The 56,381-nt window shown below is 39.1% G+C and overlaps 1 protein-coding gene across 1 annotated transcript; it reads left to right on the forward strand.

Moving 5' to 3' along the window:
- The first annotated feature begins 6,917 nt into the window (after positions 1-6,917).
- Positions 6,918-47,080, forward strand: PTPN12 (protein tyrosine phosphatase, non-receptor type 12). Its single transcript, XM_010017811.1, has 17 exons — positions 6,918-7,027; positions 10,113-10,189; positions 11,221-11,316; positions 11,941-11,979; positions 12,739-12,810; positions 15,572-15,631; positions 18,091-18,233; positions 19,659-19,725; positions 20,341-20,418; positions 20,518-20,616; positions 29,910-29,995; positions 37,251-38,215; positions 41,519-41,596; positions 42,911-42,999; positions 43,958-43,988; positions 45,027-45,143; positions 45,765-47,080. Exons 3-17 carry the CDS (start codon positions 11,293-11,295, stop codon positions 45,824-45,826), a joined length of 2,010 nt encoding a protein of 669 aa, XP_010016113.1. The 5' UTR covers positions 6,918-7,027; positions 10,113-10,189; positions 11,221-11,292; the 3' UTR covers positions 45,827-47,080.
- Positions 47,081-56,381: the final 9,301 nt, after the last annotated feature.

Raw genomic sequence — 56,381 nt, forward strand, 5'->3', positions numbered from 1 at the left:
CATCCTTCTAGGCCCCCTTCAGATACTGGAATTAAATAAATTAATAATTTAATTATAAAATAAAACAATAATAATTTATTATTTTCGTGATAAATTAACTGCAACTGTAATGGATAGTACTGCTAATTTAGTCTGGGTTTAACATGTAGATAGTATAAATATAACTTCAGAAATGGGGGAGAGAAAAGGAGGCTTTTGAAGAAGTCAGCGCATATTTTGATATATCTGTGTAAAGTTATCTTTAGTTGTTAGCAGTGTGGGAGACATGCCTGGTTCTAACATTTTTGTTAGGGAAGATATAGCTTTGGAAAGAAGAAAAATGTTGGTCTTACTCTGGCAGTACCTAATTCTTGAGATTGTGCTGTTGGGTTGGGGTCTTTATTGGTGTTGGGGTTTGGGTTTGAGTTTGGGGGTTGTGTGTGTGTTTGGTTTTTACCTGTTCCTGGTTTTAATGTGGTACTGAAGAAAGTGGGATGAACTCCTTAACTGGCTCCTTTCAGTGCTGTCATTTGGCCTCTTCTGCATGAAGATGTACCAGTGTTGTCTTCATTGACTGATGCTTTATTGGATATAAATCTCCAATTCATGCAGTACTGTGAATTCCCCTCTTCCGTGAGAAACTACTGGCTGGAGTTAAGATGTTTTAGAATACACTATGCCATCTAATACTGAAGTGATGCTGTTCTCTGGGTGATTTTGGAGGGGATTTTCTTTTATGTGGCTCACACAAGCTTCCTTGAATGTAGTGGGGTTTTCAGACCTGTCATTGTCCTGCTATGAAACGCGGAAGATGGAGCTCCCAAAGAACCACAGTTGTCAGGCTCATCTATTAATCACTTCAGCAGAGATTCCCTTGGAGCACCTAGAGCTTAAGAGTTAGGAGGTGTTGCTAGAAGAGAATGCCAAGGTAGTGAAAACTCCTTCTTCTTGTATCCCATTCTTTCAATCAGTTCAGCTTGCAATCTCCTTTCAGAGAAATAGGTTAAAATCCACACTGCTAGCCTGTTCCCTGCAGCCAAAGCTATCTGTGAATGTTGAGATATGGTGAAGCTTTTCTTTTACAGAATTGGATCATTCTCCTTTCACTGTTTATGCTTGACTAGTGTTTGAGAAGGCTTTTTCCTTCCATTATGAGGGCTAGGAATTCTGAAAAATAGTTGTTTGAAAGCTGGCAGGAATAACTGGGGAAAGATTTACATGTGTCACAAGTGTATCCTGCTCTGCAATTACTCCAAGGGCAAAGTGGTGAGAGGGATAGTCTCAAAAATTAGTTTTATCTGTAATTTCATATGCATGTACTAAGTATTAGCCTGGCAATTAATTTTAATTGTCAGCTTAGTCATTATCTTATATGTAGGGGGTTTTCATGTGTTAATGCTGTGTTTATTTGTAATAACAGATGCAAAGCATTTGATGTACAAATGTAAACCACAGAGATGGTTGGGAGAATTAAATGCAAGTATGATACTTGGCATTATGTTAAACTTTGCATTATTTATGCTATTTAACAGAGGAATAAGGTAACTAATGATGTCCCATGTGGTACAGCTCAGTGTTGATTCAACCCAACTGGACCTGACTTCCCCAGAAACTTTGGACTAAGCTGCACTGTGCCTGACTCCCCCCATGCAGCTCCTGTTCTGGCAGAGTGACTAAAGGAAACCCCCCTCACTCTATTTGTATATTCCTTGCAACCAGGAGTTGCAGAGGCACCCTGACTGAGAGTAGTCCATCCTGCAACAGTTACTAGCATTGGCTCATCTTGGTGTTTCCCAAAGCAGTTGGCGATAAGGAAGTGGTAAAGGGAAACTCCAGTTGGATTTGCAAGGACTTGAAGATGAAATACTTGTGGGACCAAAGCAGTTTTAAAGTCACAGCCCCACTTGAGCAGTGATATATCTGAGCCTGTAGTTGAGCTGACATTTCTGAGAATGTCAAAGGCATTCTGGCATCTTTGTGTTCATAGTATTGGTACAGAATCCCCACCCTGTGTAATCTGACCGTAGCTAACCGGAAGATAGTTATTCTGACATTTTTGTGGTGGTTTGGTTCATGTTACTCCTTACAGGTACGTTTTTCTCACTGTATGAAAGAACTAGGAAATTTATTCTGCTCTAGTAATGTTTATCTAAATTATTAGGATGAGAGCACAGTTGAACATAATTCATGTGGTTTTCTTCCCCCGCCACTAGTAAGAACAACTCAGTGTCAAGCTTACAATAGAAGTACCTCTCATTTCATAAAATGAGTGCACCAATACTGGATTTTTTTATTGTTTCCTTGTTTCTTCTTTTATACTTCGATTTTTTTTAAGGTGACTTTTGTGGAAGCTTTTCCTTAATTTTCAGGTTTTTTGAGTATTTTAATGCACTTAAGCAAATTTTGTAAAACAAAGTATGTTTTTTTGTGTGATTGGTGTTATCTCACGACTCTGCTGCCATAGCCAGCCATGTAGAGCTTCTGAAGCCCATTGCTGTTACCTGTTGTCACATAGCAAATGAATCATGGGTGCTGTGGAGTATTCTAGCAGCTGATGTCTGACACTGATACATGCTGCTCCTCACATATGGTCAAAAAGGAGATTCAAGCAAACATCAGTGTTTTGGCAACTGATGTTTTGACTGTTGGAATTGTCTTAGGAGACAATTTGAGGACTTTAAGTCAAGCCCTGGTGAAGTATTCGCTGTGCTTTCCTTGAAAAGAAGCCCAGAAAGGAGTCACAAGAACTTTTGTATAAGGCTCAGGCTTTTAAAGTGAGTTCTTTCAAATCTCAATAGGCAGTATAAGTATTTTCTTTAACCCAGAAACAACATAGCTATGTTATTAAGCAGTGTGAATTTACAGGCTTTCTAAAGTGTTAGATAGACGAAAAAATTGACTGCAGAAGGAAGATCTGTTTCCTGAACTGGTTGGACTGAGTTCTTAGTATGGTAGGATTCCACAGTTGGGTTTGAAAAGCTGGTTTGTCTTTTTGTAAAAACACTGAAGCACATTTGTAGCACAGACTGTAAAACCACTGTGGAAGTTGGAAGTATGTTTCTGAAACTCCAGTTGTTTCAAAGGCTCATCTCCCCACCGTCACATGTGGTAAGTGTTTGTCACCATCCCACAAACCACTTCTGTCACGCAGTGAATAAGCAGAATTAAACTTGAGCTTTTCTAATGAGAAAGGAACTTCAGGCCTTGTGAATGTAGTTCTTTAAGTATGGTGAATCATGAGTATACACATCCTTTTTGATCATTTTGTTCTTAGAAGAATAAATAAATGAAGATTTTTGTGGTACCAGAATAGCAGTTTCAGTGAATATGTAAGTCTCATGGAGGCGCCCACTGTTCCCTGCAGAGGCACCAGGCTGGATCTCTGATGTCCCTGCTGTTGGCGTCCGAGTATCTTCTGGGAAGCAGCTTGGCAGTTTACTGATTTAACCCAAATGAGTGCTGCTTTGTACTGTAGACAGTTGTTTATTATGAATTAGCATGAAACTGGACTGTGACAGATCTTACTGGCTATCTTGTCATCAACTTCCTTTAGCCTGAACTAAATTCTTTCTTCTGCCCTGTCATTCTCCCCATTCTGCTATTGAGTGCATTCTCCTCTCTCTGGTCACTCCAGGCTGTAACCTAGGAAGCACTGAATCTCTTGCACCCTACAGCAGGTGGTGGGTGCACGTTACAATAGCTTTCTGCAGAAATTGTCTGTTGTGTGTAGGGCAAAGTGTTCTGCTGAGTCTGGCACTTGTCCATTCCTGTGGTACTTTGTTCAAAGCTCAGTTTTAGAATTCTTTCCTTTGTTCAAAGCTCAGTTTTTTGAATTCTTTCCTTACTCTTTAATGAATTCTTTCTCTTCAAAAGCATGAAGTAGATACTACTCTATGTAGCAGATACTACTACAAATTATAAACAGTACTCTACTCTTTTTGTTTCCTCTCAGGACTGTATGTACTTATCTTCTATTACGAGTGTCTCAGAACAGCTGACAAACATGCATTAAAAGCATGGATCCTAAAGTATCTTAGGAACAGAGGTGTGTTAAAAGCAACCTGTATTTCATTTCCAGTCTTTGCCTCAGAGCTGGGTTATGCTAATCCTACTTTCCAGTCTGTTTAGCAGATTGTACATCTATTGATTAGCACGGAGGGAAAGCTATGCTGAGTTCTCATAGCATCACTTTCTAGAAAAAGGAAGTTGGTACTAGTCACTCCAGCCTTTTTGGCTTAGGATAGGTCCAAGTTGTTCTTGGGAGAATGATTTTTCTTGCCTGCCTTAAAACTGGGCTAAACCAAAAAGGGTCATCTTCCAAGGGTGCTCTTTGGTACCTAACCTGTATGACTTCCTGAAGGGTATCCTTTTTCATGCAGAATAACTTCTGCTTCTGCTCCTAGTTTTTAGAGGTATTTTTTTCCCCTGAGGTTTTCTGTTACTTTTTATCAGCAGAGTTAGGGTGTTTGTCCCACAAAAATCAGAATGATGGGGGGAAAAAAAACCAACCCCAAAACTCACACCCAGGCTGACATATGAAACAATATACAAAATCGTATTGGTGGCTGTGCTTGGAAAGTGTTGTTGTTTTTCTCCACCTTTTTTGTTTGTTTGTTTGTTTTTCTGAATTGGAGGCTTATAGCTGATTTCAAACTGTTTCTCAGTCTTGTGATTCTTAGCTGATACAGCTAAATTAAGTGTGTTTATTTTGCTATTTCTAGACTCTTGATTGTGCCCAGCCTCAGCACAGGCAAGATTTTTTGGTACAGGTAAAGACAGTGTTACATAGGATGGTATGTCTCCCACGAGCAGTGATATTCTTTATGCCTGTGCTGTGTTACAAACCAGGTTTCTCTGCTTGCTATCTATACAGGTTATGTTGTGAATTTGCTTTTAGTGTTGCAAAGGTGAGGGTAGTCTGCATGGAAGCTTCCTGTAGCTGTTCACATGTATTTTGAAGAATTGAATCTTCCTGTTCTTCGCTGCAGCGATGTTTTCAGATCATATATTTAGCACCTGGCTCACTGTGTGGTCAGAGACTTACTGTCCCACCTCCAAATGTTTACTTTTTTTGCCTCATTGCCTAACACTGCAAGTTTTTGCAAGAGCAATGCATTTTAAGAAAAAATAACCCTGTGTGCTAGTTCTGTTACTGTTTTTAGCATTCAGTGATTTAAGCTGTGATAGTCGTTGGAGAAGAGGAGAAAATTTGTCTTAGAACTGGTGGCACTTGACTTGCTTAGCATCACAGAATGGTTTGGGTTGGAAGGGACCTTAAGATCATCTAGTTCCAACCCCCCCTGCCATGGCCAGGGACACCTCACATTAGACCATGTCCCCCAAGGCCCTGGCCAAACTGGCCTTGAACACTGCCAGGGATGGATGCTGGTTTTATGGATTATTAGAAGCATATTATTCAACTAAATTAATGCAAAATTTACATCTGCATATAAAATCTGTTGGGTTTTTCACCATATCCTGACAAATTTCAGGAGTGTTTTTCTGTATACAGCAAAACTGCTAAATTTTGTGGTTTTCTTTCTTTTCCTTTTTTGCCGGAAGAATTACTGCAGGACTTAAGTTGTTAATTCATTTTCCCTTTTCCTTTAGAAATTTGAATTGTGCGGTGAGTCTCCCCAGTGCTTTAGCAGTTTTAAGAAGAAAACTGGCTTTCCAAGCAGATCATATTATGTTGCCCTTCTGCCTGTATGTTGTCGCATAGTCAGTGAAAAACAGCATTTATATTTCTAACTAGCAAACAACCTCCCTTATTCTTCCCCTTCCCTAAAAGAAAGCAAGTCATGAACATTAGGGGTGTTCAGGGATGATAATCAAGCATTAAATATGGACTGAGGGGAACATGAACAACCTCTGTCCTTCTACTTGTGCAGAATACCACTCAATGGAAATCCTAAACTTGTTTGAAGCTATGTTGTCTGTTTGCCTCTTGATTGTCTCATATACCACCACCATGTCAGTGTCGATAGAACAGCTGGTTTTGCAACCACCTACTTTAGCTAGAAGCCAGAATTAACTTTCTGAGTTCTTCAGGTTCCTTTTTTAAATCTGGATGTCTACACAGTCTAAAATAAGAACCCCTTCTGGCTCCTCTTGTATTTTATTTTTTCTTCCAAAGAGAATTCACACTCTTCTTCCTTCTCAGTTTTAAGGTTCTGAAGACCTAGCACAAGTTCAGTGATAAACGCTGCATTGCTCTTGTTATTTCCCAGGTTGCTGGAAGGCATGGGCTTGTTTTTGTTATTAGAGGTTTTGACTCTCTCAGATTTCTAGGGTTTGAAATAGATGGATGGGCGGGAGGGAGGAGAGACATATGTTGTGAATCCAGCAGACCTCCTGTCACTCATCTTAATTGCGAATAACTTGTACCTGAGAGGCAGGGACCTTCTTTCTCTGAGTGAGCTTCAACCTCAGTAGGACTTGGGCATTAGGAATTGATGCCTGTTAAAAGTGAGATTTTGCTTTCTGTTCAGATGTCAGTGTTGGAAGCCACATGCTTCAAAGCAAAGTACAGGCTGCTAATGGCCGTTCCCGAGCCAGCCTGCTCTGAGCTCTTGCTCCAGTTATTCTGAGCAATGACAGAGTTTTCTATTTAACACAGGTATTCTTAATGCAGTTGTTACTCCCAAACAAGGCAGTATGTTTCCTAAATAAAATATAGCTGTATTCCATACTGGTGCTGTAGTGTCTTTCCCAATGTTTCTCCATGTTTCATGATGTATAGAACCGGCTTCAACTTGGCTATAAACTGCCAATGAGCTAAAAGTACTGGATAATTAGTTTTTTAAACTTCATCATAGCGAATATTGTAAAAAGAGTGAAGAAGTTTTTATTGAATGATCTTATTCTTTATCAATGAAGCTGTTACCTTGTGGTGTTTCTGTTATTTGCAGATTTGAAAATATGAATGTTTTATTTCAGAGGTTAAGAAGATTATCAACAAAATACAGAACAGAGAAGATCTACCCAACAGCCACTGGAGAAAAAGAAGAAAATGTTAAAAAGAATAGATACAAGGATATATTGCCATGTAAGTCTCATTTACGTGTTAATACAAGTCAAAGGAAAGTGCTTGTTAATCTTAATGTATTTTGAATTTTACTATTTAGTTATTACTGACAGGCAAAATTGGAGATAATTTGCTGGAAGATAACTTTCATAGAATTTTTATTTTTAACTTGGAAGGCTAAGTAAGTGAATACTCGTATATTAGGAGAGCTATTACCTAAAGATAAAACGTGTGCTAGGTCCTGACTATATCAAGACGACACTTCCATTTTAGCTCAGAATAGTCTAGAACTTTACTAGGTGCTTAACTGTATTTTTTTCCTTAGGACCATGTTATTTGTGGTAGAAAATAAATGTCAGCATAAACTCTAGATGGAATTTTAAGGAGCCTTAAGGAACCCAGGATTGTAGTTTGAAGTAAAATAGGTATTTTTTGCTTGTTTGTATCCTGTAAATGGTGTCAGAGAACTTTCAGTGCTGGATTATGTTTGGTTTGTATTTTTCTAGAGCCCAGGTGAAATGCTGTTTAAGGTACAATCACGGAAAACGAGAGTCAGAGCTGAATTTAAATTTTAAAACCACCAGTGTGTGGCTAGAATGGATCAGTGATCTGTAATGGCAAGATTGCATGTTGCAAGCTCACTTTGTGTAGCTCATGGAGCCATGTATTTCAGAAGCTTTTGCTGTGCTTCTCTGTATGAACAGCAGACAGTGAGGTTAAATGGTAGTTGTCTGACAAATGCTATTTTTCATATCCCAGAAGATGAGCAACAGATACATTTTACTCTGCTCAGCTTTCTCAGATGTGTTAGGAGGTTTATAACCAATTTGAAGTTGAAAATGGTCTTAAGCATCATTAGCTTTCATTTTCAAAGTGTGTTCTAGTAATAAACTCCAGTGATTGACTGTGTGTTTCAGATTGTTGTACACCTGTATGCTCTTTTTTTTCTAGTGCTAGAATTTTTACTGTTTATCAGCACTTGGAGCAACACTTCCAGCAGTAAACTTTGCTTTAAAGCCACAGGCTGTAGATAGTTTAAGGTGGTGGTATAGTGCTTGCTGCTGCACTGAGAAGGAAAGGCACAAGTGTTCCTATTTTGCAGGAAAATTATATTATACATATGTATACATATAGCATCACATGTTGAAGAGTAGTGAAGTACTAAGCTCAACTGCAGCAAAATTGATAAATATTGTTGGGGGTTTGAGTTTGTCATGATTTATTTGGGAGGAAACATGTTTAATGGATAGAGTGAAAGTGAAAAAGAGATGGGGAAATTGTTATGATCTTAAGAGTTGTTATACTCTTTCTTCCATGCTGGCATTTTGGTAGATCATAAAATCATAGAATGGTTTGATTTGGAAGGAACCTTAAAGCTTATCTAGTTCCAACCCCACTGCTGCAGGCAGGGACACCTCACACTAGACCATGTCGCTCTGTCCAACCTGGCCGTGACCATTGCCAGGGGTGGAGTAGCCACAGCTTCTCTGGGCAACCTGTGCCAGTGCCTCACCACCCTCACAGTAAAGCATTTATTCCCTGTATCTAAACTAACCCCCACCTCTTTCAGATCTGCCATTATAAAGTAGTTTTTAGTATTAAGTCTGTGACACTGCTACATGCTTAGAAAGGGTTCTTGCTTTTATGTTGTAAGTATGAGTGTAATACAGTGTAGCATGCTTGAAGGATTTCTCTAGGCCTTTATGTGAGAGTGTGTTGTCTTTTAGATCTGTGATCTAAATGTCTTGTAATCTACAGTTGTGCTTTTTTCGGAAGCATTACACGGTAACATGAACATTTTTTGTATGTTATCAGTGCTCTGGCAGAAAATTTCACCATCTTCAAAGCAAATATCTTAGAAGCTTTTTGGAAGAGCTTTCTGTATAGAAATAACTCTTAGCATGTACTTGTGGGCACGGTTCCCTGTTTTATTACCAGTGATGTTTTGACAAAAAAAACCCAACCTAAAACCAACCAACCATATTTTCTCTTTTTAAATAGACCCCTTTTTATATCTTTTTCTTGAATTTAGCTCTAATAAAAGTTTTAGCAGCTGTTCTGTGGCTGAGGAGTTGACCCTGGGAGCAGAAAGTAACAGAAATCGCCTGAGCAGATGCTGTTTCTGCAGAGTTCAAAGCTAATTTTTTTGATCCCAACTAAAACAGCCTCTAGTGTAGAGATGGTTCGAATGATTTTTTTTTTTTTTTTTTTTTTTTAATGTGATAGTTAGGAAGTGTTGGTATCAACAAGAGCTGGAAGGACTGGTGAACCAAGCAACCACCTACCCTCCTTAATAAGAATCATCAAGTTCTTTCTGTATTAAAGATGCACTGAATTATTGTCTTTTGACACCAAAAAGAATTCCAAGATGTTAAGTTTGTTCTGTCAACAAGTAATAAAGGCTATTTTTAAGTCTGCTGAGGATTTTTGGTCTTCAAAGATCTGCTGTTTTTGTAAGAAGCTTTCTCCTGAGACTGTAATGCTCAAGGCAGAAACTTGAAATGTCAACACTCCTACGTGAAGGAATCTGCTGCTTCTAGTTAAGAAGTGCCCCAGCAAAGTGCCTAAACCTTGTGTTCAGGGATAGATGTCATTCTGTGCCTGAGCAATAAGCCCCAGTGCATGTTTCAATGTTGTAATACTTGGAGTCATCCTTGGCAGAAACTCTTCAGACCTGGTGGCTGTTTTAACTACACACTGGTGGTTTATTCTTTCTGCTTTCTGTAGCTGTGCTTTAATTCTGACCATCATGATCTGTGCTAATATTGTGTACCCATAATTTTGGTTATTTCTGATCAATTGAATTTTGTGTTGATGTGATGAATTGCTTTTGGAATTCCAGTAGCTGGTGCTCTGTGAACTTCAGCATCAGAAGCACATAGCAATAGGAGCTACTCTGCTTATCCCTACCTGAGTTGGGGGAGGGATATTAAAATTCACTGACTGACTTGCTTTTGTGACTTATCTTTGGGAAATATTCTTTAATGCTTAATTTCTTCTATACATATAATATGTACTATGTATATTTTATTTACTGTTACATATTGATTTGCATATGTTGTAATTCTTGTGTTTAAAAAAAACCCACAAAATATTCTTCTTTTAGTTGATCATAGCCGGGTTAAACTGACCTTGAAAACTCCCCCCCAGGATTCAGACTACATTAATGCAAATTTTATTAAGGTATGTATTACTATCTTAACAGTTCTGAAATTCTTTTTAAGCTTTTATTTCGTATCAGTGCAGTTTTAATATTACAGACTGAGATAAGAATTTAAAGCTGTGAGTGAAGGTTTTATTGTAACTTAGATTTGCAAAGATGATGCCATTTATGAGGCAATTTTTTTTCAGTTTTAGTCTTACTGTAAGTCTAATATAAAATACTTCATTTTGAAGTGACAAGCAACCAAATTGGAACTTTATACCATAGAAAAATTCAGATACTATTGTTTTAACTGTTGATAGTGTTAAAAATGCTGCATTTTAAAGGAGGCTGGGTTTAGGCATCATAAATGAGGTGTTTGACAAATTGTGTATGTTAATAGGCACTTCTTACTGTTCATGGCAGAAGCGTGGCAATGGAATTATATTTAACATTCTTAAAGAGAAGCCAGAATTTGGCTAAAAGTCTGTTACACTTTAGTTTCAAAAGGTGGCTATCTTGGGCTTTTCTTGTATCCTTATCCTGATGCTGCTTCTATACAGTAGTGCTTATTCAGAAAGGGGTGTTCTTATAAATCTCGCTTGCTGAATGTTTAGTTTTAAAAGGTGAAGGTCAATGCCTTCAAGCTTTATAAATAAATTTTAAAATTTGGGAGTTTTAAAACATGGCATTACTGGGAGGAGGAACTTAAATTTGTTCAAGGGGATGCTTTTTAGCAGCAAGATTTTCAAACTTTCATCATTAAATGTTTGGGTACTAAAGAAAACACAGGCTTAAAGGGAACTTTCTGAATCTGAACGTACAGAAACTTCTTATTTTTTATTAGTCTCTGGCAGCACAGTAGCTGTTGTAATCTTGGGCCCCCCTTGAAATTACCTGCAAAATTCCTACTAGTATGAATGGGACTCGTTTCATATTCACCCTTCCTGTTATATAAAAAATAAAAATAAAACACATCCTAAATTTACAAGATTATAACCTCAAGCCTTTTTTTATTCAATGCAGATAAATTTTCTTTATAAACATTAATGGTTCATTTGTGCAATCCTAGGGAGTACATGGGCCAAAAGCATATGTTGCTACCCAGGGACCATTAGCAAATACAGTAATAGACTTCTGGAGGATGATATGGGAATACAATGTTGCTGTAAGTACCTACTTTAAACCCAAAATTGGGTATTTCCTTATTTCATGGCACAGTGATTTGATATCTTTTGAGTGAGCTGGCTGCTCTTACAAAAAATGTTGACAGTCATTTAGTCCATTTACTTCTCAAATCTTGCTTTTGTAGTTTAAATAGCATTCTTTCTATCGTTATTATTATTTATTCAATTTAATAATGTAAATTCAAAGTAGGAATTTCATTGAATGAATATGAAATCATGAATAGGTTGGTGCTTGGTTACATTATCAGTCCTATACTAGACCTTACAACTCTTAAGTGGACTGACAAAATCAGATACAGAAGCAGCATGTGAAACAAGAAAAAAAAAAAGCCTACCTTTGGGGTTGGGTTTTTGTACAGGATTACAGTGAACTCAGATCACGTAACCTTAAAATGTAGTATCATTGTTGTAGATTTTGTGTGGAATAAAACTTGAGTACTATTTTAGAATTAAAACGGTGTGCATCCACAGGTAGGAGAACAGATTTAATTTGTCTCTTCAATAGTAACCAATTATCAGTTTTGGCCCGGAGAGAAGCAAATAGTAAAGTGCTGAAGTTACTTGTTCTAAAAGTGGCTAACTTTAAGCATCTTTTGTGTTTTCAGATAATTGTAATGGCCTGTCGGGAGTTTGAAATGGGAAGGGTATGTATACTAAATACAAAGCTAAATGAGCACTGCCCATGTGGGGCAATATGCTGATACTTGTGAAGCTCCATATAACTGTAAAAATTATTCACCAGGTTGAATGAGAATGCCTACCCTTTATGTGCATAGAAAATAGTGAATGTGACTGCTTTCCTTTGCTCTGTTTACAGTGTTACATTATCACTTAGATGTCATCCCAGTGGAACATACCATACTTGTTTGTAAACCAAACTACCAATGGTCTTATGTCACTGTGGAAAAAATCTTACTCTTTGTGGGATGTAGGCCAACTATCAAAATCCCGAGTCCTTCTGAATTTCCTGTCAATCGATACAGCTGCAGAAACAATCTGTCTTTTAAATCCCTGCTATGTTCATATGACATGAGAAGAAAGCAAAAAATAAGAGCTGGTCCAGAATTATGAACTCCAAACTTCCACAGAAACTAAAAAACTCTCATCGTGTCCCTCTGTGCGACGTGTGCTTACGTGTATGTAGGCAGTCGTGAAGTTCATGTCCTAATTTACAAAGTGTCCTTTGGCTTTATGGGTCATCTGAGTTTTTAGTTTTTCTTTTGGTATCCAAGAGCAAAGACATTTTGCTATATTTAAAGCCCAGCAAGGCACCTGTTAAAGAAAAGAACTGAATAAGAGAGAGAATAAGGCTTTTGCGATCATCATTTTGTCTGCTCTGCTTGTGTTAATCATCATCTTTCAGTACTACACATGAATTAACGTAGGATTCTTTGCTTTGACAGAAAAAATGTGAACGTTACTGGCCTCTGTATGGAGAAGCAGCTGTAACTTTTGGACCATTTCGTGTTTCTTGTGTAAGTGTAAAGCTTTATAAATTAATTTGGAAGGATTTATGCTTTTGTAACTTAAAATAACTGCTCAACAAACAGTGTGTATTACAAAACAAAGGCTTTTTTAATTGTTTGGTTCCCGATTTTACACAAGGACTCTCAAAGGATTGCAGTGGAAAACAAGGAGTGTATCTAAGCTGTGTAGGGGTTTGAATCTTCCATGATTTTTTAATTTTTTGAAGTAGGGAACCTGTGTACCTTGGTCTGGTATCATTTGTGTGTCATTTCTTTAGCTTTACATGATGTAGTTCTGAATGTCAGTACCATACTCATGAAGTCAAGTAATACGCATGCAGTTGTTTCTCTCTTTCATGACTTGTGTGCTCTGGGTGTGCATGAGAAATGAAAGTAATGCTGGAATAGGTTGTTTTCCTTAAGTTACATAAAGTTAATTATGAAAACATGAATAAAGAAAATGGAAACTAAGCTCCTAATTTTTTTTACTTGTTTCTGTTAGTAACAGATACAGGTTTATTTGAAATTACTTCCTTTGCTTCTATTGTTGCTTTTAAAATCCAAACAAAAACAAGTAGCGGATCACCATGAGGTCTGAATCTTTTCCTGGAGAATTCACGGGGGGGGAGGGGGTAACTGTCAAGTAAGCCGTGATTCCAGGAAAATGGTGGAAACCTGAATGTTTCCATGGCACATTGCGTCAGTGGTAGCGGGAGTAACTACTAAAGCCTCTTCCAGTTTTGATACTTGCTTGTAACTGGTCACGTAAGGATTTCTGGCAGATGAATGGGCAGGAAGAGGGACTGTGGCTATCTCCTGCACCAAGCACAGCAGGGAATTGAAAGTAATCATTCTTTTGGCACCTGTCATCATACAAGAGTATACCCCAGTGAGTTTTTGCAGTAATTTTTCCTCAGAAGAGAAAGCTGGTTAGTAAAAGGAGTCACAATGTAATTACCACTTCACAAAGGCGACACAGAAGAAATTAACTTTAGTATAAGTGAGCTTACTGTGAGCTTTTTACTCTGGAGTTCATGATTGGCCTTAGCTGTTCACTTACTCTAAAACAGCGGAATTGATCTGTTCCAAATAGATCTCAAAACTGTTCTTCTCCTTAGCGCAAAATTACGTGGGTTTGGACAGGAATTGCTGCTATTTTCTAGCTGAAGTGCTTTAAGGTGTTCAGAAGGAGCTAGCATGTCAGTTTCTTGAGCTGTTCTTAATCCTACTTTAAAATAGTGTACCAAAAATTAAGTACACTTCAAGTTCATCTTGTCAGGAAAGCATGTACTTACAAATCTTAGTCTATAAAGATTCCGAGTAGCCTTTTCCTGCCTTAAATTGATTTAAAAATTGGCTTGTGGGATTGGGTTTTTGTGGGTTTTTCTTTTCGGTGCCCTGTACCTATGAGGCGATGGTCACATACCTGGCAAGAGTTTGTGAAAAGGGATTGTGTGTGTGTTGCAACCAACTTCTCAGCTGAATATTGCTGTTGGGTACAATGGTGTGCATTGGCTCCATTGCTGCTAGCTATGCACTATCTCCTTTAAATCTGCAAGGTGCTGCAGTTTTCCTTCATGGAAAATGTTAAATTCCTGCAAGATGCTGCAGTTGTTTTCTTCATGGAAAATGGTAAATTAATGCAGATAGGAATGCATTAAGTGAAGGATAAACAAGCTGAGAAAGTTGGGCTTGTTCAGCCTGAAGAGGAGGCAGCGACTCAGGGAGACCTTATAGCAGCCTTCCAGTACCTAAAGGGGGCCTACAAGGAATCTGGAGAGAGGCTTTTTAAAAAGGCATATAGTGACAGGACAAGGGGGTATGGCTTTAAACTGACAGAGGGGAGATTCAGATCAGACATTAGGAAAATATTCAGTACTATGATGGTGCTGAGGCACTGGCACAAGGTGCCCAGAGAAGCTGTGGCTGCCCCATCCCTGGCAGTGTTCAAGGCCAGGTTGGACGGGGCTTGGAGCAACCTGGTCTAGTGGAGGAGGTCCCTGCCTGTGGCAGGGAGTTGGAACTGAATGAGCTTTAAGCTCCCCTCCAACCCAAACCATTCTGTGATTCTAAAGCATATATGCAGTCTCCCACATTGACTGTGGGAAGCTATAATGCTAAGCTTTTAAAAGCATCTTCCAATTATGATATTACTTGTAATGTTTAAGTATGGCAATATTGTTTGGTGTCGACAGGATAAACTTTCCTTGATGTTTCAAAGGCAGATTTCAAAATTTTGTGAGCACAGAAGCTATGCTTTTTGGCCACAACCAAGATAATTACAATGATTCATTCAGATGCACTGTTAATTGAAATAGAAGCGGGGGGAAATGAAAGGAGATGTCAGAGGATGGAATGATAAGAGGCTGAAGTCTATACATCAGAAGTGTTCCAGAAGGATGGCTGTGGGAGGCGATCTGTAAATTCAGTGAATATATGGAGAAACAAAGCAAAAGAAGTACTTTGAAATACTCTTACAAGTTTATTCATACTTTAAGAAGCAGTCTAGGCACTGGTTTGAAAACTCACATTTTTCAATGTAAAAAGTAACATCTTTCACAGTATCCTGTATAGCAAGATAAGTTGTGTTTTAAAATCTATGTTTTGATTGCCCATCTTCTGGGGAAATTGTAGCTACAAAACCAGTAAATTAAAGACATCCAAGTTTGGTTTTTTTTTTTGTTTTTTTTTTTTTTTAAAGTTATATCCTTTATGCTGCATATTGATATATTTCCCCCCCCCCCAATTCATTACTGTTTTTCATGTTTAGGAAGCTGAGCAAGCAAGAACAGATTACTTCATTAGGACATTATTACTTGAATTTCAAAATGTAAGTATACAATCAGTTCTGGTCTCAACTGTAATGGTTGTTCAAAGGTCTCTAAAATGACACAATGGAGGAAACTCAAGAAAGTATCTTCACTTTTTTATGTGCTGACTCAGTGTGTAAATAATAAAGTTTAGAAGTGATGTTAAAGGCTTAGTATATAAGAAAAGAGTAGTGAAACTCTTCCCTTGTCTTTTTGTATATGTTCTTGGTTAGCCAAAGTTGTGTGATGGTCTTCAATACCATATGTTAACAACTAGAAAGCTTCTGTCATCCTAGGAGAATTTCACAGTTCACCCCAACTGAAAACATGATGACAAACTGAATCAAATTTGTGAAAAATTCTTTTTCCTCTAGTTAGCTTATTTTTGGTTAAAGTCTGTGTGCTTGTTAGAATTTGCCCTATACTTTAATTTATTGTCAAGAGGGTTTTAGTTTTACAATGTTAAAAGATCTTTCTGATGCCTGTTCATATATTGGTACTTCTGAATAAAAATAAAGCAAGAATGACAACAACTTAGTAACTCTTTATTTTCCCCAAAGTTTCTCACTCTAGCTTGTAAACAGTTACTCTTTTTGGAATGGAAATAGGTACAAAAAATGTGGAATGTTCTTGTCTAAATTGAGTTGCATTGTCTTTTTGCTTGGAGAACTTCTGCATGGGGGAACTGTATGTAATACATTCAAGGGTCAAGATAGAAGTGTACTTCTAAAAGTGAGCTCAAGGCTCTGGAATTCTTAAAGATTTGATATCCTAGTGCTGAAGATGTACAATTGGCTTACGAGACAAGTATTCTGGTAAACCGGTTCATTTACACTATTTAAGTTGGCAACTGTAAATGGATTATTAGTTTCTTTATGGACAAAATTGAATTTATTCATCATTGTGAAAACTTAAGACAAACTACTGTAAAATATGAGACCTACTTAATAAACAGAGTATGTTATTTGTGAAAATTGTCACATTTCCAGCGAAATAAAAGCACTTGTATTCTCATGTAAGTGTTACGAAGGAATGACTTACACCTTTCTTACAAACTTAAGTGTCAGATTTGATGCAACTTTATTGTTCTGAAAAACAACTGTCAGCAAATAAAGATAGGTGTAGAGCTGTCCTGAAAAACCATGAAGGTTGATGGTCTGGTTTACAGAATGTCATTTTAATGGGCATCTGTATTAAGAAATTATTTATTACAGGTTAGTCTCACTTATGGTTAGGTTTTGTTTAGCAATGCTTGTTCCATTTCAACAACAGATATTGCAACAGTTATGAAAACTGTTTAATCATGAGGGGGGTAATTTTGGGGGGTAGTTCTTTTTCTTCAGTAGCTTGCAGTAGGGTACATGAACTTAATCAGTTCATTTCTGTTGGTATGTCCTGAATGCTCATACCTGACTGTGCTATGAAACTTTAGATAGCAAAAATGAACTGCATAATAGCTGTGGGGTCTGCAGCACTTTCTGAAATGGTGCACTTAAAAACAGAGCTGAAAAGATACCAAAAACCCTGAAGCAGAAACTACATCACACTTAATACCTGAATATGATGAGAACTGGTTACTTCAGAAACTGTAGCTAATATTGCTTGCATGTACTATACATACAGATCATGTTTAGCTGCTTCCATGAATTCTATTCCAGTTAATATTTATAGAATGCCTGTGTACTACATAAAAACTAAGTAATAAAAAAAGCTACAGTTAGAGCTGTGCTTTTGTTCTTAGCAAAGAGCCCGAAGTTTGCATTCCTTTATGGAGTAATGTAACTGAAAGGATTAACAAGATCTGTTGATGTTCAACGTACACAGCTGGTAAAATGATCTTTCTTCAGACTTACCTAGCAAATTTGCTTCAGCATTTCTGTGGGCGCATACTTTGGTAATGAGTTACAGACTCTTCATCTTACTTTGAAGAATTCTAAGTGTAGCCTTGAACTGTGGAGGAAAATATGTATTTGGGCTATAAAGTAATATCCTCCTAAGTTCACTTCCTGGTTTTCCAGAATAATGAAAAGCTTTGTTACTTCTATAAAATTTTCAGTGGAGCATCATGCCAAATACTGTGCAAAAGAAATGGAAACTCATACAAATACACAAAATTATTCTACTTTCTATGAGGAAAACCAGTTTGGTCTTTCCCTTTCTCTCTTTCAAAGTTTAAGACTGTAAGGACAAACAATCTTTCAACACAGTGCAAAGTTGTGGGTCCTTTAACCCCTATGTTACAGAGAAGGTCTGCTGTGAACTATCCCATAGTGTTTTCTCCTGTGCATTAGCCAGCACTCAAAACACTACTTCAGAACTTCCCTTTTTTTTTTTTGTTGTAAGTGGTATAAGCTGTGGGTAAATGGCTTTGCTTGTACACAATCATGCAAGAAATTGAGGGTTCGTAGAACTGATTATTTCATACAAACTCCTCAAATATATATTATCATTAACACCTTTCTCCTTCCCTCTCCTTTAGGAGACTCGTAGTGTCTACCAATTTCATTATGTTAACTGGCCTGACCATGATGTCCCTTCATCTTTTGATTCTATTCTGGACATGATCAGCTTGATGAGAGAGTATCAGGAACATGAAGATGTACCAATTTGCATACACTGCAGGTATCAGATATATTTACTTTTTAAGTTTCATTTTTTTGAAGTCTAGACTTTTGGTATGAGATGCACTAGTTTGATGCTCAATCAGAATTTATTTTTGTTTTCTAAAAAGGAATATTTCCTCATGTCAAAACTTGGCTCAAAATCATACAGTCTTCATTGTCTTTAAACACATGCCACAGTCAAATTCTGCTTCTATTTCAGTTTAAGACAGAACATCAATCAGAAAAGAATTAGTCTTTGAAAGGGAAACTGTTTTGTGGTTCTTAAGACATTTAAATGTTCATTAGGACAAAATAGACTTTGAAGATCATTGCAAATCAGATCTGGGAGTGAAGGCTCTGTTCTCAATAGGAGATACTACATAGCAGGTGCATCACTGCCTGAGAACTCTTCTGTCTGCCTTCTAGTATGGCAAAAAAAGATCGCTATTGAGCAGGCTGTAGTTTCTGGTTGGTAAGTCTTTGCTTCTGAGCAACAGTTTCATCTCTGACGTGAAATTAGGTTAACAGACTGTTGAAGTTAAACTGCCATGAAAATGTTCCAGTAAATTGACAGTTTCTTGACAATTTCTCTGGTAGGTTCTTGCCTATGATATTTAATATTTTTTAAAGCAACAATAGTTAATGTATATATGTCAGAAAAACTGAATTCAGATTTATAAGCCAGGAAATGCTAAATTGTTGGGGCTTGTTAACTCTTTAGAGCTTGGTTATACTCTTAAAGTGTACAGAAATCTGATGTCTTTAGCTGCATTATTTAACTTGTCACTATAAGTAATCGAGATCTAAAACCATAAAAAACTTACTCTGAAATCCATTTAACTTTGTCCTGCTTCTCTTGAATGTCAATACAGTTGTGAAGGTTGGTTCTTTACAACAGTATAATTATAATGTAATAAATATGCGTACATTGTAACTCTTTATGTTTAAATAGAGAAATTCATACTATTAGGAAGAACAAGTGTGATAGTTCACTGTCATTTTTTAATAGCTTTCAGATTTAAGGTGTTAAGATAAAAAGCAGAAAATACAGATATGATACTAAATCAGAAAAATGTCTTTAATGTATTCTGGTTTGCCATTTAACATATCTATCATTAAACTTGGACAAAATCCCTGCTGTTGAAGCAGTGGCAACTAGGAACAATGTGAGGAAAGAGGCAATAAAAATGTCAGCATTGAAGCATCTTTCATTATAGTGATTCCAATTGGCTATGAAATACTTGCATTAAAACTTTAACGCTCCATTGTGCATTTTGCACTGCCAATTCATTTTTCCTTTTAAGACACTAGTGCCAGGTTGAGGGAGCTTAAAATGAAAGGGATTTAGATATTTATTTTTTTTCACATGGACTCTGGAAATAAAGCTTATAGTGTGTTTTTAACAAATGAAAATGATTTATAACACACCTGTTTCTGTTCATAGTGCAGGGTGTGGAAGAACAGGAGCCATCTGTGCCATAGATTACACATGGAATTTGCTTAAAGCTGGGGTAAGGAATCTTAAAAGAAGAAATTTTGTGGCATTCTATCATTTCATAATGGTGATTGACCGAGCTCCCAAATGTTCTATAATAGTGAGATGTTTAAGACATTCCAGAACTCTTTTGACAGATGTTTAGTTTCATTGCATTCATGCCTTAGTATGAACTTACTTCCTTTTGACAGCAAGGTTTTTATCTAAAAAAGTGATCATAAAATTCTAATTTTATTTTTAACATATTTCAATATAAAGTGATTTTGAATTCAACTTTTTCTGTATCTCTGCTTAATCTTGCAGGTCCTAACACCTCATATTTCAGATATACAGGGATAATGTCAGTCTGGGTTTTTCAGGTTATGAAGCATCATTAATATTGCAATGTCATATTAATGCTTTCATTGGGTGTCTCATTTGCAGATTACTTGAACTGCTCTCATGTGGTCTAAATCAAATGTTTAAAACCAGTTCTGGAGCGGCACTGCGTTTTACATTGAATAGATGCAATGTGGGGAAAACAGATTGGGTTAGCTGCAAAAGTTAAACATACTTTTGGTTGTCTAACAGCTTTTGTATTGCTATTCTGGCAAAGTTATATCGATGTAATTGACTTCCTTCTGTATTTCAGAAAATACCTGAAGAATTCAATGTATTTAATTTAATACAGGAAATGAGGACACAGAGGCATTCTGCAGTGCAGACAAAGGTATAGTTTGTTTTAAAATTAATCTTTATCATATGATAATATACACTCATTCTGTGTAAAGTTCTCATGCACTAATTTTCATCTGGTACCCTACTACAGGAGCAGTATGAACTTGTCCATCGAGCCATAGCACAACTGTTTGAAAAGCAACTGCAAAAGTATGAAAGTTGTGCGGACTGGAAGATCGCAGATGGAGTGGTATGTGTCTTTCCCTTACGAGCTTGTTAGTTGTAGCTGTTAGATTCTGATCCAGATTTTTCTGTAAAGTTTAGTTTTTAAAGTTAAATGTTCAGTGGTACTAAGGCACATACAGAACTTGTTTGGCTGTGTAGGGACAGCTAGCCTGTACTCAGCTTACACTGAGGACTTGGTTGTAAAAGTTGGGTCAGATAATTAAACGATACACCAGTTGCAATTGCAATGGGGAAGTAACAGAAAGAATTCTAGTATGGATGAGATGTAGGATTAACTCAGTATTTGAATTGTGAAATGTGCCCTTACCTTGGTGAGGTGGCAGTAGTTAACAGCTGATCTGTTGCTTGACTGGCAGTACTTACCCCAGTTCTGATATATTGGCAGCAAAATTTTATCTAAGCATGACCTTCTGCAAATTACTTGTTAAACAGTATGATACAGAGCAAGGTAAGAATAAAACTCCATCCTGAATACACATACATTCATACATAAATATAAACACACATGTGTATTTGTATACAGGTGACTTTTATCTGTTCTATGCTTAAGTTAAACTCTTGAAAGGGAAAAACTTCATGGAAGTTTTCCTTTCTTCCTTCTCTACAGTGTAGTGTTGGGCCCAATTTTAAACCCATAGATAAGCACTGATCTGACTCTTCAGCTGAGACTGGGATATTGCATGCTGATGCATACTGCCTTCGTCCAGCAGAGCCTTGATGTAGTTGAGCAGGACTGGGAGTGAATGATCTTAAATTCTCATATGTTGTATCGAAGTACATACAGTAGTTCTGAGGTCTTTAGTCATGGCAAGAAACCTGATGGACTAAACACAGTATGGTTGGGGCAGGCTGTTGCAATTTATTATAGGTCTGATATTCAGCCTAGCTGGTCTGTGACTTTTACTTCTAAGGAATGAGCATGATGGGGTTTGGAGTGTGCAGATTTACTAGCCTTGTACAGAAGTGATTCCGAGTTACTCGAGTCTTGGACATAAAATAATAGGCAGATCAGTCTACTGTATCTTCTGGTTATTTTACTTTGATCTGACCCATGTCTGAGCATTACACAGAATTCAAACTGTCTCTTTTTCGCACGTGCTCCAGAACATCTGAATAAGGAGGTGACACAGTATGTTGATACTATGTCTGTAACAAAGGCAAGTGCTGTCTGTAGCACAATGAGTGGGATTTGAGTGACTGAGTAATAAGAACAAATAAATTATGGGTAGGTAATGTGCAAGGGGTGAGACACAAGGAATACTAACTCTGAATATAGAGCGCGAGTTTTGAGTTTTGCTTGGATATGATTCTGGTTATAATCAATAAGTTGTAAAGGAAATTGAATTTTAGCAATTATTTGGAAACTAATAAGAGCAGAGAATATAATGTTATTGTCTGGATACTTTGCAGCTTGAATACTATCTGCAGATCTGGTCTGTTTATCTTGAATGTATTGCAGAATTCAAGCATTAAAAATTTGGACAAGGATCAAAGGTGTCAGAAGGCTCCATCTAAAGAACATCCAGAGATGTTCTAAAGAGAAATGGCAGTAGTTAGATAAGATAGAGGCTAAGTAATAGTGAAAAGCTGATTTCTATTAACCTTTTCTAAAGGGTATCGATGAGACCTGGCAGGCTTATACAAAAGGAGGTAGTTCTCAAGCAACATGAAACTGCAGAGCTCCTTGCAGCTGAAAGCTTGTAGCTTTCAGGCGAATATCTCACCATCTTGGAATCTTTGTCCATGAATTTGCCCAAGCTCTGACCTATGAAATTCCAGAGTTGCTAACTGTTGGAGGACATCCTAGGGAAGGATCCCTGCATGTCTGCTTTGTCCTTATTCTTCCCTGTAAGTTTCCTTTTGGAAATGGGACAAAATGAATCTTTCAGTCCAGCTACGAACAGCCTTTTTTTACATTAGGAAATGAGGCTTCTTCATATTGTAGCTTGAACATTTCTATAGGAGGATTGAGGGGAATAGAGTCTCATAGGTAAAGAGTTCCTGTATCTAAAAATTTGGTACTTGCAAACAAATTTGCTACAATCTGTTTGTTGGTTGGGAAATTTGCCTTCAGGTAATGAACTGGCGTGAGCTTAGCTTCTGTTTTGGTTTTATTAGGTGGCATTCTGCTCATGTACCTGATTAGATATCTGCTTGTAGCTGTAACCTGATTCTCAGAACTTTGAAGCTCACTTGAGACACTGTGTTTGCTGTTCTGAATACGCTCCCTTTTTTCCTTCAAGGATGTTATATAGCATCTGTTGTATATAACATCTGAGTTTTCCCTGGAAATGTTCTTGTTAGTTTTTTAACAAAGACACATCCCAGAATGTTTGTTTATTTAAAGGAGACAAACTCTGATGCAGAAAGCTTTCTAATAGCTTTATTAAATACAGTGTAATATCCTAAGGTTCCTTCCCAGGTCTTACTCTGCCTGCACATGCTACAGCAGCTGTGGAGTCGTGTACATGTGAAGGGTCTTAATTATGTTCAGTGGTAACAATTCCAAATAATACGCCTACTTTAGGCTTGTTACTGTTAGTTATACAGGAGATACTACTGAAGTGAGGAGGAAATTTTCTTTCATGTTTCCTTTATTATATTTTGATAGTCCTCTGAAGAGCTGGTGTACTCTGTAGGGTTGGTTTCGTGGTTTTGTTGTCCAGTTGCTCTTCACATTTCAAGCAGTGTTTGAAATGAATTGAGTTATCTAAGCTTTGTAAGCAACGTTTGCCAGTAACATCACAGTAAGAAGTTAATCTGATTGGCAACGAGTAGCAGTATTCATAGGGAAGTAGCTTACACACAATCCTGAACGTGTGTTCCTGTGAACTTGCCAGCTTTGCCCTGCTGGAAACAATACTGTAAAAAGTCAACAAGAAAACCACATGAAGTGGTTGAAAATAGACATAAAATAGGGTTAGAATTTCTATTACAATTTGATAGAAGGTTTCAAAACCATGTAGTCTAATGCACATATTACATAGTCTAATGGAGTCGTTGTATTTCTTACCATATAGTTATACATATTGTGAATGTATAGAACTAGAAATGTGCTTAAAATATACTAAGTATGTAAATTAAATTATACGAAGAAAAGCTGTCTTCAGATAACAGAGCACTTTCAATAGTCCCCACAGAAGCCAAATTTCAGGGCAAAGACAAAGCTGCTCAGAAGCAATTTCCTTCTGATAGGAAGACTCAGTTGCTCAATTTGATAATCAGAACTATCCCCCCCATATCCCCATAATAGGACTTTTTAGATTATCAAATTAAATTGAAACTGACTCTTGGACTCAACCCAATTCCCACTAAATTTCTTGATCATATTGTGATGTATTTGAAGTTAACAAGTGTGTGCTTCTCACCTGCATTGGTTTTGCTAGTGCTGCTGTGAAAATACTACATTTGGCTTTGTGGTTGGAAGTTTTGAAGCATACGTGAGCTGATTAGTCTTGATCATCTGATATCAGTCAGATTTGTACCAGTAGAACATTTTGTGTTACTTAAGAGACTTCAGATCATGTCCATGATCTGAAGGGAACTATGGTTGTCTTGGAAAGTCCAAATCGGATGGAATGGCATCAAGGTGGTTGTTCTGTGTGTAGAAAAGGGAAAATTGGTTAGATGACAAACAACAGAGAGATTACTATCTATTTGCTAATGTTTTGTGTTGAATTTTGTCTCCTGACAGTAACAAGCATGTTGCAATACTGCAAGTCCTTGTTTTACCCTTATCCCCTAATAGAAACGTACTTTGATACACTTTCTCCAAAATATGGCTTTGCTAGTTCCTCAAGTATCTTCTGCACTTCTTCCTGTAAAAGTGACAGGATTCTGTTGCTGTGCTTCATTGCACTTTTAGAAGCTGTGGAGGAGTTGACTGCTGTAAGAAGAATGTTGATACTCAAAACGTTAGTGGTTTGGAAACTCAAAGTGAAAAGACTTTGCTGTTCAAGTTCTCTGCTGTTTTGCAGCTTGGAAAGAGATTTTCGGCAATTATAGCATTCTAAAAAATCATGTATGTCTTCAGAGGCATTTATCTTGCTGCCTATGCTTGGGAAGTTTTATTTAATCTGCATCGCTAGAATGTGTTGTTTCTGTCTCAAGTATTTCTCCTTTTATCTACTGATGCTCTGTGGTTCCTGTGCTGCTTTATGATAAGGGCAGAAGGAATGCCTCAATTCCTTTTAAGGGAAACCATGGGATTATTTCTGGAAGAGTCTTTGCAGTAAATTTGCTAGTGCATTACTAGTACAGAAAGCTTCTGAATGACATTAAATATTTCCACTGTGAGTTCCAAAAGAAAATTATGCATTGCAGTTCCTGGGCAAAAGGTTTTGAATTGTAGGCAATGCCTGTGAAATCTGTCTGATACCGTGATCCTCTATTTGCCCAATGTTAATGACAGCTCTGTTTGGTGATTCAGCCATTGGAGGAAGTACGAGGGGAAAAGACCCACCCATGGGAGATGACAGCATAATTTAGGTCACCTTAGCAAGTTGAATTGAGACACTGTGTGTGCCATGAGAATTCCTTGTTCCTCTGCATTACCACAGGAATATGAGTTTCTCGGTATTGTTGTAGACTAGATGTAATCTGCACTTCTAAGTATTTGACTTTGTGGTCTTTTCATTTGTTACTGTAGTCTTTTGTAGATATGCACACATTTTATATCTATTTATATCTATTACCTATATATATATATATGTAATTTAACAGAATACCTAGAAATTCCTAACTATGAGCATTTTCACCTGACCTGAGTAATTGCTCCCTCAAATCAGTGAGGACATTAGAACCCTTGAACTGTTCAGCAGTTGATGCATATAGAGGTAAAGGCTGGGGAAAGCTCCTATTCTTCTGTCTACCCACGTGCTGTTAATGCTTCTATTTTCTTACAGTGAGAAGCCTGTGCTGTAAGAATGCAGAGTACTGCACTCTGAACACTTAATTGACTGAATTGCACATTTGTTACTCGATTTTTCTTAAAAGACTAATTCTATATGATGAACCTCATGAACTATTTATGTTGTCCTGGTTTTTCTAAGCTGATAGTTTATAAAATTGTGTTCTGTCTGAGAATTCAACATCTGTCCAGAGAAGCAAGAGTGTGTTGACTGATGCCAATAAGCTGTGATTAGGAAGGCTGGAAGGCTTTTCCTTAGTACTGCCATCTGCTCTTCAGAACAGATGTAGTCATCCCAGTGAGATAGCCTATATTCACTTCTACAGTTGAGCTTCCTCTGTTCTGTTCCATGCTAGTTGATCTGCACATTTGCTGGCTCACTTATTTTGATATATGACAGAAAGGGAAATCTTTGAGTTGGTATCACCTCAGGGTGCTGAAAATACCAGTTGTTCACTATCTCTTGTGAGACAGAACTGAGAACAAGTAAAAGATAGTTCAGCAAGCAATATTTCTTCGGTTAAAAACAAGAAGAGATCCAGTAGTAACTGAGCATAACTACTGAAAAACTCTGTATCAGCATAAAGTTGGTAGGAGCACTGTTTCTTCCCTGCATGGCTTAGTGCATTTGGTTACTGTCTTAAACTTTTATCATCTTCAACCTTTGAAGTAAAAATCCTTCACTTATTGAGGAATAAGTTATCTAAAAGTAAATGAAGCCTTCACAGAAACATCAGTGCTTTGAGCTAATTAAGCAAAGTAGGGAAGAACTTCTTTGGTGACAATAATTCCATAATTCCTTTAACAGTCTTGCTCCTGATTTAATGTAACTAGAACAAGGTGAACTGATCCTGATTTTACCCTAATGCAGAAATGAAAGCTTTTGAACCCATATTTACCTGAAGCCTTCCCAGTGTATGAAGTTGGGGTAACCCCTGACTTCTCTTCTGGGGTTGAATTTAAAAGTGCTATTTTGTGTGTGTGTCGTGTTGTTTGGGTTTCGGCTTTGTTTTTTAACAAAGGAATTGGTTTTGTAAACTCTCTGTGGTTGTATATGTGCCTCAGACATGAGTTTATACCCATTTTTGTGAGGTATATCTATGCATTTTATTGCTAGTAGCAAAAATGGCAGCGCCTCTTCAACTACTTCTGCCTGTCTCGGCTAGAAAGAGCTTCTTGCTGTATACATAGAGCTTAAAAGACTTTGACATATCTTAGCTTCTTTAATAGGCTTTTTCTTCTGCCTGGGAGAAAAGCATTTCTCTGGAAACATTGTGTTCACAAACACTTCACTTTACAAACATAGAAGGACAGGGATGCAGCTGCTGGTTTGTTTTCTGGACACGTTAGTCTACACCACAGCCAACAGGCACACCCATTCCCTTGCCAGTACCTTTTAGAAAACTGAGTGCATAAATAAGGAATCTGTTCCTCAAAACTTCCATGTGGGTGGAACTGAACTGGAACGCTTTCCTGATCTGTTGGAGGATGGAGAAGGTGGTGGTAAAGGGAAGGAACTCCTGTGGAGTCTCACTCTTTCTCTCTGCCGTATGAAACATGGATGTGCTGTGGTGCTGAAACAAGGCGAACAGCCTACTCTGTCCTCGGGATGCAGTTGCATTAGTTGCTAATTCTAGTTGCTAGTGCTTATGTTTAAGGGAGGCCTTTTTAATACAGTGTCTGTGCATTTGATACTATCTGTAGTAAGGGCTACATACTGGAGAGATTCAGAGTTTACTTTGCACAGGGAAGCAGGGCAGAATTTACTTTGCTCAGGGAGGCAGGGAAGAGCATGACCCAACCATTGAACAGGAAACTGAACTGATGCTGTTGGATACTGTGAGCCTAAGCATCTTTGGCACCAACCTTCAGAACAGTACTCTGCCTGAAGGAGGGTAATGAAACTCATTTTCATGTATGTTGAGGGCAAAACAGTCTGTATGGTCACCTATTACTTGATGCCAAACAGCTGAAATTGCTTCTGTCTGCTTGAGGAGGCTGGTAGAGGGAGTTTGAATGTCCACGTCCCGTTCCATCTCTGACTAGGGGGAAAAAAAAGGTTTGTTTTGGTTTTTAAATTATTGAAACCTATTAATGTATAAAAACTTAGCTCCCAGTACATGTTGAGAGCCAACCAATGGAAGACATTTTCTGCAATGAGGGTGGTGAAACACCAGAACAGGTTGCCCAGAGAGGCTGTAGATGCACCATCCCTGGAGATGTCCAAGGTCGGGTTGGATGGGGCTCTGAGCAACCTCATCTTGGGGAAGGTGTCCCTGCTCACAGCAGGGGGAGTTGGACTAGATGACCTTTGAAGGTTCCTTCCAACCCAAACTATTCTGTGATTCTATGAAAACCAGCCAACCTTGATTGACTGCAGTGGGAGCTTCGGTTGTGGTCATCTAAACTTAAGTGGCTTTTATCTGCTGAGTCTCATTCAAAAAGCCCAAACTTGTTAGTTAGAGCCAGTGGTCAGCAGGACAATGAACTCCCTGTGTGGTTTGCCTGAAAGGGCTAACACAAGCCATTGACACAGGAACAATGGGGTATTTCTGCTGGAGTACTTCGGGAATATTGTGTTGGACAGCTAGTTAATGGGGGACGTTAGTGTAGAACAATAAGAAAGACCAAAAGATTTAATATTTTTTCTTCCTAGGAAAAGCTTCACTTAATACACTGAGGAATAGAATTTGATAATAGACTTTTCACAGTAGCAGGCAGTGATACGGTAACTTGTGGAAATGAAAAACATGTAACTAATGAATCTAAATTTAAGTGAGAGTAGTCAACTGCTGAGATAAGTTAGTTATGATTTATCTTCCAAAGCTGAAATTGATACCAAATTCAAATGCAATTATCAGCATCTGAAGTAGAAATTAATGGGGAATTCCCTTTTGTTTCATAAGACCAGAGAAAGGTAGTCTCTGTCAGCTAGGCTGAACAGGTATGCTGGCAGATAGTAGACCATGTTGCATGAACCTGGTATTTGGCTTTGAAATGTGTTACACAGATTTGGGGTGTTTGTGGTGGTTCTTTAATACTGCTTTTCAAAAGAATGATAGAACCATAAAGAGCTCCTGCAAAAAAAGCCTTAGGTAAAATACATATTAAATTCAAGATAACACTAAGATCCAACAAAACTAAGGAGGACCTTTGGCTGTTGCATGTGTATGGAAATGGTATGTATGGTTTAGACTCTTGAATGGTCTATTTTTTATTTCTCTACATAAACATTTATACATATTTGTACTGAGTCTGGCTGGGTTGGAGTTAATATTCTTGATAGCTGCTCTTAGGATACTGTGTTTTAGATGTGTGACCAAAACATTGCTGATGACACACTAATGCTCTGGCTATTGCTGAACAATGTTTGCATAGTGCCAATGCGATCTCCATTTCTTAGTCTGCCCTCCCAGTGGACAGACAGGGGGTGTTCAAGAGGTTGGGAGGTGAATAACCAGGCAGATGACCCAAATTAACCTGAAAGATATTCCATAACACCATATAGCATCATGCTCAGCAACAGAGAGGGGAAAGAAGGAGGTTTGATGAGATTAGCCATCTTTTGCTCAAGAACTGGCTGGGCTGAGGTCTGCCTGTGGGAGGTGGTGAGTGATTGCTTCTGTATCGCTTCTGTATCACTTCTGTCTTCTCTTTCTCCTCTCCCACTTATCCCTTGCTTATTAAACAACTTTATCTTGGCCCACAAGTTTTCTTGCCATTCCTCTTACCCCGTCAGGGGCAGAGGGGGATAGAAACAAGTGAGTGGCTGTGTGGTGCTTAGCTGCCTGCCTGGGTTACCCTACAACAATATGTTGTCTGTATATACATATAAATGTGGATGGATACATGTATTTAAATACGTATACATATGTAAAATACATCTCTTATGGTCCTCTTAAAAGGAAATAAAAAACTTCATGCTTTTCTGAGTAAGATAAACTTCATCATACGCAAATGGGAGATGATTTTAAAGTGTTTTGGAACAATGTATTAAATCTTGTCACTTTACAGCAGCTGAAATTCTCATTTTCTTACTGCACTGTACATTAGTCTTCAATGGAGTACAAGTGGTTGGACTGGAAAATAAATGTTTTCAATATGAATAATTTGGAGGGCATAAGGGAGCTTGCTCACTACTACCCTGAAAGATGAGCTTCTGAGAATTTTCCATTACAATCGCAGGTGAAACAATGTTGTTAGAAAAATCTGAAGTTATAATATTGTGAATTTAAGTAGAATTATGAAAGTGATCTCCGTGATAGCCAGAAAAATGCAATATGCCAGACATTGTTTTCAAGTATCATTGCAGATCTTTGGGCCTTTCGGTTTAAGTATTGTGTGTATCAGCTTTACAGCCACAAATGAAAACTTTTTCTTTTAATCAGGATGAAAATAATACAGAGAATGCTGTCAGTTCCTCAGATGCTGAGAAACAGGATTCTCCTCCACCAAAGCCTCCACGGACCCGCAGGTAGTTAACTATCTTAATATACTATTCTAAGCTGACAGGTTAATGTACTTCATAAATAGTAGACTAAAACCACTGATGCTATAAAGACTTTAAAGATTATTTTTTTCTTTTTATAAATAGAAATATACATAATACAAATAGAAGTCTTCTAATGGATTCTATAAATACAATCTTTAATATCTTTGTGAAGTCTGTGTTCGAATATGCCAGTCTTGTCGTGTCTACCCCTTTTCTAGTAGTAAAGGGGAAGACAAGCATACCCCTTTAGAAGTCAAATGTGTTAGATCTACTAGTGCTCTAATTCTGCTAGGTGGTAGTAACAAAGCATACTTCTAAATAGGCTCAAATGGTGACTGAACCCTCTTTTTTAGAGGCAAAGCCATAATAAAATATCTGTTTACTCATTAAAATGTTACCTTATAGGCAAGTACTGCTCTTGACTAGAGAATGCCAGCAAAATGCTTTTCTTACTGGAAAGAAAAGCTGGTCTCACCAATCCTTTTGTTCAACAGAGGAAAAAGAAAATCCTCTCTAGCTCTTAAAATACATAGACTTGACTTTAAGGAAGCCAGAAGTAAATCTGAACTAACAGGTTCATCTGCCTAAAATGGGTACCCAGCCTGAGTGATAGATGGCTAAAGAAGCAGCTCTCCTGAAGTAAGTGCCTAAAGTTACCTGAGTGCTTTTTGGAGAAGGGATCTTTGTCAGGTAATGTTGCTTGTGCTACGCTGCCTGTAATTATAGGGACATTTATGGTAAGCACTGGGGTTTCCTTAAGTTTTAGAATGTTATAAGAAACCAGCAGCCAGTTAATTGTTCTCCATAACATTTAGTAATATAAGGAAAGTATACTTTCTTTAGTGCTTTAAAAATGTAATCAGCCTGGAGTAGTGCAAGGTCAGGTTGGTAGTGGGAATATGAGTAGCTGTTACAGTTAACTTAGCATTAATTGTGTCAAGCAGAAGTTAAAGAAGAATACGACATTTCTGTCCAATAGGTAATTTCCTTATGTGTTCCTTGAAATAATCTTAGATGTACCTAGATCTTTACCATGTTTATATATTCATGTAATAATCATATATACATATCTAATGTTTCAGCACACATCTGTCTTCTGCATTGCGTTGTTCTTGTTGCATTAAGTTAAAATCTTCTAATCTCTCATATAAAACCTGGTCCTTTTTGGCCCTGCTTCCATAAATTCATACTTTCCCATCTGCCAGCACTGGCAGGAAGATTGGTTCCTTAGAGGTGAATAAATGGAAGCTTTTAGCAAAGCAGTTGCCTTTTTCAAACACATTATTTTTGAAAACAATTAATTACACTCCTCATGGAAGATGCTTCTGAGGCAAGTCTTTATTTGCTGTTAGTCACATCTGCTCCAAATACCTACTAATGAGCATGGTTTTTCTTCCTGTGGGAGGTAGCTTTACAAATCTGCAGCCTGATTCAGTCAGGACTTAGAGCCAGGTTTTGCATGTTGTGGATGTTCTGGCATAAGCTGACATCCTTTTCCTGGGGAGGATGGGAGAGTGGAATCTGTGAAAGATTCTAATTTAATCCCTGCATGGAGAAGGAAACTGTTAAACATGATACATCTCCTTATTGCTCCCTATAGCTTTTTTTTTTCCCCCCAAACCATTCTCTTAAGACTTTTTTCATGTCCCTTCTATTATTTCTCAGTACATTGATGTGACTAAAAATATCTTGGTACAACTATTTTAAGTATTTGTCTACATCTTTTCTGTAGTGAATGTTTCCAAGTGTTGTCTAAGAATCATTGCCTTTAATGATAAGTTCACATTCAATAGGTACTCTGAAGCAGTCTAGTTTAGCCCACATTTTTGGTTTGATTTAGAATTTCCTCTGGGAACTTGCTTAAAATACTTTGTTCGGTAGCATTTTTAGATTGCCAGTCAAATGTGCACTTGAGTTGTACATGCCCTGCCTCTGATGAAGCTCCAAGCAAGTTGCTAAAGCTAATACTTTTTAAAAGGAATGAGGCTATTAAATTCTTTTATATGCTGTGTCGTAGTGGCTCTAGAATGTGTAATTAATAAAGAAACTTGCATTTTTTTAAGGGCAGGTTAGACAGGGGCTTTTTAAATAAAGCTCTAGGGCTACATGTGTGCCAGCATGGTTTCAGGTGAACCTGCATGAGATGATCCTGAGCAGGAGGAGAATTGGTTTACATCTCTTGACCTCAGGGTGCTTGTCTTCAGACAAGCTATCCCACCAAGCTGTGCTTGCTTAGATAGGAATGCTTATGATTCCTGTTAGTTGTTTTCTGACGGCCCTGAGGCTGTTTGGAATGGTCACATCTCCTCTGTGCCACTTTGCAGTGGCTCATCACTTGGTGCATTGTAGAATATTTCTCTAAAAGTGGCTTTCTCACTTGTCTGTTTGTTTGTGACAGGATGGTGGGGTAGGTCATGTCTGTATTGTCTTTAAATTTGTAGATCTCTATTCTTAAAGTTCAGCTAGTATCAAGTTAACTCTCATGTCTTAGTAAGGATGAGATGCTACTAAAGACTTTTACAATATAAGATAGGAAGCTTATCCAGAGAAGGATAATTAATCCTTTTAGTACCTGCATTGGCCTGGGGATGCCTTGGGGAAGAAGTGCTACAAAGTGTAACTTCTGATTCTATTTTCTAGGCTTTTTTTATGTCTGTCTCTTCTTGGAAGTTACAAGTACCCTTAAGCTATTGATATTAAATCAATATTAAGCTGCAATTTTGTTTACTTTGATTAACTCACCACAAATCATATAGCTGTCCTTGTTCTGCAGTTGTTCTAGAAGTGTATTGCCTTTCTTTATCACCTTGTACTGCTTTAACGTAATTCATATTTGCTGTACAATATGTGTACGTAGTCATTTAGCTTAATGTCTATCTGCATTTCATGTCAACATAAAAACCCGAAATAATATTACTCCTTGATTACTAGAAGGTAAACAAGAGCAGCTCGTGAGTGCTTACGTCAGCACCTTGTTCTGGAGATTGCTTAGCTCGGCAGGTTTTGATTACTCTTGTGAAAGTCACCTTGAATGTATATCTGTGTTGAATTTCTTTGGAGGACTTGGGAGTGGAAAGTGTTCTTTGTTAAACATGTTTAACTACTCTCAGGCTAAGGCAGGAAGAGGGTATGTGTAAGTTTTGACTTTATTGTTAGATATAAGACTGTAAGGAAACGAAGCTTCAGATTTATGGTTTAGGACTGTACATGATTTTACACGACTACAAACTGGATCTTTTACTTAAAATCTAGACGCTCGGTGCTTCAGAATTCAGAGGGAGCATCTTAACGCCTTTAAGGCATTGTCCTTGAAATATTTATGTGGTTAGTAGTTTATCCTGAAGTATTTGGTAAAAGGGTTTGTTCATTTTAATCAGGGTTGGTTATAGAAAATTCTTTTTTTAATTTAAGTCCAAATGCAATGTGAAAGAATGGGGAATCGGTGACATAAAAGATGTGGTCACAGCTTTTTTGTATGCAGTGTAATGAGGAGCCACGTGCTACCGTCTGAAGGAAAAAGACTGAAATATTGCAGCAGTTAAACTTCAAATTACGCTTGGACTTCAACCTAATAACATTAAAATACATTCCAAGGGTTATGTGTAATTCGACTTCATTTCAAGCCCTGCAGGACCCTTTATTTGCATCTTCTGCAAAGCTAAGATAAAGGACTGGTGTTCCTTCTTAGTTAGCAGTCTCTGATTTGTATGTCACAACTAAAAAACCCATAAAGCCTCATGTAACTACATTTTACAAGGGAAATTCACCAGATGGTTACTTTTGTTCATTCCTTATAGTACAGATAACTTATATAAAAGTATAGTTTGTGACAGCTTCACTGAACAGCAGCTTTTTGTCCATGCGGATGGCAGTGATTTAATCCCTAAGTAGAATAATGTGGTGGTGAGCTTCAGCCTGCTTACATTGCGTTTAATTTTCCTATTTTAATGATGAGGGAGGATGTAGAGCTTGGTGTCTATTTTTGGTTGATCATAGCAGCTGCATTCCATGACCTTGGCATCACTCATTTATTTGAAAAGAAAACCCTACAGTGTGCTGCATAGAATAACCATGGGTTACTTAAGGGTTTTTTCTCTTTTGAACACTGGCCAAGTTTCACTTCAATCTGAACCCATGGTGCCCTGTTTTAATAATATAGCTCTTCTCCATTAAAGCTAGAATGGCTTAGGTTTTAAAACATGAAAAAAAAATGATATATTATAGAAATATTATAGAATATATTGTAGAAAAAGCAAAGTGTTGCTATCACTTTACTTTGGGTTTTGATTTTTGTTGTGGTTTTTTCCATGTGTACATTTTTGGTGGAAAGCTGTGAAACGGGTTTTTTTGACAAATTATTGTACTTTTAACAAATTATAACTTTTTTGTTATTATTATGACAAATCATTAAAAAATACTACCTCATTTATGGTTTACCTGACAGCTGAGAACTCATTACTTTGAGGTCTTTGGTGCTAAGGCACTACATCACCACACGTAAGCACGCTGCTCAGATTGTGTGGCAATAAAAGCATATGAAAAAGCTGCCTTGGTCACCTTTTGGGAAATTCTGTCTACAGGTTACATATGAGGAGATGCTGAGGTAGTGGAATTACAAGATAGTTGGTAGCAGTTGTATGTAAGAGACACTTGAAGGCTGAGTTACAAGCAGGCTTCCCATTGTTTTATCCCAGAGCATGATTTTACAGATGTACTTGCAAGACACATGCTTTTACAGTGTACATAAGCAACACAGGGTAATTTAAACATCTGATACAGGAAAGCTTACAACTCTTTCTCAAATGGTTTGGCATTCTTTGTTTCACAGACTTTTCCATCTCAGTATCCTCTTTCATGAGCTTTCTATTAGTTTCCTGGTAATTTGAATCAAGCTGGTTTTACTGTATGGTCTCCTGTTGTTTGCAATAATATTAGTAGCTCATCGTCAGATCGTTGTCTGTCTCGGGGGGCAGAAGTGTCTATGAAGCACAGCTGTTGAAGGAAGTGCCCAAAGAAAGCATTATGCAGCAGCCCAAAAAGCCCAAGATTTTCTGGCAAGAGTTACAGAAAAAGCTACTGCAAAACAAAGACCTCTTAAATGTGTACAGAGCCTAATATTTCTGCTTTGTGAAAAGAAACAAAAACATCATTTGCGAGGCAGAACATGTGGAAATAATAATACTGTGATGTCAGTGAAGTGGAAAAACTGTTACATATTCAGAGAAAACCAGGAAATCCTGGGTGGCATCTATTTCCTTTTCAAATAAAATACATCCAAATGCTCTTTGGGCATCTCATTTTCTGAGGATGGACATTCTTCAGTATTGATAAGGCAGAGAATGATTTTGATAAAGGATTTCTCATTTGATCACTTTAAGCTCTTGTTTAAAAGTGTAGGAATGAAATTTAGCTTCAAATATGACGGGGAACATTTTTAACAGCTCTGTGTGGCTGTGTGTGATGATTAAACAACTTCTGGGTTGCTGCCTTGTGCGGTATTTCCTGCATCATCTGTTCTATGCATACGTGTAAGGGGCTATTTGTATACATGTGGGGTTCTGTTTACTAGTGAATCAAAGGGGAGAGTGATTTCATTAAAGATCAGGGAAGAACTTCATGCATTTTGGGCGTGTATCTGGTCATATCTAGTTTAATGCTAACTTATTTGGCTAGTTGCAATGCTTAATGGTATGTCTGTACCAGATAAATTATTTTTGCTGATTGCATGTGTGACTCTGGGTCAAGAAAATGAGGTCAATAAGGGAAAGCTTCATTTTCAGTAGAAGGATTTAGTGGAGATTACTGATGAGCATCACTGCTCGTAAGGGGGCGTGTAAACATACATGTAAGAGAACACGTGCACTGTCTTATCCCCCCTCCAAGAACGAAGGAAATTCTCCTTTCTTTCTTAGTGGGTATTAAATTGGAGCAAGTGTAACTGTTTTCCTTTTTCCCTTATCTTTACTAATTCAATCAAGCAGCGTGTTCTCAAGCTTGCTCATTCTTCAAGGACATCTAGAGGCGAAAGACTTCCCAAATTACTTTTGATTAAAGTGTTTTGTGATGTGCTTTTGTATTCCTCCTGTCTTAATGTAAAGCAAAATAACAATATGCAAGTGCAGGGAGGGGAGGAAGACGAGGAATTTGAGGCCCAACACCTTGGTGTCCCAGAAGGACACCTCTGCTAACAGCAAGAAGTGATCTGAGCTTTGTACATAAAAATGGGCTTGTTTCTTGGCTCAAGCATGTGGCCAAATCGCACTCCTTTGCAAACTGTAGTCCCCTGTGGGTTTGATTTGTCTGCCTGGATTGAAAGTGTCATTTCTTTAGATTATTTAATCGTATTTCTGTTCTTGTCACGCATTTGTTTTGCACTTTGGTTATTACTCTGTTACTGGTCTTACATAACGAAACACTTAAAAAAGCTCTGAATGAAAATGCCGGATTCCTGTTTGTAGACAAGACCTTAGTTGTGCAGAATGTTTGTAGTCAAATATTCTGTACCTAATCTGAAAGTAAATTGACCATATATGCTTGAAGAGCTTCTCCTTTTGAGTAGCTTAAGAGGAACTGTAATAATAAGTGCTGTGGTCTCGCTGATGCACTGTAATTTGGATCATATATTCTGCAGTGAATGGGTTTTATACAGTGTGCGCTTCATCTCGGCTAAATGTGGTCGGCATCATTAACCTTACAACTATGGAGGAACTTAAATACACAGATACAAAAGTAAAATCCTCCTAGGCATGTGCAGAAAAATAAAAATAAAGGAAGATATTTGGTATTAAGCTGTAAGGATTTATTTTTTTTCCCCTTAAGAAATTTTTCTTGGCTTCATTGCAAATTGAATTCCATATGTCGAGTTCCTCTGAGCCACTTCTTAAGAGAGAAGAAAGCAGAAAGTACTGAAATCCTGCCACAAGAGGGCCTTTCTTACAGCCTTTGAAAAAATGCTTCTGGGAAAGGATGTGAGCAATCTTTGAACTATCAGTGAGGATCAGATGTGGCTTGAATGCATTTCTTTGTGATACTCTGAAAGAAGTTTCCAGTGCGTTGACTTAGTTTTTGCCTGCCCCATTAGTCATATTTTATAATCATTATCTGTATGCAGTGGAAGTGCTGCTTGGCATTCGAAACTGGCATGAAAGCATTACTGCTGCAGGGATAGATGGGTAGATACCCAAAATATTGTCAAAATACAGAAAACTTACACAACTGTGTTTTGGTTTTTCTGCAGTTGCCTTGTAGAAGGAGATGCTAAAGAAGAAATCTTGCAGCCTCCAGAGCCTCAGCCAGTACCACCAATCTTAACACCGTCTCCCCCATCAGCTTATCCAACAGTCACTACTGTGTGGCAGGACAATGACAGATACCATCCAAAGCCAGTTTTGCACATGGTTTCGTCGGAGCACTCAACAGACCTCAATGAGAATTATAATAAGTCAATAGAACATTCAGGGAAGAACGAACCCAGTGACCGTGCAGAGAAAAGGCTGGAGCGCAACCTAAGTTTTGAGATCAAGAAGGTACCTCTTCAGGAAGGGCCACGAAGCTTTGATGGGAACTCCCTATTGAACAGGGGTCATGCAATTAAGATGAAGCCTGTGTCATCCTGTGTAATTGATAAGAGCTTTAAGCCACAAGAACAGATTTCAGGGGATTCATTTGTAGATGCTTCTCAAAACTCATGTCTGGAATGCAGCGTGCCACAGTCTAACACAGCCTTAATACCTTCACCAGACAGCCTGCAGAGCCAGCAGGTTTCTGATACTCCACCAAGACCAGATCGTCTGCCTCTGACAGAAAAGGGACATGCCACATGGTCACTGCATGGGCCTGAAAATGCACTGCGTACGCCGGTGTCTGAAGACACGTCTTCAGACTGCTTATGTCATGGTGTCAAAACTCTCTCTCTGGTGTCAAACACCACAGTTGAACATCCTTCTAGTGGTAGTCTTGACCATCCTGCTATTTCTGTTCGAGCACCCCTCTGTTTTACTAATCCTCTTCATTCAGATGATTCTGACACAGATGAGATGAACTTTGATAGAGCCATGAGCAAAAGCGCATCTAACGTTTCAACCGCAAGTGCCACAGTTTCTGCTGCCACTAATACTGAAAACATTTGTGCCAGAAAAGTATTGCCAATGTCTATTGCTAGGCAAGACTTAACAGCTGTAACGTGTTCTGAAGACGGCAAAGGTAGGTTCTACTGTGGTCAGAAGTGCCACTCTTTGCAACTGTGGAGTTGGACAATGTAAATTGCTTTACAATGCAGTTTTCTGAATGTAAATTTAGGCAGTGCAGTGTGGCAGCTTCCGAAAGGGTGCAGCTCCTTTCCTCCCAGTTTTCGCATGTAAGGTTTGCATGTCAGCTGTGTCTGTTACAAGCTACTACAGACCTTGATAAGCGGCTTCAAAAGCTTTATTGTGAGATGTGGATGCATTCGCAGTTGCAGGTTTCTGTGTTGCTGGTTGGTGCATTTTTATTCTCCATCTCTGAGTTCATGGAAGTGTCTATAATAATGGCAGTTCTGGATAGTTGAAGTATTTTAAACAGGTTTGTCCAAACACACATCAAAGTCATGATTACTGATTGATATGCTGGCCATAAAAACGTCACCTCCTTCACTGTATCAGTCTTTGAAGTTGCTCAGGACTTGGCTCCTGCATGTTAATGGCATTATAAATATTTAGCCCTGCTTTCCTCTTCTTCTGTACGTGGAGGGGAGATGAATATTGCAGTTCATCTAAACCGCCGAGTTCTGCTTTAGTAGTGCCTTGAAAATTATTTGGTCACTTTTAACCCTTTCCTGCTTTGGGGAGTTTTTCGAGCAAGGCAAGTTCACAAGCCTGTTGCTGCAAAAAGTTACAACAACATTTATTGGAGGCAAAAGGGTCCTAAAACGTGCAGATTCAGATTTCAGTCAGGCTGGCACACTTAGATCAGATGGAGGACACAGCCAGGGAGAACAAGTTAGGCCTGTGAAAAGTCCAGTGAGGCTGTGGAACAGAAAGAACAGGAGCTGCTGTGTTTACAACAGGCTCTTGTGCTGGGAGCTCCTACAGTGACAGCCTTGCTTCAGGAGTCTGTGCAGGCTGCGTGACTGCCTGAGGTGAAATCGGGCTGTGTGTGATGCAAGATGCAGAACCAGCTGGAGTGAATACGTTTGCTTTGTGAACTCAGTTTTCCCCAGAAGTCATATAATCAGAAACGTGAATTATTTTGCAGCTTTGAAACCAATCTGTTTCTATAGGTTTTGTGCAGCTGTGTAGACACACAAAGCAATCCTTGCATGTTTGTGCATGTTTTTAACCCTTGACACTTCAAGAAAGCTCTGCGTAGCAGACAAACCCTTTATGTCATAGTTACTTCAATGTTGATACCAAATGGTCCTCCTCGGATGTGTTTTTGGTAGGTTTCTGTGCTGTAGTATTTCTCCAGCGCTGCTTTTAGCCAGTTATTTTTCCTTCCTACCCAAGGCAATCATTGTTTGTCACTGTTTGAAAACCTCTCTACACATCTCTGTGCAGATGCTGTAAGAACGTGCAAACAAAATGATATGTCACACACATGATAAAGAACAGGAGAAATGTCACTCAAGAACTTGTTTTGTGTAACTGCATATCAGAAACATCCTGAAATAACAGTACAGCCTGTGTGCTGCTGTTATGTTGCTGATTTCACAGGAATGGCTCAAAATCTTAATATTTCTCTAATTTATCTCTTGTTATCAAGGGTGTCTCTGCTCCCTTTTGGACACTAGTATACCGTTCCCGTTTTATAGACAGGCTGCAGGTCTTGTAATCCATCTTGGACTCAAGAATAAAGGATTAGATTGCTTTGCACCAGTGACCCTAAACCATGTTTTAGAGTGGCTTTTTCATTTTCATGCTTGTTCAGTACTCTCCCGTCTGAAGCTGGGGATGTGGATGTAATCATCAATGAAGTTGCTTAACCATAACTGGTGGTGTGCATGATCTTACCACGTAATTAAATCCTTTTTTGAAGTCAAATTAACTGAAAAGTAATTGTACCCTGAGGTTAAAAAAAATGAAATAGAACAAACCAGCAACAACAAAACTGCAACAACAAAACCGCAACAACATAGAACTGAAACGCCCTTTCAGTTGGTGCATACTCCACAGTGACTCTGTGGATTTCACAGAGGCTGTTTCAATAAAAGGTTTTCTTACGCTGTGTGGTGAACTTGAGATGGAGCAGGTCTTGGAGAAGTCACTTTGAACACAAGGACTTCTAAAATGTGATGGAGTTGCTGTCTCTGCTGGTGGTGTGTTGGCAGGGCAAGCTCATGGCTTCGTTAGCTGAAACATCTTCCATCTTGTTACGAACCCTGTGTAGAATGCAGTTCTGGGGTGAGATTTCTTATAGCAGCACCTACTTTGAAGTGTTTTAAACCTTTAATTTCTACTCCAAGTTCCTTAGCAGGCCGGAGTGGGGATTTTGCTGCCAGAACATGTTGTGTTAGAACAGTCCTGAGAGGAGAGAGGGAACAGACTGGGGACAGGCTGTGCTACTGGCACCAACATTAGCCATCACCTCTGGCTCCTCATTACTTTCTGGCTAATAAACATCTCACTACACTGTTTTATCTAGCTTGTAGTATGGGAACCAGCCTAAGATGGACTTGGGAGCAAGAGTGAGACTTGGGGCTTTAGAGAAGTGCTTGTGTGGAGCTTCCGTAGTGCTTCCTGTCATACAATGCAGTCCTGTAAAGCAACATTGCTGATGTCCTTCCCCCATGCAAACTTGCTCTGCTGCATTCGCTTTGGAAGGAAGTATGGTTAGAGCCACTTGAGAAAAAGTACAAATCACTGCTCATCAGCACTAAGTTACTGTCTTCAGCACAGCTGAAGAGCTCATACATATTTTCAACATACTTACCATGGTTTGGGAGCTTCATCAGTGCTGGTAGGCACCAACTGTGTAGTTACCAGTATCTGCAGAAGAGTTCAAGAAGCCAGTGTGTTGTAATGAACTTAACTCAGTGGCAGTGGCTGCAAATTGACCTGTAATGAACTGCAATTAAATTACAGTAACTACTGTGGTTACAGTTCTTGGCAAGTAACTTATTCGAGAAGCAAATGGTACTGCTGCAGTGCAGAGTTAATTCTGCTTGTCTTCTGTTTCTGAAAGACTGAAGCAAAAGTATTCATTGTAGCTGAGGGGTTTGGGTTTTTCCCTCCATATTATTTAGACTGAAAATGTATTTTACTTTTATTTCTGCCCTAAAACACAAACTGATCCTACCCCCTTAATGTGAAGATAATGGTAGTGTGAAAATAATGGTAGCATGAAGTTGCTCCCAAGGTGTTAGTATAGCAAACCAAAATGTTTTGTCAAATTTAAAGCAAATTTTCCTTTTGCTTTAAGATTAAGGCCAAGTTTAGGATGATCTCATGTATCAAAAGATCAGCTTCTAAAAATCTATGAGGAAAATTTCAGTGTGTGTTTTAACTTACCTAAATGTCATGTTTGATTTAGATGCTGATGCTAGTGAAGATTCCTCTCCCCCGCTCCCAGAAAGAACTCCAGAATCATTTGTATTAGCAAGTGAACAGAGTGAGTCCTTAATGTTTTGTGGTAATTGGAGATAAAGTGTGAAATGCATTTCACTATTGTATTTGAATGTTCCTGCTTCTTGGTTTATCTTGTGGTGGAGCAAATTGTAAACTGGAATGAAATCCAGCATGTGAAATGGCTTATTTTGAGGTTTAACTTTCACAAGGCCTTGAAGACAGTCAGATCATTTCTCCCTTTCTGACTAAGCTGTTATATGATATTTAAGTGTGTTGGAGACTTCAATATTGATTTTAGTGGAGCTGTTTTTCAGTCTGAAGGGTACGGAAATGAGCTACAGTTGGGAAATGCAGCACAATTAGGGGATTCCCCAGCTATCTGTTTCCTACCGCTCCCAGGTAGGGAATGGGAAAACACATGAACAGTGCTTATCTGATTCTCCTTACTTGGCAAAGGAAAGATGACATTTCATACTGCACTGCACCTAGGGAGCAAGCCCAGTTTGCTTAAGTTAACATAGTTTACTCTTTGCCTCAATCATCTGAAAGAGAGAACTGCCAGAACTGATGTGCTCGTATCTTCATATTTAATTCATGAAACTACTAATGGCAGAAAAAGATTAATTGAAATGAAGTGATAAATAAGGTTGATGTTTGGTATCTTCCAAGAAGCTTATGTGTGATGCAGTTGTTTACTGAGGCTTTCGTTTAGTGTCACCTTCTGAAGCTTTCAAAAATTTTTGACCAAAGCACTTAATACAGTTATTTTCAGCATAAAACCACTGAAGTTTTGTAAACATGCCCCTTGAGCATCGTAAGCGTAGGTAGTTCAGAGCTGGGGTGATCCTTTCTGTGGATATTACGGACTTGCTGCTTTTCTGTGAGAACACAAGAAACAGCTTTTTTTTCCTTGGGGGGTTGGGCGGAATCCCTTTGGGACTGGAATCACTAAAACCACTTCAATTTTGATTGTGTTTTTGCATGATGACAGAAAAGGACAGGCATGGTTTGGAAAATGTCCTGACTTGGGTGTTTTCTTTACTTAGTGCGTCTTTAGTAGGTCAGATCTACTATTACTGCACAGCTGATGTAACAAAAGTTTAAAAACATCCTTGAAAAAGAAGCTAATTCTGTTGGTTAGGAACCCCCAGAGGAAGGAAACGAACATCCACAATGCAAACGCTGCAGTCCTGTGCTTCGAATTACGTGTGGAGTTTTCCCTCGCCTTGAGCGCTTTGTGTAAAGAGAGAGTCATGTTTTTACAAGCATTTCATTTGAAAAAGTTTCTAGTGCTGTGTTCTAATGCCTCATCGTGGAGAGAACTCGGGCATGTTGAGTTTGATTTCATTTTTCCTAGGCACACCATTGCCGAGGCCGGTTCTGATCGCACAGTCTGAGTGGAGCATATTGCATGATCAGCATCTCCCTGAGCAGACAGCCCCTACAGTAAGTACAGGAGACAAGTCTGTACTAATCAGTCATTTCTCGTTTGGTTGGGAGTTACAACAAGAAGGAAACCACATAATTGTGAAAAGTTAGAGCTGTTGGTTATCTACAAGTGGCCAGTTTTCCCTCTGCCCGAGCTGCTGAACTGATGTGTTAAGAGCATGTCTTCTTTCCAAAAAAAACTATCCGGTGTTCCAAGTTCAGCAAAACTTTTAAAAGTCATCCTTAATATACCTTGAATTATAGCTTTAAGAGTGTAACTATGCTGCTTTTATGGAGCTTGCTGTCTGCCCTTAATTCATCATAGGATAATTCAAGCTGGAGGAGAATTGCAGCCTCGAGTCTAACCCGCAGCATGGAGCAGGGACTCAGACCAGGCTGCTCAGGGCTTTATCCACTGGGTCTCGAAAACCTCCAGAGATGGAGACTTCATATCCTCTATGGGCAACCTCTGTCACTGCCTGCTGAAGTTTTTCCTTATATCCGTATCTATTTTATATAAACTGCTTTCTGCCCACCCGATTTCCCTTTTCACATCAGTCTATTAATTACTCAAAGTCATCCAGCATAAACAGCTGGTAAAACTTAAAAGCGTATAAATCCTCTTTACATTCATGCCTGGTTTTTTCATGTGCCTCCAATATACTTTACAGTCACCTTTACACACCACTTAAAAATGTGACAAAAAGATAGATGTGAGTTCTCAGGGACTATAAATTTAGCATGAGAACCAACCTACCTCATCTTGCAAATCATTTGTAATGTGACAATTCTAACTTTTTACTCAGGTTCTGATAGTAAAATCTACTATAGCATTTTTTGACAGTTACAGCAAGTCAGAAGGAACAAATAGACATATCCATGGGTATTGGATATTTTCGTCCTCTTAAATTTCTGGTGTTCTTTCTGTATTTTGGAAGTATTTTATAGAATGATTTTAAATATTTCTCATTAACAGGGTTTGAAAACAACTTCACCGATACTACCCGGTAAGTGATGGGAAAGCTTTTGTTTGTTCGTTGGGGGTTTTTTGGGTTTGGGGTTTTCTTCCCCCCAAAAATACACTTTTCCTACTGAACAAAAATTAGCCTGAACTTGGCTTTTGCTCTGAAGATATCAAAGTACATTGTCAAAAACCTGGCACTCCGAAAAGGCCTTCTGTTTTTAAAGCTTCTGAGGCTTTCTGAGGAAGCAAGTTACAAGCCTGATAAGAAAATTAATGGTAAACTTTAGGTATGCGAAAATATTGAAGACCAAAATTACAGAATTTAAATGCATGCTTTGATAACAATCTTTTTTCCCACTACATGAGAACATTCCCATGTTACTGCAACAGAGATTGTAAAAGTTGCTGAATTGTCTTTAATTTCACAAAGACAGAAGTAAACCTCAGATAAGTTCATCAGTGATGTGTGTGTATTTATGTGTATGTTGCATATTTATCAAAGTCGTTGATCTCCAGAGGCTTCAGTAGGAAGTGTGGTCTATCACCTGATGTTTCACTTTGCAGCAACCTGCTTCAGCTGTAAGCTTACATCTGCCATGTGTCTTCTGCATATGCCTGGATGGGCTTGTACAGTCCATTTGGAGCTGCATGTTAAACACTTCTAAAATAAATAAGTTATTATGTCAAGATTATGCAAGTAATGCAAAACATAGCTACCTGTCATGTCTTCTTAAACATCTTTAGTTTAGAAAGAGCGTGAACAAATGCATTTATATCGGTGTATTAAATGGTACTGTGAGCTCTTGCTATAGATAGGTGCTACATGGGATTTTAAATATCCATATAAACTTCTAAGGAAGTAATAATCCATCTTTGGCAAACAGGACTGTGTCACTGGCATTGAATATCTGCTTCATAAACCATTTTGAAGTATGTTTTTTAACAAATCAGAAATTGGCTTTTAAGTCTTTATTCTTGTAAATAATACTGGATGCAAGTTCTGGACTGAGCTGTAGTTAAAAATAGCATTCACGCAGTGCTGACTCCGTGTTACAGTAAGGGGGGGTTGTGTGTTTTCCAGATTGTCCCGAAAGAAGCAACAAGACGCCAACTGACGTTTTACCTCAGATTTCTTTTTCTGGTTCCACTGATACAAGAGGTCAAATTTCAGAATGTCCTGCAGAAGTAACAGATATTGGTAATCACAGTTCATTCGAAACATAATCACTAGATGATTTAACCAGAAGATTTATTAACAGTGCTAGTTTGGATAGCTGCTACTACTGGTAGCTGCTACTACTGTCTCCCTCCAACTCGCTGTGGTGCAGAACCCAGCCAAGAAGCCTGCCTTGTCTCTTCAGCACTGCTGAAAGAGTTGTTCCCCGATTGAGCGATCCAGTCATTCTTCACTTGGTTGTTTAGAGTGTATGAAACACAGAATTAGTCAAATGGGATGTGATTTCTGTAGAGCACTGAAAACTGTCAGAAATAATACCTGAGAAAACTGCTTTGGTATGCAAGGATGGGGGCAAAAATCAGTACATGAGGACAAAGTCTGTAATACTGTATTTATTGGGAAGTACTGTCCAAGTGAGGTTTAAACAGTGAATTATATATACAAATTCTTCATGTTTGTCTCTCCAATTCCCATAGTGCTTTTAGAACTCCTAATACTACAAAGTCATTTTCTAGGTCTGAGAATAAACCTCCTCTGTAAGAGCTGGAGCATCTCTTACAGTAATCCCTCTGACTGCTGCCAGCATTTGTGAGACTGCATTGTCTGAGTGGACACAAGCATTAAATACATTTCTTTCTTTAGGTTTTGGTAACCGCTGTGGAAAGCCCAGAGGACCAAGAGAACCACCTTCAGAATGGACATGATCCAAGAACCAATGGACATACATACTATCAATAAATTATACTGGAAAACTCAAGTGCCACTGAGAACTAGAAAAAATAGTATTCCACTTTCCTGGGGGGCGACTAACACAGAGCAGTGTAGATCTAACTACCAAATGGTACACCCTTACAGTACATCCCATGCAAAACCTTAAACATTGTTCCCGACAGTGGATTCCAGTATTACAACTTAACTTTTTGCTGGGGCCATCTACCTGCCTTATTACACTTAGGAGAAAGTATTACATATGATTTATTTTGTAACTTCAAGTATTATTGCCTTAATGTCTTTTAACCCTGTTACACGCTGCTTGTAGACATATGTTAATATAGTAACACTTCGGACAGATTGTGTTTATGGACTACTTTTTGCTAACGTTTGATTACCATGTATGCATTATTTTGTATATGTACAGGGCAAGTAAGTATATAATTTGATAAAGTTGCAATCATAAACTATTAACAGAAGATGTAAGAAATCTCTGCATGATCTAAATTTTTTGTGTACCTTATTTGTAAATTATTTGCCCTGAAGTTTTAGAAAATAGTTTCTGGGGTTTTTTACCAAACTTGCTGGACACACACAGCCGGAATTGCAGGTTAGCAGAGATAAAGATTGTAATACATTTTGTAAATTGTAAGCAAAAGGTTATTTTTATATTATATACTGTTTAATTGTCAGACCGAATTTGTTCTGGTTTTCATCTAGTCATGGAGATTCAGTAAGTGCCTTGGAACAGTATTGAATTCTCTTAGCCTGTGTATGTTACTTCAGTGTTTTGAGTTCATCTGGAATTAGATTATCGAAAATATTTGTACGTTTCTAGTATATTTGACCTGCCAGTAAAAGAGAAACCATTCTACATAATCAACACTCTTTAGTTTTCATTTGAATGTTTCATCAGTTGCAATCTTTAGAAAAGTCATCTCTCTCAACTTTCTGTATAATAGGATTTTACAGTTTTAATACGGCGTGTTTCTAATTCGGGAAAGCCAGAACACACTGGTGAAAGGACTGTTTAAATACCACTGTCTTCTCCTACAAATGGTAAATACCATTTTTGTTGTTCAGCGACTGTGTATGTAAGAAAGCGACTTATATGAAGGTTCACATAGAGCCCTTGCAGCTACACTGTATCTTGGCAATGTATTATGTCAAGAGTTAATCCTTATAAGGATTCCTTACTTAAACTTTTCTGTAATACAATCTTTAAATTAAAGAAAGTCAAAATCTCACTATGGGTGTTTTTACTCTTAGGGGAAAAATAACCTGTGTTCAGAAGCAAAGTAAAACCAAGTGAAGGACGGCAGCCTGGCTTAGTTTATAGATCTTGTACTTGAACAAAATAGTGAGCGCTCAGGGCCTTATTTTAAGTAACTACTTTAAAAGTTCTGGCTGGCTGTAATGGCAGAGAAGGGAAGAAGAATGTTTAGGGGAAAGAAGTGTTTATTTTAAGTAGTGAAACTACCTATTAATCCGAACTTTAGCCATGGAAACATTGCGCCTAATTTACTGCTTGTACCTTTAGGGCCTCTCTGCTACAAGAGAACTAATGCCCAGATAGCAGCCCTATTACAACTCCCAGAAGGTACAGACCTTGCAGTTACTGTCTTTGACTGTGGATTAACCACCCTGCATTTGGTACACGTGACAGACTGCTTAGCTGGGAGCTCTTGCAAAGAACCGTGTGCACTATAAGTACTTAACTTCCCATGGACATAGTTTTGCAATTGTTCATTTAAAAATAAATCACTTGATGATACATGCCATTTGGGATAACCTACATCAAGTAGATTGCTGCTTTGTAAACGGTTCAGACAGCTGGGACGTCTTAAAGCTGGCCTGAACGTGGTTCCCCTTCCCCTGCACTGAAGCTCAGCTTAGACTTTCTCTCCTACAGACCTCCTGCAGTTTTGTAATGCTCGACGAGCTGTCGTCACCACTGGACAATCCAAATCGTTGCAACTTGGTGAAACAACTGTTAAATAAGAACAGTTCCAAATAGGTTTTGGATGTAGTGTTTAAGGATCATTTCTGTATTTCTCTACCCAGAAAATAGTAGAACTGTGCAGATCGTAGATATTCCACTTCCCGTGTTTGAATTTCACTCAGAGCAAAGGGTGACAAAAATCTGTGCACTTATACAGGCCATCTGGTAACGTTTCATTAAAGTACATCCAGGTTCCTATTTTTTTTCCCTTAGATTTGCACAGATTTGGATCATATTCCCAACTGAGTTCATCACAGAAAGCTCTCAGCCTTTCTTCCCTTTAGCAATATGAACCTGCAGTTGTCCTGCATGGATTTCTGTGTGCTTGGACAGACCTGTCTTACAGCTCACTGCTGCTGCTTACATTCACGTATTTTATTTCAGGTAAGCTGACCGTTTTAAATGCAAGGCAAAACCTGCCCATTGTCATTACTTTGGGAATCCACTCTTGTGGGTGGTGCAAAGATAAGCACAGGGTTGGGTGCTGGATGCTGCATAGTTTCACGTCGTAACTTTGAAATATTATCCAGTCTTAACAGCTTCTGCAGAAACCCAAGACTTCTTTGCTGTGGTTCATTTTAAATTGAATCTAAAGGGGTTTAGAATATGACTGAAGTTTTCAAGTTATCACTGACTACAGATGTAGACCAAGTCATTTGATACATATATTGAACTCCATCATGGAATAATCTTTGTTTAGTTCCAGTCTGCCATGTTATCTTTTTCTGAAAGCAATCTTCAGTCTCTTAAAGTGCAGCTTTTACGGTGCACGCAATTGACTTGAGCACTACAGCAGGGAACTAATACTGCTACTGATCCCAGCTGTTCTCGTTAGTAACCACTGCATCGGCTTGTTTGTTTCCTCAGTATTTTTCTTCTGTTTATTAAATTTTCTAAATGTATTAATATTGAACAAATCATGCAGGAAACTATCACATTCAAGAGAAGAAGGGTTCTCTGTGTTTTATAAGTGTCAATACTCAGAAGGAAGCTGGCCTCTAATAGTATCATTGCTCATCTCTATTATGCAGCATATCTTAGATTTTGTGTTGATTTGGCAGGTAGCTTTCTACTTTTTAGCAACTGGATCATTCCTTTAGCATTTGTGTTTATTGCTTACCTGTTAGGAAAGCCTGCTGCACTACATGTAGGGTTCTAATTTGGGAATTGTGCAGAATCATGAAAAAGATCTCAAAGAGTTACCTCTGGGGTTTGTGCATTGAGTCCTGGATTGGGTTTCTTTGGAGACACATGTCTGAAAGAACGAATGCAGGGTGATAACCCTGTGCTGCCTGAGTAGCTGCTCTTAGCTGGAGATCATACTGTCTTTAAACAATCTTCTGACAATATTTCAACTGAGGATGGAACTATGTGTTTCAGGTTGTAATTTCCACTGTGCCACATAGCACTTGGTATGAAGTGGTGACTTCTGCTTTACTATATGGTAAATACAAATTCCATGTTTCTAACAGAGTAATGTTACCATTGTTGGTCTGTTTCAAGGTCACTTAGCACAATAATGTCTCTCATGTATTTCATTGTGCTTTTCACATACTTGATAACAGTGTACTGTTGGTGACAAGTGGCTCCTGTGTTACCTCGTGGATGTGGAAGGAGAGTTGTACAGCAATTAAAGCCACTTTCATCAAGTCGAGCAGAAACTCTGGGCTGCAAGGGAAGAACTGGGCAATGGCTGTACCTTAGAGCATCTGCTGTTCAGTGTACGTGAGGAGTGAGAAGATGGTGGTAAGGAGGATGGTTGTCAGGCAGAGTGGGGATTGGGGAAGCTCTGTGTAGCCTGAACACTTCAGAGAGCCTTTGGCCCAGTGCCGGGCAGACCACCCGCAATCCAGCTGCAGCCATTCCTAATTTATTCAACTCCTAAATAACCTGTCTGTGAGACCTAAGACAGTTGAGATGTTCCAGTGACAACCAGCCAGAACAGTTAGGATTGTTGGAGCAAGGAAATAACGTGCTAAGAAGTGAAGATCCTGAGTGGCATTCAGGGAAAAAAGCAATACAAAACCTGCTTTTTCATTATTACTGTGTTCAGTCTGAAAATACTCTTCCCACTGCTGTGTCACAGCAGAAATGAGAGCTAAGCCTTACGCTTGCTGACGGGAAGGAGGGGATGGATTATCAGCATTAAGCAGGTGATGAGCCCTGGACCACACAGAGCACACTGCAAACAAGACTTGCTTTCTCCCAGTCTGATTTGGCAGCTCAGCTGGGTTAAGGAAAGGTTGCAAACTCTGGCAAGGGTATCCTAAGGTGTAATGACCCAGACATAAAGGCTTTTTTGTTGTTTTTGTCTGTGCCGATTTGTACTTACAGCAGTGGAATAAAAGAATAAAGAACTTGGAAATGTAATTCGAGTTTAGTAACTGACTTGCTGGCTTTCAGAGCACTGGTGTGGAAGGGCTGGTGTGTCACAAAGGCAGCAGGAGCAGTACTACAGGTGGAAAGGAAGAAGCGTATCTCTAAGATCCAGTCAGAGTAGTTGGATGACGCTTCTGAGCTGGAAGGACAAAGCCAGGGCTGCTGCCTGTGAGGCGTGCTCAGGAGGGAACACCAGGGGTAGTAAAGATCAGTTCTAACCTGAAATACTAGTTAGAACAAGTCACGGTAAGTAGTTATGAATACACACTGGCTTTATAATACAGTGAGTTAGTTGAAATCGGGGAACTTGAGTTTAACACAGAATTTTCCATTATGAATATTACCCAGAGGCAAACCAATGTCCTGTAGGCAATAATAAATGCACAGCTACAGGTGGGTTTTGCTGCAGTCAGACTGAACTTGTGTGAACTTGAATAACTGTGTTTATGTTGATATATTTAACTGAAAGTATTTTCTTCCTTCTCTCCCATAGTAGGGATATTTGCAGGTCAGTAGATTGAATTGGTAACAACCATACCTCTTAAGTCTACAGCGCCTGAGGGAAGTGCAGGAGAGAAGTCCAGCTGGAAGGGAATGGCATCAGTGGTGGCTGGGGTGGTGGCAGCAAACATAATAATGAGAAAAGTGGGTAGAAGGAGGAAAACAGAGGAGGAAAGGTCTGATTAAGCCAAATGGAGCTTTAGCTGATGGCTACTAATACGTTTGTGCAGGGGAGACAGATCTAAGAGCACCCCTATGTGATGTGAGGGTTTGTTAGTGCTCTGAGAACCCATGCTGCTAGAAGGCTTTGGCCAGGACTCTCCTGAAGTACACTGACAGGGTTTAAAAGATAGGAAAGAAGTCAGAAAAAGTAGAGCCACAGGAAGAAGAATTATCAGGACAGTAGGAGGAGGAAAAGGATCCTGCGTTTGATGTGTCTGAAATCAAAATGCCTTTGGAAACTGGTTTGAGAGAGAAGCTGGATTGGACCCAGTCCAAAAAGAAATTCTGGGAGATGAATGCAAGAAGTGATCGTGGAGGTGAAAATGAAAACAAATAATGTTTTGGGAGGCAAAAAGCTCAAGCGTTACATAGATCCATGTGCACACACTGACATGGACGCTGAAGAGTGTATTGTGAGGGAAATGAAGAGCTTTAAGGTGAGGAGCAGAAGACGAGCAAGGTGGAGATCAAGGCTAGGGTGGAATTGAGGTCAAGCAGAAACGCCTGAGGAGAAAAGACAAAAAATGCATGTATTTGAGCAGAGAAAAATGAGCTGTGATAGAGGCAAAGCAGGGGGAGGGAGTGGTGCACTTAGAGGTTCCCTGCAGTTGAGGGAGGGCAGAAATGGAGAATTGGTGGAGCTTCGTTAGGTGTTTGTCAGACTCAACAAGGGGACTCACCTGTTATTGTTGCTTCTGTGTAAAACTCACTTCCACGTTATCCCTTAGAGCTGTGCACGAGAAGGTTGAAGACACTGAAACAGCTCATTTCCTTTTCTTTGAGGATTAACATTTATAGATGTGCAGTGAACATCCCTCAAGCCTTGGCACAGAAAAATCCTCTGGCTCAAAGCCTCTTCAGCCCCGCTCCCAGCTGAACTGCAAAGCACAACTGATCGTGACCTCTGAGCCTTGTCTGGCTCACTCTTTCTCAAAGGTTTATCATAAACTTTGCCATCAACAATATGTAAACAATGTGTGGGTTTTTATATGTATTCATTGCAGCCGTCGGCTCTCTGATACATAAAGAACTGGAGAACATTACCCTTTATTTCAGTCTGAGCCAACCAGGCTAATGTGAATTAGGGTGGATAAATGTGACGTTGATGGATACAGGCTCAAAGATGAGATTTGCTGTCTTAGGGCTTTTTGTATCAGCATAAGTGCAAACCACTTTAAATGATGTCAGTTCATAAAGCAGAAGCTGAAACTTTCTAGTAAGCTGTATAGGAGTAAATTCTGTACGTTCTGGTCTCCATCAGCACAGGTTGGAAATAAAGGTGTAGCTTTTTTCCAAGTCAGGTTTAAGTGTCACCAGGGTTCCACTAATTCAGCCTGAAAGTCTTGAAAGCTGCTCTCAACACTGCATGTGACATCAGTACATGTCTATACACAACATGAAATCACAACTGCTCCTGATGCAACTGCAGCTGTGTTCGAAATGAACACTCGCTCACACGGCTTTCAACCAACTTCTTCAGCCTTGTTTTCTGTGCTAAACTGCAAAAGAAGCCTCATTGAGCTGCAGGTTCCAGGCTAACCTGCTTCTGTTGGTTCAGAGCCTTTTCTTGCTTTCTGAGTATCTGTTCACCTCCAAGCATGACAGGCAGTGCCATAGAAGCCATGCTCAATCTGTGCTTCTAGGGGGTTTATTGTTGCAGCTGCCATAGATGTGATTTGGTAGTGAAAGCTCAAGTCAGTTGGATGATGTGAATGTACATGAGTGCCCAGGGTGCAGGCTGAGTGCTGGTGGCCACCAGGTCAGCACAGCTTTGGGCACTGTGATGTCCTAGCTGCCTGTCCGGAGCTGGAGGAGGAACAAGGAGTTAAGGACTTTGGACAATGCTGGCTTTATACCGAGCAAACACACCAGCATGTGCAATTGCATGCAGCTACCGCTTTGGGAGTTTTCTCAGTGCTTGAGGGAGAAGTAACATCTCAGCAGTATAAACTGCAGCCCTTCACCAAAAAATGGCCTTTCACGTGATCTTTAAATACTCTTCAACTCTGAGGAGTTGAAAAGGCTTCCACAGAAGGGTATGGTCCGTGGGCTAAATGCAAAGGACGCGTTAAACTAGGACACTGTAGCTGGGGCAAGCCAGTGCAATGCACTGACTGGCCTCCTGGAACCCTCAGCATGTTTTAGGCCTTTTAGGATAGAAAGTCTGTAAAGTGTTTAGTAACAGTCCTACTAACATCCAGCCAGCTCTGTCTGATGTGACTTTTTCTGACCATTTCAATGCATGCACTTAATCAAAACATGGGTTTGTTGAGTGTTGGGTCATCAACTAGAGCTAGAAGATACTGTTTTCTCTGCTGCAATGCTGTGGTATCCCCAAACACCATCAAGATCTGAACCAAATGCTGAACTTCATCACCTCGAAGACCATACATGGCAAAAACTTAGTCTTAAAGCAGTGAGTATGTAAAATCTGGTTTGCCTGTGTGCTCAAATCTCACAGTCAGAACTTCTGGGGTAAACAGCCTTTTCTTGACGAGACACAGCTGAACACATCTTCTGTTCTGGTCCATTACGTTGTCGTTGCTGTAACAGTTGATTTCTTTAGCCACTTGACTCTTGCCTCTGAAAATATAGCACATCTGTATGAAGAACTTACTGTGGTGAAGGCAAGGCAAGAAATCAGCTTTGCATTTTGGCTTAAATGCTGCAAACACTTACGTGAGTAACTTACCCATGTAAACAGCCATAGTGAGCTCAATGAGGCTATTCATCCATGGAGTGAAGCATGTGAGTCGCTGCAGTGGTGGGGCTCCTGTAAGGACAGCAGTTAGTTCTGTCTTTGGCAGCACAGCTGAGCTAGATTCCAGCAGTGAAGTGGAAGTTGCCTTTCACATCTACAGCTCCCACTTTGATCCACAGAGTTACAGTCCTTCGTGTAAAAGATCACAGGCACGTAAGGAAATTGATCTTTTGAGTAAGTAGGGCCAAAATCCCATGGAGAGCTTGACTGTCAAGTCAAAGGAAGAGCTGGGCTCAGTTCAGAGGATCCCATTGTTCAAACATGGAGTATCAAAGGCTGTGCTGAGCTTTTTCTGCTTACTGACTCTGCTCACTCTTCACATCTGGTGTGTGGATCCATCCCAGTATAAACTCCCCCCGCCACATCTGTGGCCTAATGTCGAAAAGACAAAACATCAGGCTCAAAATCAGGTTCATGAATAGGTCTTTTCAAATCTTTTGCTACATTTGTTCAAGTTGTAATTAGCAATCTTGCTGTTTTCACTTCTTGCAAGTGCTGCATTCATCGTCCAAGTGAGCCTGGAGAAGGTGGCAGGAAGAAGACAGATCTATGAGGAAACGTGCAAGCTCTCTGCTGCCCATTGGCTGTAGCTGCTCTCCTCTTACCTGCAGCATCTCCAAAACAGCTTCATCATTCAGTGCTGTGCTTCAAGGTGAATATGTAACACTGTGATATCACTTACACATTTAATCAGCCCTGCCCAGTACACTCATTTTAGGATTTCACTCTTAAATGCACTGCACACAATTGTTTTGCTGTAAGTACAGGCAGGTTGGGTCTGGTTCAGTCTAATTCCACATGTTAACTGGTATCTGAACACAGTCAACCCCCCAGTGAAAGGCTGGTGATTTTGTTAAAAAATAGTGATGGAGCTTATGATCTGTATTTCATCAGCCACCATTAAAAACTGAAATGGCCAGCACTGAGCTCCAGTAGGGAATGGAGGGTTGCATTTCCCCATTGATGGGAACAGTCTGTACTGTCAGGCTCTTCTGAAAAAGCGCTTGTAGGCTGGTGGTTATAAAAGTTAATTAAAAAATGACTCATAACTCAGGTCACGAGATCTGTGGGGAGTAATTTGTGAGCACTTCAAAAGTGAAGCAAGTTTCCTGGATAGAGAACCTGAGCCAAAACATGTTCATAAAATACCATGGTCTGGTGTGTGGTAAGACGTGAGTGTGGCAGCGTCGGGCAGAATGAGGAGCACGTAGCTCAGGAGGAGCAAGCACAAGGAGGAAACTGTCTTTGCCTTGGGTAATAAAAGGCTGAAGTGAACTTGTTAAGCAGGTTCCCAGTTTTGTAAGATCCTCGGAGGGCAGAAGAGGTGTGGTTGGGTAACAGGAATGCAGAGGAGGAAGACACTTCTTTAAACAAATGGTTGGGGTTTGAGTTTCTACAGAACATGCAGTTGTGTACCAGCCTTTTGCCTCTACCTGGTCAGGCCCTGGGAAAAGTTACTCCTCCGGGCTGGTGAAAAACTGGTGGTGGAACCTAATATGGATAAACTGATCCTTGGAATGTCTGGAGGGGAGGGGGGAAGGTTGGAGAGGTGGAGAAATGAGGAATGACAAGTTTGGAAAGCAATCTGTTGTCATGTGTAGATTCTGAGACCTCAAAGTGACACTGAGCAGTGGCACTTTATTACACCATTGCCATGTAATGAAAACATATTTATCTCAATGTCTGTTGATACGTAATCCACTGATAAGAAAGAAGCAATGCAAGTGATTATTTTGTGAACGTAAATCAACCTTTATCATGCTTTATGACTAGTGGGACATGTAACAGTTCTGAAAAGCATTGCTATGCAGCTCTTTCCCCTTCTGTGTCCTCAGACGGTGAATGGATACAAGGCCAGTGATGCTGGAGAGAACACTTGAGTGGATTTAATTTTTTAAATCCACCCATTTTGGAAATAAATTTCCAGACCCTACAGAAATATTTCTACAGATAATTAGTTCCTTACAGTTTGGAAACTGTTTGGTGGTCAAAGTTGTCCTGAATTTACTGCTCCATCACTTCTGCCTTTCACATTTGCCAGTGAAAAACTGAGCTCCAACTCAGGCAGCGATTCTCCAACAGAGAGGGTGGTTTCAGGCTCCTTGAGTCATAACACAGGGGTTTCTATTCTTATAATGGAAACCTGAAAGAAGTCGGGCCTGTTCCGGACCTCAGGAACCTGCCAGCATTCCCTGGGTGACGAGGCTGGGATGGCTCCGTAAGCCAAAAAGGTCTCTTACAGATCTTCCACGTCAGTCCCTACGATCCAGCTCAGCTAGAGACCAAAACATACATGACAGATCCAGAAAGAGGGCACCAGCGTACATGCCATCTTGTAAACTTGCTGCACGCTTCAGTTACACAATTCAGAAGGCTGCCTGGAGTCAATTTTTACCTCAATGGTGTTATTTAGCTCAAGATGTAACAAGCAAGTGCTTTTCCACATCTCTTCATTCAGTGCTTAAGATCCATCTTACATGTGAAGGGTTTTTCCACCTGTTTCTCTCCCCTCACTCCTGGCCCTCTTCCCCATTATCTCCAAGCACCAGAAGCCACCAGCACGAGGAAGCTCACTTGGAGCAGGCACTGGGCTGAAGTCTGTGGTGACATGACAAATCCTTTCTACAGGTTTGCTGGAATCTGGGGCTATGCACCATGTACGCTTGGCATTGCTGCCTCTAAG

Source organism: Nestor notabilis, unplaced genomic scaffold, assembly GCF_000696875.1.
Source record: "Nestor notabilis isolate BGI_N333 unplaced genomic scaffold, ASM69687v1 scaffold19507, whole genome shotgun sequence".
Taxonomy (NCBI): domain Eukaryota; kingdom Metazoa; phylum Chordata; class Aves; order Psittaciformes; family Psittacidae; genus Nestor; species Nestor notabilis.

Bases quoted from the DNA above. Each gene is read 5' to 3' on its own strand.
- PTPN12 (XM_010017811.1), top strand. From the start codon at position 11,293: ATGATATGGGAATACAATGTTGCT. The intron at 15,632-18,090 runs GTAAGTATACAA...CCTCTCCTTTAG, and splicing joins TATTACTTGAATTTCAAAAT to GAGACTCGTAGTGTCTACCA. The intron at 38,216-41,518 runs GTAGGTTCTACT...TGTTTGATTTAG, and splicing joins GTGTTCTGAAGACGGCAAAG to ATGCTGATGCTAGTGAAGAT.